General features: G+C 46.1%; 2 protein-coding genes and 1 long non-coding RNA gene across 3 annotated transcripts; 1 reads left to right on the top strand and 2 right to left on the bottom strand.

The window, feature by feature from the left end:
• Nucleotides 1-4,123: 4,123 nt before the first annotated feature.
• LOC133216272 (uncharacterized) lies at nt 4,124-6,734 on the top strand. The gene is made up of 3 exons (XR_009726599.1): nt 4,124-4,237; nt 5,564-5,807; nt 6,699-6,734. It is a non-coding gene; the product is annotated as an uncharacterized LOC133216272 (long non-coding RNA).
• A 6,808-nt stretch (nt 6,735-13,542) lies between these two features.
• MATN1 (matrilin 1) lies at nt 13,543-32,322 on the bottom strand. The gene is made up of 7 exons (XM_061360627.1): nt 31,807-32,322; nt 30,846-31,002; nt 26,279-26,625; nt 20,473-20,695; nt 17,249-17,374; nt 16,582-16,995; nt 13,543-14,727 (listed from the first exon to the last, which is right to left on the bottom strand). Exons 2-7 carry the CDS (start codon nt 30,889-30,891, stop codon nt 14,165-14,167), a joined length of 1,719 nt encoding a protein of 572 aa, XP_061216611.1. The 5' UTR covers nt 30,892-31,002; nt 31,807-32,322; the 3' UTR covers nt 13,543-14,164.
• Nucleotides 32,323-37,166: 4,844 nt separating this feature from the next.
• Nucleotides 37,167-57,912, bottom strand: LAPTM5 (lysosomal protein transmembrane 5). The gene is made up of 8 exons (XM_061360628.1): nt 57,728-57,912; nt 50,804-50,897; nt 43,384-43,460; nt 42,551-42,679; nt 41,913-42,038; nt 41,284-41,379; nt 38,469-38,561; nt 37,167-38,168 (listed from the first exon to the last, which is right to left on the bottom strand). Exons 1-8 carry the CDS (start codon nt 57,812-57,814, stop codon nt 38,094-38,096), a joined length of 777 nt encoding a protein of 258 aa, XP_061216612.1. The 5' UTR covers nt 57,815-57,912; the 3' UTR covers nt 37,167-38,093.
• Nucleotides 57,913-70,894: the final 12,982 nt, after the last annotated feature.

The raw sequence follows: 70,894 nt of genomic DNA, 5'->3' as shown, positions 1-70,894 counted from the left end.
TTGGAAAGTATCCTCTGCAGATGTGCTTCCTCTTCATCAGCACTTACTATTATCAATAAGATTCCTTCCCTTATGCCCCACGCTAAAAACTGATATTTTATCTTTTTTCTTTCTTTTTTTCCCTCTTTTCCCCACGGGATGAAACAAATGAATGAAAGAAAAGAAAGAAAAAGTATTCTGGGTGGGACTGACTCCCATGCAGTGAAGATGAATGCAGAGACTTCTGGGTCACCCTAGTTCCACTAAAGCCTACACCCTAGCTTTGCTAGGAGACATCTCTGTTTCTTCTTGCACTGATTGCAGCTGACTCCTCTCCTTTGCATTTTGTAGCTGCTCTTCTACCTCACCCCCTCTATTTCCAGAGGGATCACCCCAACCTCCTCAACATGGAGATGATGGAAGGAGGTGCTGGTGAGTGCCTGGGAACAGCCACTGCAGCTCCCCCCAGGCCCCAACATGAAGGACACCCATGGGAGAAGACACCAACGTGGTGCTGAGCTGGTGCAGAGGAGCAGAACAGCACCCAGCCGTCTGCTGCCACCCACTTGACATGCACCAGGCCAGGAGGATGCTGCAGCCACCCCAATAGACAGTAATGGTCCATCCCCACCAAAAAGCAGGCATAGGCAGAAAGAGACAGAGAGCAGAAATAGGTTATAGCTTAGCATAGGAGTTAGTAACTGTGTTGTTGTAGGTATTGAAATAGGTTATAGGTTAGTATAGGAGTAAGTAACTATTTTGTTCTAGGTGTTGGAATAGCTGAGGTCCTGCAGCACAAGGCCTTAATTCAGGAGCAATTCACAGTGCTAATCTTTGTAACCAGCTCTCCTTTAGTGTCTGTAGGAAACCTTTACCCTGGTAGAGTTGTGGGGAGGATGATGGGTGGAAGGTGAGAAAGACAGAGCTCTGCTGCCCACAGAGATGCTTGGGCCGTGATAGAGCTCCTCTGCAAACTACCACCTTACCCACAGAAAGTGAGGCAGGGAAACCTTTTGTTGGAGACATTTGAAGTGAGAGGGGTTATTTTGTTGGACTCCATTTCATTTGATGAAGTGGGAGGAACATGAAACTTTGGGGGGAAAAAAAAAGAAAAGCAAAACTAAAAGTGCAAATGGAAACATTTGGCTGTTTGACACATGGAAATGATGCTTTTTGTTTCTTTCACCCTTCTCTGAGATTCTTGAGATGTAATTTTAAAGCAAACCCCATTTTTCTGTGCTAATGTTTGTGCCTGGGGCCTTCCTCCCCACTGTCCTGCATTTACTGTTTTTTGTCTGCAGAAAACCCTGTTTTTCCTGTTCCATAATCCCAAACAAACCAGAATGTTACATTCATTTCAGCCCAGAATTGTTTTCTGATGGTCCTTTTTAGGAAGTCGGGGTTTTGTTTTGTAAAAGAGTTCAAATATTTTCAGGGAAAAACAATGGCAAATTTAATAGAGAGATCTTTTATATAAATACTTCATTGAAAAAACGTGTCTGGTGTGGTTTTATTTCACTGCATCTAATTTAACGGATTAAACCTTCTGAGCACTGTCTTTCATTTAAATGACCTTTTTTCTTTACTTGATTCAAGGAGGATTAGTGGAAAAAAACCTCCAGATTCTTTTTTTGAGGGAAAAACTGCAGGAAAAGGTTTCTTTCTTGAGCAGAAGGAGATTTTGAATGCTTTTCCCCACCCAGGGAGTTCTGGAAAAGCTTTAAAAAGAACCCCAAAACATAACAGGGAAAGAGCCAATCTCAGCCAGTTGTTTCTGTTTGAAATGGTTTGGTTTAGTTTGGTTTGGTTTGGTTTGGTTTGGTTTGGTTTGGTTTGGTTTGGTTTGGTTCTCCCCTGGAACAATAGCAAGCCTCTGGCTGCCCAGACTACCAGGGCAGTCCTCATGTTTACAACAAATCAGCACTGTCTCTGCCTTTTGGGAGCTCCAGGAACTTGAGAAGGCCATGAAGACATGAAGAGATCCTGGAGGGGAGTGAAGGGATACACTGGCTCCAGCTCTGAGAAGATGGAAACCCTAGGGGTGCTGCCCAATTTCATCCCCTTGGGTACCGCATCCCCTTGGGTACCGCATCCCCTTGGGTACCGCATCCCCTTGGGGACCGCATCCCCTTGGGTACCGCATCTCCTTGGGTACCACATCCCGTTGGGTGCTATGCTCCATGCTGGGGAGAGGTAGGGCTTTAAACAGGACCCCACAGCTCTGGGTCCACAGCCCCAGCCTTTCTCCAGGGTTCTTACCTCTGGTACATTCAGCTGAGAGCTGCTCTGCACTTGAGCTCTGGGCCATTACTTGTTTCACATGGGCCAACAGACACGAACCGTGTGCATGGGACCCTGCTTCAAGTCCCAAGACAGGAAAGCTGGATTTTCTTCTCCAGTCTTTGTCCTCCTCTAAACCTCTTCTCTCCTCATCCACCTCTGCTTAAGGCACTTACATAGGTATTTCTACCCAAGACCAAGCAGATGATCCCCAGCAAGCTGAGCTCCAGCCTCCCCACCATGTAATCCCTAGATGCGAGCCAGACACAGCCGGGTGACCTGGAGGTGAATGAGTTTGAATGCAGCCCATGGTGCCAAGGAGCTGTCTCCTGCTATCGATATTTTCCTACTTCTCATGCTGCTCGGGACAAAACAAACCAAACCAAAATGAGCCAAGCTGCTTGATTCTGCAATCTCCATAGATGTTGGAGGCAGAGACGGACGCAGAATAAAGATATCCTGTTCAGAGGAAATAAATAAGATGTTGATTGGCAAGCTAAATCCTCCACAGTGTCACTGCCTGTATGACTGGAATCCCAAATGAGCCAAACTGCAACATGCTCGATGCTGTTTCTGCACTCCAAATGCAGTTTTCAATCTATTTCCTTAAGCCGGCAGGACCACTGTCTCAAATCCCACGTCCCATTTCTCCACTTGGACAGCAACACTAAATACAAGCTCTCCTTAGCGACAGCACCTTTCATTTCATTTCTCAGCTTTCTAAGCACATCAGAAGGGTTAGCATGTGTTAACAGAACCATTGTCATGAGATAATGGCCTGCTATTAGAGCATCTTCTTTTTTTTTTCCCCCCTTTCTGATGGCTGTGGGCGATTTTCCTGTGATGTGAGAAATGATGTCTTGCAGTTCCTGGACATATTATGGGATGAGCCTTGTCACACAGCCCAGTCACTTCTGTGATCTCTCTTTTGAGAGCCAAAGAGGAAAAATGTCCCCCTGGGACACTGTGTGCTAGCATGACAAAACCAGGCCGCTGAAGAGGGAATAGCTGATCCCAGGCTAAATAAACCCTGAGCCTAAAGACCATCATCCCCAGGCAGAGCACTTGGTAAGAGAAGTGGGAGGTCTGCCATGGAGGCACCCTCTGCCTTTAAACAAGAGCCTGTGCCCAAGGGATATAAAGGTGCTTGCTCTCCTTTGCACAACCTGGAGAAACAGAGAGCATCAGCCTATACTGAGGTCAAAGTCAAAGGATGAGAACAGGGAAGGAGCTTGTCCCTGTGGAGAAGTCTGTCCAGCAAGAATCCAGGTCTCTTCCCTTGAGGGCTTTCTTGTGCACTGCAGTGAGGGTGCAGACAGGGAGATGAGGAGCGCTCCTGAAGTCTGGGAGGAGAGAATCTGGTTTGGGACACTAAAAGCCTGTTGGCCCTGCTTTAGGTCAGGATGCAGTGCCTGCAGGGGATGCTATAATGCCATTTGTCTTGTGAGGGCACTTTGCAGAGTGGTGGCCGCCACTGGGTAACATCAGGATCAGGCAGCAGTGTCCACGCTGCTGCTTCATAGGAACAGAGCCAGGAGGGGGGATGCAGGACACAGTGGTTTGGATGGGAGGGCACCTCTGGAGGTCTCTGGGTGTGCACTTTGCTCAGAGCAGGACAAGCATGGAATGGGTTCAGCTGAGCTCTGAAGTGTCCCTCCCCTGACTCCTGCTGCGGAGCCTCTGAGGCATCCATCCTTTACCCATGGCTGTTTGGTTTCAGTCCCTCCTTCCCTGGTACAGGCTACATCTCCCTCTGGCCATCCTTGTTTCCTATCTCCAAAACACCTGTGGGGAATTCACACCGCTTCTGCTCCTTCCTTTCCCTCACCTGGAGCTACAATAACCCTGATTAACCCCAGGGTTCATTAATGCCCCTGTAGCATAAAAGGTGAGATGGGAGCCACTGGTTTGGTGCTGTGCTTTTTCAGCAAAGAAACAGCATCTTTTCCTTCCTGTTCCCCTGGGGAAGACAGCAAAGGTAAGAGTCCCATTGGCCTGGTGATGCACAGAGGATGGGGGATAGAACAGGGTGCATCAAACCAAAGGAGTAAGCACAACCTCGGTGCAACCTTCCTGTATCCCCATGTTACCCAGAGCTGCTGTGGATTCCTCCTTGGGTGCTGCACACCCTGCAGAGGTGCTCGTTTATTTATTTAGCTGCTCTTTGACGCGAAGGTTAACCAAATCAAACAGCGCTGATGCGGTGCAAATGACAGAGGGATAAGTGGTGTCCTCTGTAATCACTGTCGGTGTCAAGGCGAGCACTCGGGTAGCGGGGGTGCAGGTCTGGTTCAGTGGGGAACCAGTGATTCCTATTCAGATGGGGCCATCTAGTGGCCGCAGGGGCATATTGCAGGGGTATGGAGCAACAGCATCAGCTTGAGCAGATAAATAAATGTTGAGGTCAAGGTCTAAGGATTTATCAGCTCCGGTTATGGTCTGCACTTGCCTCTCCTTAAGGAAATAAGGCAGCTTAAATGACCTGGAAATATTAAGTGGGAGAAAAGCAGCCAGGTAAAACAAGATAGAGGAGGTGGGAAGAGGCTCATGGACACTGAGCATCCCTGCACGGTGTGATGGCTCCCTGCAGACTGGGAAGAGATGGGCTTGGTCCTGGTTCAGACCAATTGCTACCAGCCCTTGCACCCCAGTGCATCACTTGGAGGACTCAGATGGTCCATTTTAAGCAGATGGAAGTTTGTTGGTTTAATGCCAGTCTCACCCTTTCTTCCCCTTAACTCTGATTTTGGGGATCCTGAGATGCAAACCCCCATCTTCCTGTCTGTACCTTCTCCCTGTGAGTTTTCTCACTTAGTTCAGTTATTGCTAGAAGGAAATGGTGTGTGGGTTTGGGAAGTTTTCATCACTCTCTTCCATGGTAAAATGATTGCACTTCAGTTCTGAATAGACTTCCACTTCTGCTATTGCATCTCGCTTCCCACCATCTACCTTAACTTTTCTTTCCCCTTACACCTGCTGCTATCAAGATCTCCTTCATATACATTTGAAATGAATCCTTTATTCCCCAAAGCAGGCCTTGCTGTCGGCTCTAGTGGCGGTACCAGTAATTGCTTCCTTCCTATTGCTATTAGTTGGTGAGACACCGTGGCTAATCTGTGGGTGCGCTGATATAAACCAGAAGTGTCAGGTGATTGCATTGAAGTCGATGCATGAAAGGTCAGGTGCTTTATTCATTTTATGCCTTTCTGATAGCGTAGCAAGAGTCCCTGAGGCTCCTGGATCCCTGACACATCACCCCAGTGCAGCTATTGCCATACCCAGTTGTGTTCCTTGCTGTCTGCAGGTATCCTGCATGTGTTAATTCACCAGGAGCTCTGGTGCAGGACATGCTCATGGTACCTGTTCACAACTGTGTAAGGTTGACCTGTGGTGCCAAAGACCCCGTTTCCAGCTGACTGATGGATGGATGTGGAGAAGTTGCCCCTAACTCCTATACCCACTATACCAGAGGCTTTGTCCCTTGCTGTGCCTGCTTGCGAGGCAGTGGAAAGGCCTTGGGCATCCCAAGGCAGGATGGAGAATCAAAGGTGTGTGAGCAGGAAGTAATGCACCTCCTTGCTCAGCTGTGAAATCACCCCTGTGCCTTGTCCTTCATGTGCCTCAGGTCAGCCCTGGTGAGCAAGAACTCTCCCTCCCCATCCCTGACCACCTTCTACCATGGCCCAAGCACTTCATGATGCTGCAGGCTCTACATCATGAACGTTCACTTTCTCCATCCAGATGAGAGGGGGAGCAATCTGATCCCCACCATGGAACACAGCACCACCTGAGGATGGATAAACTGATAACAGATAAACCGTTGAGCATTTATGGTTATCCCTAGTCTCATCTACACAGGATGTAACAGTAGGGATAGGTCACAGAGCAGTAAAACACCACAACTGTAAAACATGCAAACCACTTCCTGCTGTGATGGGTGATTAAAAGATAAGTAAATCCCAATGACTATCTGAAGTATAAACCCACTTACACTTCATTGCCAGAGCTCTGATGCTAAGCAAGCCCATCACTAAGGCGATCACAGGGGGTGGTGTGCTCTGCCTTGGTGAAGCCTCTTCCCAAACTGAACGTAAAATGACAAATAATAACATGCACACCATAAATTTACCAGCACCCTAAACCTGTCTGCTCATGGAATTACCCAAGAGCGAGGGAGCGTTTCACAAGGAACAGTACATTCATAAAGCCCAAGAGAGGTTTTGCTGCCTGATGTTGCTTGGAGAAAGATCATAATAATAACTGGTCTGCTACCTACCCATTCATTAGCAGCAATTACGCTGTATTAGTGGTACAATTTGCTATTGGAAGCTGTTACCAAGCTAGAAGCCCTCAGTTTAATTGAAAGCACTTTCTTATTTGATTACTAATGGCCCTGTGTTATAATATCAGTGACCTGCATGAGGAAATTGCCTCCCCAGAGGGATCTGCTGGGAGACGGAGCTTCCCTCCTGCCCTTAGGAGCAGTGGAGGTTTTGATCTTGTGGAAGCCTCTCGGCACCCAAGGGGAGGTGAGGAAAACGTGGTCCAGGGTTTTTTCCATTCCCAAAGGACATCGTTTTGCCAGAAGATCCAAAGGAACTGGGGAATCGGTGGCAAATGACAGAAGGGCTGGTGATGCGTAGGATGCTGCAGCAAAGAGAGGGTGAAGAAGCTCCATATCTATAGAAGGATCATTTTAAAGCCTCCAAGAAGGAGGCTTCCACTGTAAGCCCGTCACTCCATAACTGGGGATGTATGAGTGTTTGGGGGGGCTTCATTGTGTGCAGCAGCTCTTGTTCCCAAGATAAGGATGTAATTAGGTAAAAGGAAATGCAGAGAGAGGCTCATCACAGTGCTTCCATCTTGCTGCTGTTGGCGATCCATTAATGAACTCTAATTACAACGTCACAAGCCTGTGTTGTAGCCCAGTGACTAATTGGCTTTGGAGATGCAAATGCTCTGTTGTTGTTTAAAGCCAGGAGAAGGGAGGAAAATGAATTGGTAATTAGTTTAGTTCTGCTTTATCTGCAACACGAACCAAAATATTAGTTACAGCAGCAGTTCTCTGCCTGATGATGGAGCTTGGCCCTCCTCCTAGTGCAGAGCACTGGAAAAGCAGTCTTCCTGTTTATACCTGCAACAGTCCTGTGTTGTGTTCCTTGTGGAGGGTTCTACTGCGTGAAGTAGGCCTGGAGAAGGCAAATGGTTTGGTTGGATTGAGGTTTCAATGAGTAAAGACCATAGTGTAGAGAAATACAGATTGCTGCTTTACTGATTGGATGGATGGATGGATGGGCAGGAAAGATAGCTTGGGAAATGCAGATACAGTGCTATGATCTCCATACAAACTCAAAAGAAGAGCTGCTGTGTCTGCATGCAGGGGCATTTCTTTGCAGCATCCAGGAGTGTTGCTCTGAAACAAGTAACTTGGTGATTTAGACACCGTGTCTCCTAGGTCCTTCCTCAAAATGCCTTGCTGAGGTTTGAAGGGCTTGGTGCACCAGCCCTTCACATCCCAGTTGGAGTCACAAAGCCCCTAAGCATAGACCTACCTGGATAAGCCTCCCTAGAAAGGGCTGAGGATTGCTTTGCTCCTCAAAGAAATGAACAGCACTGGGTTTTATGGAAGCTATTGGGTTAAAGTGGCAATGGGCAAGCATAGGTTGAATGGATCCAGTTTCCCTGTGGAGGTGAAAATCCAGCCCTCACTTTAGATGAATCTATCCCATTACCAGAAAAAGCCAGGTAAACGGCTTAAACTGCATAATGACAATAGCAATCCCTTATCATGGAGACATTTCCATGGGTGCCATGACAGGAATTAAAATCCAATCCATCTCTTAGTTCATGAGACTATTAAATTTTACTTTCAAGGCATTTAAAGAATAAATAGGCATGGAAGAAAATGAGCTCCAGGAGCTCATTGCCATCATTGGCAAACTGATTGTAACTGGGGAAAAACACCCAGAAAAATAATGCTGTCATCATCGTATCAGATGGAAGTGAATTGCCTCTGATCAGCTGTTAAATTGAAGAGCCATAGGAAAAAATGGGAAATGAGGACACCAGAGTGAAGAATAAGCCCAGAAATATGTCAGGGAACCTGGATATTGTATTCCACGAGGACCAGATGAGTGCTAGGCTGATGGAACATGGCACAAACAGCAACTTTACTGGCCATAAAGTTCTGTTGTCACAAGAGAAGCATTTCAGCCTAGCTGAGAGTGATAAATGAGGCTCCCAGCTACCCCCATGGCTCCATCCCCACCTCAGTGTGGCGATGAGCAGCCATCAGTGAGCAGTGAGGTTTCCAGCCCCTCAGCTCTGTTTTCATGGATGCATTTCTCAAAGCCCAGTTGCTTCCTGGGTTTTCCTCTGGCCAGGAGTTTTTGTTATCCCTTTTCCTGGCTTTGCCATGGTAAAAACCCCTCTGCCTCTTCCCAGGGCACACGGTGCTGGAAGGGGTTTTGGGCCCAGAGGAACCATGGGGACAGTTGTGAAATATTTCCATCATATGTGATGTTTTCTGGGCTATGCTTGACGCTGGTTTCAAACAGAGAGAGACAACAGGATGGACAACAGGAAGGGACTGAAAGGAAAGGTTGTGCCAGAGAGGGGCTCTTAATCAGGGACTGTAGCGATGGGACAAGGGGTGATGGGTTCAAACTGAAACAGGGGAGACTGAGCTGAGCTCTTAGGCAGAAGCTCTTCCCTGTGAGGGTGCTGAGGCGCTGGCACAGGGTGCCCAGAGAAGCTGTGGCTGCCCCATCCCTGGCAGTGTTCAAGGCCAGGTTGGACACAGGGGCTTGGAGCAAGCTGCTCCAGTGGAAGGGGTCCCTGCCCGTGGCAGGGGTTTGGGCATGGATGCTCTTAAGGTTCTTTCCAACCCAAACCATTCTATGAAATGAGATGGAGGGTTTCCTACCCACTGTCCAGCCGAAGGAGAGGTGCTGTTGTGAGGCAGCTGCCTCAAAGCTTTCACACAGAAATAACTTAAATTCCCTTTTACAACTTTCAGCAAATGTTTAATGCTGCCCCGTGCTGTGGTGACAGCTCTGACCAGGCCAAGTCATCCTCAAAAGCTGTTCATGTGGCTCAAGTATAAATATTTTGATACAAAAAAATAAAGACAAACCCCTCCAAACCCAAGCCCTTGTGCTCGCGGTCGGTGATGCTCCACGGGGCCATGGATGAGCACGGCCTCTTCCCTCCACCCTTAGCCAGGCTACAGCTGTAGGAGACAGGCAGCGTTGGATGCCTCCAGTCCACTTTGCTCTCTTGTCTTGCCAGTGATGGGAATCCAGGAACAGAAGAGTCTGCAAGTTCTTGAGATGAAGTTACTGGCTTTGAAGGTGCTTAGAGGTGAGGGATGAGGAAGGAGCTAAGGAGCCTCAGGTTGACGCAGTGATGAAGGCACCACATCCACCGGCAGCTGTTCCCTGTGTTTTAGGTGCTCCTGATGCTCTTTAGCTCCAGTTGAGGATGTAGAGACCAGAGAATTGAAGAGCAGGGGCGCATCTCCTGGGGTTGGTGTTGACAGCACTGCCTTGTGCTACACAGAGCCGCGGCTGCTGGCTCATTGCACATCATCAGGACTTACCTAGAACAGGTCTAGCTCAGGTGCCAGTGAGATGTTGACCATTGGCAAGGGAAGCTGAGCTTTTCTTTTCTTACGTTGTACAGCAGCTATGGATAAGCCCACCTAGCAGCAGCACCCTACCCTATGTTGTCTGCAATGCACACTCGGAGCTCTTTACTATATTTCACCTACTGACAAATGCGTCATGCTTACAATAAGAAGCTGATCAGCGGCTCTGGCATTTTACACTCAGCATCTGAGTTGATTTTAAAGTCACTTTGACTTTTAAATTAAATTATCTCATGCATAGAAACAAAAGATGGAGAAGAACACGGCAAGGATTCACAGAACTCGTAATCAAGTACTTATTAACACACACATATATATATTAAGCTTTAAATCAAAACCAAATCTTTCCACTTTTTTTCATACATGAATTCTATATGATATAACACACATCAGCATGGTCTAGCTCTCAGTCACACACGGTGCTCTGCCTGTTATACAATGTCTGCTCTACTGTCCTACTTCTGCCCTTTTAAACAAATACAGGTAGACTAGACTCTTTAAAGGAATAGAAGCTGCCATAGCACTGTGGCTGAGCTGCTGCCCGTTATGACTTGAAGGAGTTCTAGTCTTCATCCGTTAGGAAGGAGGGAAATAGAGTGTTTTAGGATCTTAGATGATCTTGTTCTCCAGGGCTTCGATCCTCTTTGCCACAGCTTCCAGTGAGCAAGAGTTAAGGGATAAAAAGGACAGTGCACAGCAGTGATTCATTGCTCAATTCATCCCCTGGCTCGCAGAGCAGGTAAGCAATGGAGTCACCTTGCAGGGAGCAGGTAGCACAGGGATGCTGCCATCATCTGCTCTGGCATCTCCAGAGATGATGAGGCTGATGAACTTTTATTGAAGGTAGAAAACGTTCCTGTGTGCACAAACACTCACTTGCACCTCTACATTTACTATGAAAGGAGGAGTAAAAATGGTGAGCCTGATTGGAGTGTGTTTTGAGTGGTTGACAGAGAATTCCTGACCTTGAGCAGCATGGCTTGTGTGATGAGTGGAGCTTTTCTTAGAGCTCTATGGTGTGTCACAATTTTCTGCTCTTTTCCCTAATTGCTGTTCATGATGTGCCTGGGAGCAGCAACCCACTGGGTGAGAACTACTGATTTACTCTGACCTTTTGCATAACAGAAGTCGTGGATTTCACTCAATTTGAGTAAAGAGGAGAAAATACACAGAAATGTGTGAATACATTAAAACACTGCTTTTAAAATCATATTCTTCCTTTATTCTCAGTAATGGAAAATCTCCCCAGCCCTGTGTGAGCCTCCCTATGAGAACTTAGAATCTCATACTTGTTTAGTGGGAGGTGTCCCTGCCCATGGCAAGGGGGTTGGAACTACATGATTTTAAGGTCTTTTCCAACCCAAGCTATTCTATGATTCTATACACAAGTTTTCCTCTTTTCCTTGTTTCTCTTTCAACCTCTTATTCATGGTCTTTGTGCAATGTGACAGGACCCAGCATGCAGAATGCAGCCCCACCAGCTCAGGTCAGATGGGATCCAATTCACCTCACTGGACCTCTCCACCTGCATATATCCAGACCACCACCAGTCAGAGGTGGTTTGCTGTAGAAGACCCTCCTTCTCTCCAGTGGTGTGTAGGGATTTAGGTAGCCAGCTCAGATGTTTGCACTGTAGACAGTAACCATCATGAACAGAATCCCACCCATGGGGCTTTAATGACTGAGTCATCAGCTGCATGTGTGCATCAGTGGTTGGTCTGCTCACAGCCCTCACATTCCAGCCTTCTTCATGGGACCGCCAGCTTGCAGAGGGAGCAGCAGCATCCCATGCATGACTAGGCATCTGCCTAGAACCTGACCTAGATCTTGATGCCTACGGCTCATTGCTGCCTTCCAACGGTTTGCCATATTCTCCTTTGGGTCTATTTCTTTTTGGTCTACTTATTCTGTGTCAGACCATTCACTCTGGTGCAGGGACTCTCCTTGTAGGCATTCATAACCTAAGTGCCTTGTTTCCCAGCTTCCTGAGCACCTACCCAACCTCCTTCCTTCATGAGTAGGTTTCCCCCCACTGCTCCCTCCAAAAGGCACATCCCAACCTGCTGAAATCTGACCAAACACACCTTCCAAAGGATATATTTCCTCTGCAATGAATTTATGAGGTCTTCTACTTTTGTCTGGAACTTCACAATGGATTTACATTCACATGGATCTTCCTCTGTGGATCACAATATCAAGAGGATGAGTTAAGTGGCAGAGAAAAGGGCTTGGATCAAAATCACTGAGACATGTGAAATAAAGCAATTTGTATTTTCTTTATCAGAAGCAGGAAGGAAATCAAAAGGTTATTCCTGTTATTTGAGTGATCACTTCTGGCTTTAACCTCAGATGACTAGAAAGATCTCACATTTTCTTGTTATATAGGCCAGATGTATTGCTATTCTGTTATATAGTGCAGAAATCATCCCTCCTGGATTTCCATTTTCCCCAAATCCCACTGAGTTCTACCACTGATGCTTAACGTTTGCCCCCAGCATTTGAATCTGAGCAGATACAGTGCTCAAAGCAACCTCTGTCCTCTCAATAGCATCACCATGCTGGGCCATACCCTTACTCCTGTTTGCCATTTGACAGTTGAGACTTGTTTGAGCTTTGCTCTCAGTGCTCCATCTCTTTAGCAGGCAGAGCAATGTGCATACATCAGTTTGCTCATCTAGGTCAATAATTTACATATGATCTTCAAGGCAAATTAACTTAAACTGGAATAGAAGCAAAAGAGGGTACGGAGATGACTGGGAAAGGAAAGGAGATGTTTACAAGGCCACAGTGAGTCAGCTCAACTGCTTAGCAAATGGAAGGAGGAAATAGGAGAAGGACTTTTTGAGGGAAAGGACATGACTTACACAAAAGCACAACAGGATTAAGCCAGTTATGAGTAAACTAAAGCTGGATATTAAGAGGAGATTTCTAGCCATCTGTTGATAAATACAAGCTGGCACTGGAAATCAAACACATGCAAATATTTCCTTTCCTTCCTTTTTTTTAACTCAAATGTTAAGCTCTTCACCAAAACTGATCTTCTGGCAAACAAACACTTTCTCCAAACCTTATTTTAATTATTTATTCATTTATTTGTTTGGATGCTGAAGCCTTGAATGTATTTGCTTCCTTAAAAGACATTCAAATGCAATATGTTGGGGCTTTCATATAGCTCCCATCATCTTGTTCTTTACTCTTTAAAGTAGCCATGGCAAAGAGAGGTTTTATCTTGCAAGCCTGGCTTCCAGGCTCTGCAGACACAGCACCCTGGAGGGTGTTCTCCCTCAGCATTCCCCAGGAGGAAAGGGAGGTCCCATCTTTAGGGATCTGGAGAGCAGGGAATGTGTCTGGCATGACCCAGAACGTCTGTAAGGGTGTAAGGAGCAGAACCCGATTTTCCTGAGGCAAAGCCCTTAGCTTCCCAAGTGCTTTTTCTCTCTAATAGACACTCAAGGACAAACCCAGATGAGTCACGTACTGCTACCCACTAATATTTACATGGATATCTCTTGGGTTTGGCACAAATAACAGTGTTAGAAATAGCAAAACAAAGGGGAGTAACACTGGGCAACGTTTATAGCTGAATCTGGTCTCCATATCCCATGACAGCAGCTCATATGGGGCTATGGGGCACTCAAGCAGGTCTACACACTCATGGGAGCTAGAGCTGAGCTTGGCAGAGCCCTACTGGGAAACTGAATGAGCCCCATCAGGGCTGGGTGCAATAAATCCTGCTGGAAACTGGAAGGCAACATTTGCCTTATGGGATAAAGCACTCTGAGCACCTGGACTTGACAAATGAGTGCCAGCTTCCTGGTGGGCCTGGCAGTAGAGCTGTCAGAAGCGCTGCAAGGTATTCAGTGCCTGGCATGAAGCTGGGGTGTTTGGGATTGGCTATGATCTGCCTGATGGAGCAGATGCATTGCAAAGGGCCAATATTTCATAGGAGGCATCTGATTCCTTCAAACAGAAAGATAACTGGTAGTTCTTTTTAAAACCATTTTCAGACTCAAGTTATTTACAGGTCAACACTCCTTAAATGTTAGCTTATTCTTTACCTCCTCTTCTCATGCCTGGCTCCCTTAGCCTTTGTTTCACTAGGCTGTCCAAATGCGAGCAACGCAGCGTTCATGTTACCTGAGTTTATACACCTACAAGCCGTGTGGAAGACATTAGGTGCTTATTGCAAGTTGAAATGTGTCACCCCTGGGGTGCCTGTTTGACTGCAGAAGCAGCCGGTGGCTGGTGAGCTTCAGCTCAGATGTCCAATTTCGTGATGATCTTCAAATTAAGCCAGAATAAGTCAACCCCTAGGTTCTCTTTTAAGAGCATCTCTCTTTTCCTCATGTATTTTTGGCTGTTCTCAGGCCCTGGTACGTTCTGAATTCGTAATTTCTGAATAAGGCAGAGAGGGGAAGGAAAGTAGAGGAAAGGGAAGGAGAAAGCAGTTTGTGAGAGGAGGAGATGGCTGAGGTGCAGGGGTGGCTGTGGTTCAGGTATGCACCTGAACTGTTGATGTCTCATGGTTCCATGTACCCTGCCAACTGTACACTGAGAACAGAATGCTTTTTCCAACATCCATCTGAAGAGGCATTTTTGTTCTTCTGCTTCCAGCCTTTCCATGCTGGGACTAAACCCCCCCGTTCTCCCCAATCCCCCACTCTCACCAATGCAGATTTTCATTTGTAGCTTCTTCCCGATGTTGCTGATGGTTCTGAAGTCAGCTGTGTAGAAGTAGTGCTCAGCTACTGGTTCTGAAGCGATTTCCCTCAGCTCATCCTCGACAGCATTGCCAACTCCCACAGCAAACATCCTAAAGCCTGGGAGCAATGGGAGCCTGTCAGTTGGACACCTATGGAGCATCTTGCTGCTGTGGTACCCAGTCTGTATGTCCTTGCTCACCTTCTGGACCCCTGCTCTCCACACAGCTCTGCAAATGTTAACTGGGAATCACCCCCTTACCCTCTACTATCATAGACTGCTTTCACCCGGGGGTTCAAAGTAGTTTTGCAGGCAAAGTCCTACCAAAATTATCTGGACAATGACCACTATCAGCACAAGAGCAGTGCTTTGGAGCTACGAGGCAGGACAGATGATCATAACGCCCTGACAGGGCCATCCATCCAGCTCACATGGAAGCAATAACACAGCAAAAGTAAAGAGTGGATGTTTCCAAAGCAGCCTGCGGCCACCATTCATCAGCCCGTACAGCTCCATCCCCTGTGCCATGGGGACCTTTGGGTCAGCAGAACTGCAGCTGAATCTCCTTCTGAAATTGCAACTTATGGAGTATGTCAAGAGCGACCCAATACTGGGAGGTGAGAACATGCTTCACTGCCAACAAACTGATTGGTCCCCTCTGCCTTAAGCTTGTTTCTGTTGAGCTGAACTGCAGTTTTCCCATTGATTTGAATGGTGATACAGGTTAACCCCTGTTTTGAAATACTTTTTCCACTTGTCCCTGTCTAGACACGGGTAATGCTTTCCCCTCTTCCCTTTTTTTGCCTCGTTTTTCTACCTCTGGATATATACAACAGTTATTTTTTTTCCCTACTGTTACTTAATGAACATGTTTGGAGTCTTGTTATAAGCATCTTGTTATTTATCCCCTCAAAGAACTTCTGAACACATTGGAGAATTCTGTGTAGGAACAGGAGAGGGGGAATCAAAAAGGCATAAAGTTTTATCATCACAGAGGACTAAATTCTACAGATACAGCTGATAAGGACCTTTTGTTTTATAAGAGCTGAACACCCACAGAACACATCAGCTTGCTTTGTAAACAGCAGCTTTTCATGAGCTCTCACCTGAGCTTTATTATCACATGCTAGCCCTTAGTCCCATCTAGTGGTGGAGCCCAGAGTTAAAGGGAAAGAAAGGATTTAACAATTCATGAGCCTGTTCACATGGGCTGCATCCATTTACCCCAGAGATGGCAGAAGACTGGGAACTCGCTCAGCAGGTCAGCAAAGGGGCAGATCTCAAGCTATTTATACTTCACTCTGTTTAGACATATACATATGTCAATATGTGGCCACTGTGCTCTTTTAGTATTCCAGCAGAAGCTGGAGAAAGTTCCTTATTAGTGTGCCTGGGATTTGAGCAGGGAGTGCATGGATACCCTCATAATCCATGTTTCTGCTTTGTTTATCGTTTCATCTCTTCTTTTCCTTTTCCTTCAGGCTGATACAGCCGAGCCGCACTTGGCCCTATAGCTCCCATTGTACTCTAAGGGGTTCTCTGATGGTTGGCTTTGCCTCACCATGAGTGCCACTGCTGCTGACCTGACTTTCATTACCAACATCAGACAAACCCTCAGCTTCTCCCTGCGGTTTCCTTCACATCTGTGTGAGGCATGCTAGGCCAGCCTGCATCCCACACCAAATGTGTGAAACTCCATCCTGCCCAGCACAGAGACCTCCAGCAGGCTTGGACTGAAGACACAGAGGAGCTCTGGGAACAAAACCAGCTGCTGGCAAATCAAGATTAGTCTGAACTGCAGGCAGAGTTGCTCCAAGTTCTATATGAGCATGCAACACCAGTCAGGCAGCATCTCAACAAAGTCACTCTATAGTAACATGTTTCTACCCTAAGACATATCTCCAGAGAAAGATTCATACCTAGGATTATGCTAGGTGCAGTACTAGATCCAAGGGACAATTCAAGACACCTACCTAAGTCTTTGGCTTTCTTAGCAGCATCAGTGATGTAATCTTGTGACCGTCCATCAGTGAAGACTATGCCCACCTTGGGGACCCCAGGCCTGGCTCCATTGATGATGGAAAAGGAGCTGTCAATGAGATACTTCAGAGCCTGGCCCGTCATTGTTCCTTTCTCCATGTAGGCCATTTTCTTGACTGCTGCTTTGATGTCCTTCTTGTTCTTGAACTGCCCCAGTGGGAACTCCTGTCTGACAGAACTGGAGTACTGAACCAGGCCAACTTGAGCCTGTTTGTCCGACACCTCCAGCGAGTCCACTATTTGGTTGATGAATTTCTTCACCAGCTCAAAGTTCTCAGGCCGCACACTCTTGGAGCCATCGATGAGGAAAACGAGATCCAGAGCAGATCCTGACCCACTGCTGCAAGCTGGGAAGGGGGCAAAGGAAAACAGCAACCAAGACCCCAATTACTTATGCAGGAATATGTTACCTGAGTGTCGTTTTATTGCTAATGGAATAGGTTTAATGAACCGCAGTTCACACTCAGGGTTTCAAAATAACTCTTGGTTATAAGTGGTTTGCCTTTCTGAACAGAACACATCTACTGTGTCCCAGTCCTGTCCCCACCATTGCGTTGCAGATCACAGCTCGGCTCCGTGCGAATGGAAATGATTACATACCACTGCAGGTCTTCCCATCGCTGTTCAGTGTGAAACCTTCTTTACAGGCACAAGTGTATGCTCCTGGGCTGCTGATGCAGATCTGCTCACAGTCATGGTCTCCAGTGGCGCACAGGTCTGACACCACTGTAAGCAAAGGTGGAGATTAAAATCAGAGCCCATGCCAAGGCTTCTCAACCGAGCCCTGGCACAAAGCATGATATTTGTCCTGTACACTAAACACAACCCAGTCCATTCTGCAGCAAGGCAAAACAGCAGAGGGTAGTGACTGAGATACAAGGAGAAGTTTACAGAAGTCTCCTGACTCAAAGGCACAGCCAGGACTCCATTCTGAGGGCAAAACCCATCTGTCTGTTGAGTGTATCACAATATACTTCACTCTCCAGTGCTACTGGATGAGGTTTGCTACCATCTGGGCTGGCCAATACCAATATTTTCCAGCTATGTCATACAAATATGATTAGTGAGATCAGCCCCGTGTACAGTTGTCTTTCCTGGAAGGGATCCACATGCACGCACTTCAGAGCCCCCCTCACGTGCAGCTTTCAGATTCACTCTACACACACTTCTCCTGGTGATCTGAACCTGGATCTGACTCCTGAGATGCTGAGCAAACAGAAACTGGATCACAGCAGTTTGAGCCACCAGCATTCTGTGACTGACAACACTGTCACAGCTGCTGCAATGGTGATGGAAAACGGACTCAACAGTAAACAGGTCTGGTTGAAGCAAGTTCATTTACAAATACCAGGGAAATCTGTGCAGAAAACCAAGCATTGAGGCCTATGAAAAGTCAAGGGGCTTCTATTCGCTATCTCAAGTTGTCTGTGTTTTGTCCTGCATGTGTTTTGTACTTCTTCTGGCCTTCCCAATCCACATGTCTGCAGATTGTGCCAGGGCTGGTAGATCTTTCTTGCATATACAGAGCTCACATCATTGGGAATATCACTAACCATGCAGCTGGCTGTAAGGCTGGACTCTCAGGTTGAGTTCTCTGAAGCCTACAGAGATCTCATTAGTCAAACTAGTGGCCAGATTGCCAAGGCTGTCCCTTTTCCCATGTGCTTGTTGAGCACTATGGGAAACAGCTCGGACATCGCAGCACAGTCCTTCCTGCTGTCAGTACCCACAAACCGTGCTTCGCAATAGCAGGTGGTGTTTGGGTACATCTCCAAGGATGGTTTTGTGCAGCTGCTTGCATAGCACGATAACAGCCCACTTGGCAGCTAACGTGCTGCTCTTCTCTGTTAGCTGTAATAATCCTTAGTGCAGGCTTCCCTTGGATGCACCTCTGAGGGTTTTTACCCTGGGGAGCGCTTTGTCATCTGCACGTTAGGAATTGGAAGAGCAAGGCACAGAAAGGGCCTTTTTCCTCTTTATCTTTTGGAATGGCATCAGTGCCAGAGCTTCAAAACGCTTTGTCAGCCCTCTCTGTGTCAGGCTGACTCCAGGGCAGCTCCTGCAAATATTCACAGCCTGGATCCCACCTTCTGAAACTTCATCTCTATCCCTTCAGTATGAAGTATTTGCTCCCCTCTTTCATGAGCTTCTGATGCAGTGACACCAGATTACAACACACGACTCGCTTTATAAGCAGGATTTACCTCTTTCCTGCAGAGGAGGACATTTTCCTCCACAAGAAGCTGCTCCCCCCATCATTTCCAGCCTGAGTCATGAAATCTTACACCTCTGAAAGGAACTGGAGTTTCGCAGGTCCATCTGTGTGTATGTGTTTGCAATGCCTTGCCATAAGCACTGCGGTGTATCACACCTCTTAAAAGGTGTTGCCGCACGCGATGGGCGTGCGAACCCCCCCAAGCCTCTCTTGCTGACACAGTAAATGGATATTTATAGGCCACCTCCTACAGCCGTGTGGGTACATTTGAAAGTAATAAAGCTTTCTCACTCCATTCACTGGTTTATGGAGGAGTGAGTATGTGTTTGCAGGAGAGCCAGGCTCTTTATATGCCGTGCAGAAAGGCGTTAGATACTGCACCAGCCAGGAGAGTCTCCTGCCCCACAAGGCTTGCAAAGCCAATAGCGTAGTCAGCAAAGGCAGTTCAGCCTCTAGCAGGGTAATGAAACCATTCCTTGCTGAAGTGGGAATTCCGAAGACAATACTGGTGGGGGGAAATTACAAAGCCAGATTCTCAGAACTGCCCAGATAGGCTTAAACATAAGCCCCATTATTTTAGCTCTATAAAGAACGTGTTTTCCAGGTTCTTTTTCAAGGCCTCAAGGAGCATGTGGGTCAAGTTTACAAACTGGAGACTTCCTTAACTAAACCAAGCTATTCCCTAACCCAAACCTGAAATACTTCAAAGGCAACTTCAAAGGTCATCCATCTTTCATACTGCTTCATGCTCCTGCAGAACCAAGTCCTTGGAACAAGGAAGCGGATGGATAAAGAGTAGTCACACCTACAACTCCCATGTGTAAAGCTTGCAGCCCCTCGCAGCTCTTGGCTAGCAATCCCAGACACAGCTACAGAGAAGAGATTCAGAGCAGCCCTGTGGAGAAGGACTTGGGGGTGCTGGTCGATGAGAAAATGAACATGAGCCGGCTTCAGTGTGCGCTTGCAGCCCAGAAAGCAACCGTATCCTGGGCTGCATCAAAAGGAGCGTGACCAGCAGGTCGAAGGAGGTGATCCTGCCCCTTTATTCTGCTCTTGTGAGACCTCACTTGGAGTATTGTGTGCAGTTCTGGTGTCCTCAACATAAAAAGGACATGGAGCTGTTGGAACAAGTCCAGAGGAGGCCACGAGAATGATCAGGGGACTGGAGCACCTCCCATATGAAGATCGGCTGAGAAAGTTGGGGCTGTTCAGCCTGGAGAAGAGAAGCTGCGTGGAGACCTCATAGCAGCCTTCCAGTATCTGAAGGGGGCCTATAGGGATGCTGGGGAGGCACTCTTCATTAGGGACTGTCGTGATAGGACAAGGGGTAATGGGTTCAAACTGAAACAGGGGAAGTTTAGATTGGATGTAAGGAGGAAATTCTTTCCTGTTAGGGTGGTGAGGCACTGGAATGGGTTGCCCAGGGAGGTTGTGAATGCTCCATCCCTGTCAGTGTTCAAGGCCAGGTTGGACGAGGCCTTGGGTGATATGGTTTAGAGCGAGGTGTCCCTGCCCATGCCAGGGGGGTTGGAACCTGATGATCTTAAGGTCCTTTCCAACCCTAACTATTCTATGATTCTAACCCAAGGGTTGTGTGGCGAGGACTTACCACAGAAGGCTTCTTGAAACTTGTGGGTCAGCTTCTCTATGACGCTGTAGCTCTCCACATAGTCCACGTGGTCATCCTGGGGCTGGCTGGCTATTTGCCGCAGCGTGTGCATGTCCACCCGGCCAACCCCGATGGCAAAGATCTCGATGCCGGCTGCTCTGGCCCTCGCTGCCACATCCCGCACTCCGTCCTGGGGACGCCCGTCGGTCACAACGATTGCCACCTATGCAGATGGAGATGGCAAGGTGGGTGCTCGAACCCAGCAGGCATTGATGGCACTGTTGCTTGTGGAGCAGGCAGGGTTAGGGAAGAAGGTTTCTGTTTCTAAAATTAAGGAGGAAGGAAATGCCACCCTCTCCTCCTCCTCTTCCCGTTCTTCCCAAGATCACACAAGTCATTCTTTTATGTGGGATTTGTTTCTTTTTGAGCTGGAAAGGTTCAGCTGCCAGGGACCCGGCTGATTTAGTTAAGGGATAACTGGTGCATCTCGCCCCTAAGGAAACTAAAGTAAAGGTTACGTTCTTCAATGGCAAACTAACACTCAAGCCAAACTCTATGTTCATGAACTCCCTGCTGACCTAAGGACAACTTTAACTCGGTGTGGGACTTTAAAGAATCTCAGGAAATCTCATGGAAGCATCATGAGATGAGGGCTTTCCCCCATTTTATACATGGAGAAGCTGAAGCAGATGAAGGGGAAGAGATCTGCCGAAGGTCCTGCTGTGTGTCAGTGCCCAGTTACCTTGTTCTGCAATAAACAGCAGAGATGGAATCCTACCTCTACTAACATCAGCATTAAAATGACAGCTGGTTTAAGTGGAAACTGGTTTTCATCTTGGATTAGATGGAGCCCTGAACCATTGAAAACCTCCAAGAGTCCTGCTCCTGTTGCTTGTTTGTTCATTTTCCTCTTTCTTTTTCTTCTGATACGTGACATTGTCACAAAACCTTAATTTTTGTTCTTTGCCAATTCATCTGCTCCTGCCCCTTTTCCTTACAACTCTTTTATTGTGACACCGCTGCCAACTCCAAAGGCAGTGATTGGGTTGTAATGCAGTTTGGAGAAATACAACCAGCAGGAGCAGGTGAGCTGCTAAGCAGAAAAAAGCTCCACATTCCAGGCAAATGCCCTCAGAAATACAGAAAGTAAAGAAAGATGAAATGAAAAATCCAGCTGGCAGCAATGGTGAGTTCAAATGAGCCATCATCTGGTCATTAAGGCAGTATTTGCTGTTATCCTCTATATAAATCAGACCCACCAGGTGCTCAGTGTGATGGCTATTATACACCCTCAGATGGATGGTCAGGAGTGGGGTTCCGTGCCCTACTCATCCAAGGGGTGCTGACCATGCACATGAAGTGGCCTCTTTCCCTCTCTGCCTACCCTTCTGCTGAGGGAGGGATGGATGGATGTATGGATGGATGGATGGATGGGTAGATTGATGGGTGGATGGATGGATGGATGGATGGATGGATGGATGGATGGATGGATGGATGGATGCTGCAATCATCTGTCCCAAAGTACCGCTGCAATACTAATCTGGTGCCCTGTTCAGAGCTTTCCTTCTATGCAAAACTTGTGTGAAACAGGAATAATGTAGGGCTTTTCATTCTGGAGCAGGAGTGTACGTTCAGGTGTGTATCTGTGCTTCCTAAGGGCTACAAAATCAAAAATTCCTAGTAGCATCACAATTCTGTAACTGGCTGATTCCAAGGGAATCAAGAAACAAATTCAAGTATTTCCCTTCTGCTTGTGGCCAAAATAAGGAGAAGGGTCACCTGTGCCAGATGTGAGTGTGTGATGTAAAGGTGGAATGAACATGAGAATCAGAGACCGAAAGAAGCCCTGGGGTTAATTCTGGACCACCAGCCAAGCCAAGGAGCAGAGCCAGCCGTGCAAATCATGCTTTCTGCCAGGAGAGGGAACCCTCGACTCAGCAGCTCTGCTTCCTGCATGCACCCAGCAGCTCCGAGATAGGGGCTGCCAATTAGAGCTTATCAAAAGCCAACCTGTCAGGACACAAGATGTATTATCAAGCAGCTTCTGCGAGCAACACCACCCTGTGAACAGGTTTCTGTCAGGAGCTGCGTATCTCCCTTTTGGTGTTTGTCACTGGATGAGGTGTTGCGCATCCTTCTGGCGTTTCTCTGTCTAAACAAAGTGATTCCCCAGGTTTAACCAGTTCCTTTCATTCTTCCCATCATGGTGGCATCTTCGCATAGGCATGAGCCTCAGGTATGACCCAGGTGTCTGCCAGCAGCATCCACATGTGGATTGGATGGAAAAGATCTTCATAATTCATCTGTGTGAAAATCTGCTATAGAACACTTGGAATTCATGTTGCTGTTGGGGAAAGCAAAACTTCTGGGTACAGAGTCTGGACCAGGCATCAGGAATTCATCAGTGAGCCCATGGCTATAATGAATGGAATAGTGATGCAGAGCAAGCACCAACCAGCCAGGGAGCCTGTCTGTGACCAGGCAGGGGTACTTACAGAGTAAGAAATGGAACAAGGACAACATGATCTTGCTGTAGTAATCTTGATAACCAGGAAATCCTGATTTTTCCCTAGCATTCCCCCTCTGTGCCAGCCTGAGGCAGGGAGTTCTAGTGTGGAAAACCCCAGCATCCTGGGGGTTTTTAACCTACCTCCCCATCATTTGCAGCCACAGGGTTTGTGCAGTTCTCTCTGTTGTGACCTTGTCTCATTTAAAAAGCTGAGAGTCCTGGAATGTGCCTTGCTTGGGAAAGAGAAAAGGAGCAACTGCTGCAGCCTGGAGAGGCTGATGCTGCTCTGCAGCAGAGGGCTTGTGCTGGCCTCAGCAGCAAGCCATGGGAGAAGAATCAGGAAAGGGTGAACACGTTTGCTCCCTCAAAGGGCTGAACAGGATCTTCAGTTTTTCCCTAAGGAAACTCACAGCATTTTGCTTTTCAAGGTCAAAACTTTTGCTCATGTTAACCACCACCTTTCCGCTTCCCGTCAATCCCTATCTGGATCCTTCCTGTGTTACTTCTGGCATAGAGAAATCCCCCATGGTCTCATGACACAATTTATTCTTGGTTAGCTAAAACACCAGAGTATTCCCAGGCATCCCTAGGTATTCATATTTCAGGGTTGGCAACCCAGCAGCTAATGAGCTAGCTGTGTCTCATTATGCAGTGAGTAATGTGAATGGTGCAGCAGCACTGAAAGGAGAATTGGGCAGAAAGTTGAACAAGGCCTTGATTTTCTCAGCAATTTGACAACCTATTTGCTGCTCTTTCTAAAGAAAGACAAAAGTATTTGGGCACCCCTGTAGTTCTTGATGAGAGTGTAAACAGGCTCTGCTCTGAGCTCCTACAGAGAGAAATGGTGCTTTTCCTTGTCCTGGGGTGACATTCACCACACAGAACACAGCAAGATCAGATGAGGATCTTGTGATGTTTTGACCGGTGTCCCACATGGTTGCAAATATAGCACAGATTTTCACAAGGTCTTGCTGCATTTCTGCTGTGTGAAGGAGTAAGAACCATGTCCAATGCTTCTGGAAGCTTCATCTCCCTCAATTACTGCATGACCCTAGACAGGCGACTGAGTCACCTTGGGCAGCATGAGGATGACAGAAGGGAGAAGTTTGCTGGACTTCAAGACATCATGGAAAAAGGCAAAAAATAACCAGGGAACCAAGGAATGCAAGTGGTTGTGGAGGCTTCCACCTTGGAGATACTCAAAAGCCATCTCAACATGATCCTGGGCAACCAGCTCCAGGTGGCCCTGCTTGAGCATGGTCACTAGGACTCCAGAGGTCCCTTTCCGTGATTCTGCCTCTTGGATCAGCTCCAAAGTGGAAGGGAAGAGGGAGAAGCAGATGGTGATTTTATTTGCTTCTTTTTTAATGCCTGAGATAAATCAAACCCTCACTATTCTGCTTTTTTGGATGTCCAGGAAGTAAGGTTTTAGGGAGACAAAGCAACTTCAGAGGTCTTTGTACCATCGTCCACACAAGCATTGATGCTTTAGCCATCCACAGAACAAATGAGATTTGCTTTTTAAGAGTTCAAATACTTAAGCTAAAGGCTTGTTTGATATATTAGTAGGACATAGCAGCTCTTATGTGCATTGAGACGACAGGAAACAGCAAGGATTGCAGGAACATGTTGGATGAGCTGTCTGGCAGCCCAGCTGCAGAGTAGACAAGAGCAGGAAGACAGTACATGAGGAAATGGTTACTTAAATGGTGTGGAAGAGATGAGTTAGACAAAGATCCAAGCATTGCATAGACAGCTCAGTGAAAATGTCTCTTCAATCTACAGTAATGGTCAGCGCTGCATGGAAGAGGTCAGACTGTATTAAGAAAAGAAGTATTAAAAGAGTATTGTATAAACCAGGGCTGTGCCCGGTCCTGACCTAAACATGATCTCCTGGTCTTAAAATGGACACTGGGGAATTAGGTGAAGACAGGAGAGGATAAAGAAATATGGTGAGAGGGGCATGAATGGATTGCATAGTGGTCCTAAAAGAAACTGGACCAAAAAGATGCCATTTGAAAGATAAACAGTAAGAAAACCAGTGAAGTCAATGGGAGCAACAGGACTGGAAGTCAGACCCCTCCTTTATGATACTTCATTCATGACCCAGGTACCACCCTAGGTGAAATGACCGGCCACAGGTTTTCCTCTGTGCACTAACTGGCACCCTTCAAGCACCTTTATCCACCAATTTCTTTCAGTGAACCTCAAAGAATTTGACCAAACAACTCAATGTTGCTCCTTTTGAATAAAACCCATGGCAATTAGGTCTGAGTTCCCCTGCAAGAGCTGAGCTGGTGGATTCTGCACCAGGTGACTCCTAAGCTAATGATGTGATCATGATGGCTCATCAGAAGAGCTTATCTTTCTGGACCTGATTGTCAATGAGACAGTAGAAGTTTCTTGGAGTGTGTTTTTCTTCTATTATTACTCTTGGTTTTCTTCCTATTGCATCAAACCAGATTCAGGCTAAAATTCAGAGAATTTCCCCCACTGTGAGCTCTGCAATAAGAGACCATATGAGGATGGAATCATCCGTATTTGCAAGTTGCTGGTAGTTCAACACAGTGAGGGGGCACACAAGACTTAGTCTAGTGTGAGGTGTCCCTGCCTGTGCCAGGGAGGTTGGAACTGGATGTTCTTAAGGTCCTTTCCAACCTTAACCATTCTATGATTCTAAGATGTAGGGTGAGAAAGTTGGGGCTGTTCAGCCTGGAGAAGAGAAGGCTGCGTGGAGACCTCAGAGCAGCCTTCCAGTATCTGAAGGGGACCTATGGGGATGCTGGGGAGGGACTCTTCATTAGGGACTGTAGTGATAGGACAAGGGGTAATAGGTTCAAACTTAAACAGGGGAAGTTTAGATTGGATATAAGGAGGAAATTCTTTCCTGTTAGGGTTGTGAGGCACTGGAATGGGTTGCCCAGGGAGGTTGTGAATGCTCCATCCCTGGCAGTGTTCAAGGCCTTGGGTGAGATGTTTCAGTGCGAGGTGTCCCTGCCCATGGCAGAGGGGTTGGAACTTGATGATCTTAAGGTCCTTTCCAACCCAAACCATTCTATGATTCTAAGATGTGCATTGATAACCCTGCATGTTCATGCTTAGCTTCTCCCCCAGAGAACGTTGAGCTTGGTTTTCAGGAAGAGTTGGGAGGTTTCCACCCTCCAAAGGTTTGTCACCTTTGTCAGTTACCCCCCTCTTGTCCCCACACAACCAAAGCACAGAGAAAACCTTTCCCCAGCTGCTCCACGATGAGGCACAATCAGAAAGGAGCTTCCAAGAAACAGATCATTTTCTCACCTTATTAAAATTGGGAGACCTCACCCTGGCCCCTTCAGAGTCACTAAAAGCCCGGCTGATGGCAAACTGGATAGCCAGGCCAGTCATAGTCCCGGTGGAGAGCGGCTCTATCCTTCGGACCGCCTGCAGGAGCGCGGCTTTGGTTTGGTACGTCTTGAGGGAGAACTCGTTCTTGACAGCACTGGCGTAGTTGATGACACCCACCCGAGTGGAGTTGGGGCCCACGTCCAGCCCCTCAATCACTCGGGACATGAAGACTTTGACCTTCTCAAACTCGTGCGGGCGCACGCTGCGGGAGCTGTCGATGATGAACACCAGGTCGGTGGGTTTGGTTCTGCACAGGGTGCCTGGAAAGCATAAGGAGGGAGGAGAAAAATGAAAGAAGAAGAGGAAAGGATCCTAAGGGGAAAAGAATGGTCTCGTTAGAGGACCTGAGAGCTTCAATCCCTTCTCTACCTGTCTCACTTTAACCTAATAATCCTAACTGTTCTTTTTCCTGTCATAGAAAAGCATCTGTAAGAAAAGCACGGTTACTGGTTGACAACGTGTGCTTCTGAGGGAGCGAGGTGATGAGACACTGGCACTGCACTTGCAGGAGCAGGTTACCCACTTGTCACCCCAGGCTATTGCTAATGTCTACGTGAAACTTAATTCACTTACTGCAGCACGGAGGGAGGAATAAAGCTGTGGGCTGAAGCCTGTGTGTGCACTTTGGCATCAAACAGCGTCTAAAAAGGAGTGATCACATTTCAGACATGGATAAGCAATCCCCATGGATATTAATTAATGAGATTATATCTTCATCATGCATGACCAGAAGCAGGCATGGAGCCCAGCAGTTCCAGATTCAGCTGTGGATTGAGGTACCCAGATTAACTAACCACCATCCCATCATGTTGTTCAGCTGTGGACTAGTAAATACTGTAACACAGCAAAGACCAGCACTGTTTTGTTTCTGTGAGCTGGTGAGGGACAATACAACAGAGAGACGTAGAACCATGTAATTGATAGTTAATGTCTGCAACCCCATAATAAGACATGAATATCCACTGTAAAAAGTAAACGGCACAAACAGGAAGCATTAACATTGCAAAAAGCTGAGCGATTTTATTTTGGTTTTAATTTCTCATTTTCATGCTGTTTCCATCTTAATTTTCAACTGTGGCAAAACATAAAAAGGACTGGTGTTTTTTATGATTTTCTAAATGAATTGCCCCATTTCTCCCCCCAGATCTATAGCATTCTGTTCTTTTCATTTCTTTCTGTCATTTAGCTTGTCCCTGTAGGGGCATCAAGGGTTCTGTTACTATTTGATTTCTGCAGAGAGGGACGATATAGGTTAGATCATAAAGGAGATTTCTGTGGACAGATTTTTAAATGTGAGCTTTTGGGCCAACAAATCTGTTCCAAATGATGACATAAATATTACAGCTGGTCCTCGGTGTGAGATGTAACGGGGCTTTCAGTCTTTCAGACAGATAAAAATAAATACCCTGTGATAGATCCATAAAGGATATAATCAGGTTAGTTTCCTGAGAGACACTAACACTGAATGTGCTTCTGGCTCCCAGAAAGGTCTCTCTCAAAGATGCTGTGTTGGGAAGGGATGCAGGCAGTGCTTACTTTGTCAGATGCTCTAGTTTCCCCTAAAATGCAATATAACCTTTTCCCATGTGGGTGACTTCCACTTTGCCACCATAATTCGTTGCAAAGGAAGGAAAAACTCAGTTGGCAATCTATCTGCAGCATTGCAAATCCCTTTACCAGGGGTTGCTTATGCCTATTTTACAGGTGAGAAATGAAGGTACAGAGAAAGGCTCAAAGTCTTGCAATCGGTTCTGTCAGAAATAAAGGGCAGATTCCCCTTTGCCACTGTAACTAATGAATCTCCTCTGGTTTTAGTGAGAAACCAAATAAGAAAAGTTGGTGTTTTTTCCCTAGAAGCATTTGGATCCAATAGAAGTTTTCAAGATTTATTATTTTTCTTTACGGAAGCTCAGTGATTTTGGCCTAAATAACTTTTTTAACCTCTTTTTATGCGAGTGAAGTATATCTCAGGGCAATGAAGAGAAGAGATTATCAGATGGGAGCTTTGGGATTTTAGCCTGTCTGGTCAGAGCCCCGGTGCACATATCTGGCCTGCAGGCCAGGCCTTGGTTATCTCCAGGATGTGACCGTCAGGCACTCTTGCTCTGATTGACATCTTGACTCAGCAGAGTTGATCTTAAAGTTGAATTAAACCAGAAAGAAAATGCTCTATTTTTAACAACGTCCGCACTTGGAGTAATTCAGGAGTAACTGAATTTCATGCACTGATTTAGCAGAAAATCTCTCCTAGGGCATCTTTGCCGTATTCATTAAAAGAACAGGAAACCAGCCTGGTAAGTCAGAAAGTGTTTATTCTACAAGCAGTGATTGCTCATGGTAGGGCTGACTTGAATGACCAGCCTGTTCAGTTTCCTGCCTTCAGTAGTGCTTAATGGCTCTGCAGCAAAGATAACTCTCCCTTTCCAAATTAGTGAGGAGAAACTGCTCAGTATGTCAGAAAACTCTCCTTTGTGAGCACCAGCTAATGCCGCAGTCCCTGTCATGCCTGTTTTACAGTTGTCAAGCTGCCCAGGTATATGCATTATGCATCATCATAAGATCATTCAAACAGTTTTAGAACCCAGCAGTAACTTTTGTCTTGGCCTCCTCTCCTGCAGTGAGTTCCCCAGGCTGGCTGGAGCGCCAGCAGCATCCTGCTCCTGGCAGAAGGGAGATGCTTCCTCACCACCAGACCCTCCCTTTGTGTTTGGTACTTGCTGACACCAATTGCAGACTAGGAGCCAGAGACCATGCAAACTACAGACCAGGCAGCTCCTTTCCCATCTGGCTGCTCCACACCCCGCTTGGAAAGACGAACAGAGCAGGGTTTTGCTCAAGAACGGATGAGGGGAAAGCCTCGGAAAGGCTCATCCTCAGCAGCCTGACCCAGACCTTCCTGCTCAGCGAGGTTAACCAGAGCCTGCGATGTCCAACCAACTCCTCCCCAAGCTCCAGGCACAACCAGCCCTCTGCAGAGCTGTGTGGAGGAGAAACAGTTTTGGAAGGCAGAGGAGAGCCCTTCTTCTGTCTAAGCCTCCTACAGCTCAGAGTGCTGCTATGCTGGGGGCTAAGGCTGACCTGCTGCCACCTTTGCTGTACCTCTGCATAGATCTCTCATTATATCCCTAAAGCAGTGTAAGGGGAAGAATCAAACCCATCTCCAGCCTTTGCTGCCTTGGGAAACTCTTGAGAAAGCTCCTTTGCTTCCTTGACTGATGTTGGGTGTTTCTTCTTCCTTCACCTCCTTCCCGGTCCCAAAGCAGGCAAGGAGGTAGAGGACTGACATCGTGCATCCCGCTGCTGAGCTCCCCACTTACCTCTCTGCTGTGGAGGTGTCCCACAAACTCCATAGCTCTGGAGGAGAAGCAGCAAAGAGAGCAGCAAGGCAGAGAAAATCCTGTCCATGGCTGCAGAGGAGCCAGTGCCTGGATGCAGAGTAGCAAGCACGAGCCTTGGCCCAGAGGTATTAACCTGCCCTTCCTCGGGGAGGCATGGGGCCAGCCCCTGACACGTGTGAAGGGCTGGGGGGGCACCGAGGGGAGAGGGACAAGCAAGGAGGACTAGGAAATATTGCATGAAGATGGGGAAAGGGGGGGGATGTCCAGCTCTGCCGGCCCCCATCCCCTCCACAATGGCTTCATTGCTGGTGAAGGGGATGGGAAGCTGTAAAGAGACCCGCAACAGCATGGTATGTGGGGAATCTGGGACCGTAACAGTGGGAGCAGTGAAACCAGCCCTGGGGAGCTGGGGTTAACCTGTCAATCACTAGCTCCCGCCTGCAAACCCTGGGCTTTGCCACTGTAAGCAAACTGGAGCGTGTCAGGCTCGTGTCCGTCCTCCGGCAAAGCCCAGGGAGGGGGTGATGGTGGGAAGGGGGAGCACGGGAATAGCATCACACAAATCATCCCTTTGCCAAGCACAGGGCTGGAACCCAGCCTGAGGGACCGGGGGACTTCGCTGCCTTGGCATAGTTTGCAGGCAAATCGTTGTAGGAGGAGGGGAGAGGAAGAGGAGAGCAAGGCTTGGGGAGGAGGAAGGAGCGACGGATGCAGAGCAAATTCCTTCCTGCGGGAAACAGTCGCTTCTCTATGAGGCTGGGCCCCTGTGCAGCAGAGGAGGGAGGGAAAGGAAGAACTCCATAGCCTAAACTAGATAAATAGACAAGACACTCAGCATAGACAAACAGATTAGAAGTTTGATTTATTTCTTACAGCGTAGCTTTTGGGTCTCTGCACATGAGGGAGATACAGCCACAGACAGCCAATAATCTAAACCAACAAATAAGACTGATGATGCTGCAAGTGAGCAGAAATCCAATGTTTTCCTTATGGCAGAGCAGCAGGGAGATTTGGTACCAAAGGAAGGGGAATTTAATGATGGGTTCATCACAAAGCTGTGCATCTGTTTTTTTCCTAAGTACCATATTACAGTATTGTCAGTTGATTGAAGCCCTTCCAAAGATGGATTAGTCTTTGCTCACCTTTCCAGTCACACACCCTTGGAGCACTCATCCATTTAATCTGCATTGTGCTAGTGCAGTGCTGTGGCAAACTACCTTTAATTCAAAGCCCAGTTTCTCTTTCCTTATCCAGATTCCCTCTTTACTCCCAAAGTGCTTCAACAGAGACTGAGAGCTCCTGTGGAGAAAAGCGCTTTGATTAGGAAAAAAAGGGACCTGTCCTTAGTGAAGCTGCCAGGTATTCTTAACTCTTTTAACATTAAAAGTGTTAATGAATATATAAAATATAGCTATGGTCTCATGCAAAATCAGCACAGATTTGCCCCACTGCTGTCTTCCCAGGTACCCACCATCAATCACAGGCCTGCATCCATCTCTGGAGTTAGCTGGACATTTTTAGCCAGAAGGAGAAAATGGTCCAGATGAGAGGGGTTTTTTGCTCCCATTTCACCTCTTTCTGTCTTTGAGCCCCTTTTCCCAAGCTTTGTGACATCTTATTTATTTGCTTATTATTTCAGAGCCCCTGGGATTAAAAAGGCTGCCATGAATGATGTGAAAATTGCAGCTGTGGTCGTGGAGTAGTACAGAACACACACACTTCACGTATACCTGTGCATGCACAAAGAGCTCAGTGTAAAAACTTCATCTATGCTTGTGAATGGATGCATAGCTATATACACATGTGACCATACATGTGTATGTATTTACATATAAACATGATTGCATATGTGTTTCTGTATATAAATATGTATGTGTGCACATACATGCAGACATATAACTCTCCTCTATGCATGCTTTTCATGGATGTGTTTCTATATGCATGGATGCAGATGGGTGCTAAGATGTATAAATACTATTCACTGATACCTTTGTGTGAACATAGATGCATTTGCTCTCCCAATACCCAGAACAGCCACACTGGTACATTTACAACTATTAGGGAACAACATGAACTAAAAACATAAAATCAGGGAGATTTTACCTCCAGCCCTGTCTGCGATGGGGTTTCTCCTGTTGCTCTGCCATGCATACAAGGATCTATTGGTGCAGACAGTACTCGCTTGCCATGAATAGGGATCATTCAGAGCTCTCCATAAATGAAGTCTCTATGGCTGTTCTCGCAGAGGAAAATATAAAGTTTCTCTGTGTCATTTTGCTGTTAATTAGCAAAGGAAGATAAATACATTTCAGGTGAATATTTTCACTAGCAGAGCTTGTGGCACACAAGCAACATTAAAGCTTTGAGAAGGCGGCGAGAGGCGAAGGTGTGCTGGATCCCAGGGCTCTGCGTTTACGCCTCTGTAAAAGCCCTGTTTGGTTTGAAAATATGAAACATAATTTTTCCCCAGGCCTCCGAAAATGAAAACACCAAATTCAATATTTCGAGAGGAAAATATGCATTTAAAGCTCTTCCCGAGCCTGCTTGCGCCGTAAACAGACAAACCATTAACGGCTGATGCTGGCCCCTGAGCAGCCCTGTCATTCTGCAGAGCCACTGTTGCTGGCTTCACGTGTCCTGCACAAGGAGGGTCTGCCTTTCTCTCCAACCCAGTCACATCCATGCCTCCTTACTAAAAAGGCTTGTTGTAAATACCAGATCCCCTCTTTCCTTCCACAGCAGGATGGTCAGCAGAAGCAAGGAAGGACAGGCCAAGGGGAATGGCTTGAACCTGCCCGAGGGGAGACTGATCTGAGCTCTTAGGCAGAAGCTCTTCCCTGTGAGGGTGCTGAGGCGCTGGCACAGGGTGCCCAGAGAAGCTGTGGCTGCCCCATCCCTGGCAGTGCTCAAGGCCAGGTTGGACACAGGGGCTTGGAGCAAGCTGCTCCAGTGGAAGGTGTCCCTGCCCATGGCAGGGGTTGGAGCTGGAGGAGCTTTAGGGTTTCTTCCAACCCATATGGCTATTTCTGACCTGGGTTTGCACCCACAAATTTTGACCGTTGGGACTATTATCAGGATGGAGCTGACAAACACCATTTTTTGGAGACATCTTCTGCACACGCTGTGATGATCTGCTCTGTTCCACCAGCACTGTGGGTAAAAGCCCTTTGCTGATGGCTGCAGCCTCTCTGCTCCCACCAGCAGGAGCTGCTGGGGCCATCTTCTTGTTGCTGTTGTGAGACCATGGTGTTGATGCCTTTGTTGGCCAGTTCGGATGAATGAGCTTGGCTGCATGGTCTGGATGTCACAGCACGGATGAGACACGTTTGAAAACATGGCAGCATGAAACTCACTGTCGAGTGCTTAAGCTGCTGGGAGACTTCAGCTGGAATGTAATACCGTAAGTGCTTAGCAGGGCTGGAGAGCCTTTGCACTGCCCTAACCACCAACACACCCAATGACAGCCAAAGCTTCTGCCTGTGGGTAAGGGACTGTATTAAAACAAACAGCTTTCCACATGCAGACAAGTCCAGCAGAAGACTCCACTGTGAAGCCAGTAGATGCAGTTTATCCTCCCCAGCATGACCAGCTGGGGAAGCATCATCCACTGCCACCCAGGCAAGAGGTTTTCCTTGCTTACTGTGCTGCATCCTCCTTTGGATCCTTCCTTGTCTTTCTAAAACCTTTTCCTGGTTTGTAATATCCCAATGTTAAAATGCCACTCTGCTGGATGCCTTCATTTCATGGGTAGTTGAATCTGCCAGCCGTGGGATAGGCCAGGAAAGAGCAAAGCCCAGTTTAAGTGCTAAAAGTACTAAAAAACAAGCACATCTATAATACGCATTACAACTGGGAGAGGTGGCAACTTCTCATTTGTCATAAACCAAGCAAGTCTGATAGCATAAACTGTACAAATAGAGATTATTTCTCTATCATTATGTGCATAACATTTCACAGGAATCAGATGGGAAGAGCCAAGAAAAATGACATTTTAATTTCAACAGCGCAGACATGCTTTGTTTTGATTTGGCATTTTCCTTTTCCAATTTGCTTTGCTTGAGTTCTATTTTAAACCAGTATATTTGGTTTATATTTACGTGTTTCCAATAAACATATAATTATTCTGTTTAATAGCTTAGGCTACATTTCACACTGCAACCAACTCAAATGATAACATCAAAATGAATCAGTCCCTCCGGCACATCCATGTGAATGATCCAGAAGAATGTGATGGTTTTCTGGGGAAAAAAGGGAAATCAGAGTTCAGACGTCTCAAGACTTTTACAGACATCCAATAGAGTTCAAAATGAAGCACAGTGCTTGTAGCCCTGGACCATTCTTAGAAGCGATGGGGAAATGCTGGCCAAGTCACACCGGTTGAAGCAGCAGAGGAAGAAGAGGTTTGGGATGGGACAAGCAGCCAAACACTGGGTAGTTTGCTACTGTGTAAGATGTGTATTTCATTCTAAACACACCTGGTTCAGCTCTAACAGCTTTCTCACCCTCCAGCCACCAGCAAACTCCAGGGTTTAGCAAAATGCTCAGTAACTTCCTTGCCTTTCTCTTTGATGTTCCCAGGTGAGTGCTTCGGAGCTGGATTCGCAGCCTCCATTCGTCAAATGCTCAGAGAAATGGTGACAAAAGCTGCCATTTAGTCAAAGCTCCAATTCTCATATTTTATCCCCACGGTGTTTCTATTTCAGGTTGTTACAGGGAGTGCAGGAGTCCCTCCCCGCCTGCTTCATTACCAGAAATGATATTTACTGCACCACCACCATATAGCAAAAGTGGTATTTACAGCAGTGGGATCAGTGCAAAGCATAAAAGAAATGATGTAAAGGGAGAAAGACTGGGGAGGAATGAATGGCTTTAAATATAACCTTTTTGACAACTCAGGATCAAAAGACCTGCTGTTTATCCTTTGAGCTGCAAATGGCTGGCAAATATCCTTGCGCTTTGATGCTGTAAATAGTGCATGCTGTTTATGGGTAGTCAATGTTTATGCATTTTATGGGTCACATTTATTTCAGAGGGATTATTTTTATTTGCTGTGTTAACCTTGCCCACATCTTTCCCTTGGGACTGAGTTGCCTCGTGGACACTATTCCTGGCTCTACTGCTGACCACCTGCAAAAGCTTGGTCAGCTCATGTCCTCTCTCTGTGTCTTGATTTCTCCACCAACAATGCTGGCCTGGACCAGAAGTCCCTGAGGTTACATCTAACTTGCTAAACTGCTTGAATGAAACAGCAATCTAAGGCTTACCACTTGTAAAGATCATGGGATCACTGTGTCATAGAATGGTTGTGTTTGGAAGGAACCTTAAAGATGATTCCATCAAGAGATGAAGGTCACTATGCAGGCAGCTCTTTTCTGTAAGGTGGATGAGCCAACATAGTGGCTAGATGTAGGCAACCATATGAAAGGGGACCAAGGTAGGAAGATGCAGCAATAAAGACTCTGGAATCATCCAAGAAGAGGAACTTCTTTGTAAAATCACTTCCATGAGCAGAAATGTTACAGAAATCCTGTGGGCAGACACAGGGATGAGAGATCCACAGCTGGAGTCCATCTGGCCTGATGGATGGGTGTGCAGATGGAAAGCAAACAGGAACAAAAGGGTTTGGGCTGATGTATGACCACCCTGCCAGTTTCTGTCATTCTGGGCCCACCACTGGGAACAGCGGTTGCAGTGACTTCATTTGAGTGGTACAAGTGAATAATCATCTTAATGAAGCGCCTGCAGGATAGCTGAAATAAAACATGTCTTTTTTAATGATGTTTGATTTGTGCATTTATCATGGTGCCTGCCCCAGGCTCCAGGCACACAGTCCTGGAAGGTTTATAGGCATCATTCAAACCAGCAGGAACCAAGGCAGCAAGAAAACCAAGAAAGGCATCCCAGTCCCTGTGGTGCAGGACAGCCTGCAGTGACAGGCTCCTGGAGAAACGCCACACATCCATCACCCGGGATTCCCTCTGCCGCTCCAGGGCCAGTCGGGATGTTGGCTTACGTCAACTCAAGAAGATGCCAGGGAATGCTGCCAAGTTGCTGTCTTTGCCCTCTTCAAAGTCTATTTATACCCGGTCATGGACATCAGAATACCCTAGGGGTAGGAGAGACCTTTCCATCGTAGTGGATGCTATGACTTGATCTGCCTGGTTTTGAGCACTGTTGCATTATGCATTCTTTTTGCCAAGTTGCTAGCAGCTCCATCATGTTTCTGGATGCCATTTCAAAGTCTGATGGAAGCCGGCACCAGAAAAATGCTTCCCATCCTCTCCGGGCTTTACTGACACTGTTCTCTGCCAGCTTCAGGGCTGTTTAATATCCAGGAGGATTTGTAGAATAAGGAATTTTGCAGAGTTTCCATGTCGAAAAGCGTCCTACAGAAAGGTGTGGCCTGGGTTGCTGGAGCAATCCATGCTGGTTACTTCCACCAGGAAACATTGCCCATCAGTGGACAGGTTTATCTAACAGTTGACTAAAAGGCTGTGAATGGTGCACGGGAGCACTTCCAGCATGTAACTGGGGTTTGTAGCATTGCCCAAGGCTGAGGGAAGGAGCCTCAAGGAGGCTCTCCTGTGTCATTAAAATGGAACACTTCTGCAATGGCACAGAGCAAAACTCCATCTCATCCAGGTATGAGGAATACCTGCCAGTCCCTAGGGGTTTACTTAGACCTTTAGAGGTTTTTCTTGCCTGGTTTTGAGACAAGACCAGGATCATTCTCACCATTTCTGCAATTTCCTTCCCTTCTTTGACCGGTTTCATGATATTCCATGAGTTGTTTCCTTTTTCTTCATACCTTAGTTTCCCTTCCTCAAAGAATAGCTGCTCATTTCTCATCTGCATTGAAAAAGTAAAAGCAATGTGTGGACCAGCATTAAGCATATTTGTGTGAATTGGTTCTCAGCCTGTATTGGAGAAACTCACATCAGTAAATCAGTTTAGATAAGAGAAAACAGTATAACAGTAGCATATTAAAAGAGTCTTTTATCAGTCTCAAAACCAGCATTGATAGCACCATCGTCTGACTTATTAACAGGCTTGGAACAGCTTGTGCTCAGTTTGTGTTGGCCGAATCATCTAACAGTGCAGAAAACCAAAACCACTTCCCGTCTAGAACTCGGCCCCTGACCTGGCTGGAAACTCACAATAAATCTATACATTTTATCAGATTTCAAGGGCTTTTGAGCCAAACTTCCACAGCAAACTGTTCTGAGTCCTGGAGATAAAACATGCACGAAGCAGAAGGATCGTCTGGCTTAAGAAACACGAAACATCAGGTTCATTTAGAAGATCAGGTGTGTACCCGAAGGCTTGACTCCTCATACACATTGAAACAAACCCCATCACTGCAAGCTATGTGGTCAAAGTACTTTAGCTGTATTATCACAGTCAATTAAAACAAGAGGCTTAATGAATGTTTAACCCTGCTGCAGTAACTAAATAGCCAAGAGCATTATTAATGGGAATTTAATAGGAGGTAGAATTTGAACCATTTGAAAGAAAGGGAAATTGATTTTAAACACAATTCAGTTGGCTTACACTGAGTAACACTCTTCTGGTTAGAAGTGAGCTAGATGCACTTTAAAGTCCCTTCAAACCCAAACCTACCTATGATTCTAGGGCAGCAAGGGCAGCATCATTCAGAAATCACACAGCAAAGCATTGAAGCCATTAATTTCTTTTTAATTAAAACTCATCTTTCAAGTCACACTAGAAGCAAAAAAAAAAAAGGCAAACACTCAGGTATAAAATGGCAGAGCAATACTGTGACAATGCCAGCTTGTTGTTGCGTACTCTGGAGTACACACTATTCATCATCATCATAAGTAGACAGGATGAGAGCTGCATCGTCATTCATTCTAAATCTTAATTCTTTTGCTGATCCATTTCCCATAGGGTCCTCGTTAAGGGATGCTGGTTAGCGTAGCTTCAGGGTAGGACTATCTCAGTGAAAAGCTTCTTGCTTGTTTTCCCCCCATTACACATCTTAAATGTCTCAGCTGCTGATTTAGATGTGAGACAGATGAGAAACAGCATCTTGCTGGCATAAAGTAAGCCCGACAAGGGATTCAGGCCAGTGCCTACACTTCACATTAGCCAGATGTCAGAGGCCAGTGATGGGAACCCCTGTGCTGCCTGGTGCCAAGTTAGTTCAAATTAACACTGCAACTTGATAGTACCAAGTCAAAACTGCCTGTGTAGAACAAGTCACTAACTCCAGTGGGTCACCACCACTCTCTATAGGCTCATAAGGAGAGCTGGACTGTAATAAGCATGATAGTGCTATAAAGTGAGGACTTTTCAATGAGACTATTTGACAAAAGGGGTAAGAGCCACCAATAGCAATGCAGATGTCATCTTCTCTTCATCAGTGAAGCTTAGATTGCTACGTAGGGTGGTGGGGATTCCTTGGGAGGCAGCTCTAAGACTTCCTCGTATGATGGCAGCACAGCCTGAAAGAGAAGACAGTTAGTTATGGGGATCACATGAAGGGATTCAACAAGTGATATATTCCCATTTATCTGCTTTGCTTGAAGCCTGAGTTTCAGGTTCCTTGCAGATACCATTGGCATTGAAAGATTTTATACTAAAGTTAAAGGAATATAATACAATTGGAAAAGTAAACCTATTAATGCACATTTGAAGGGCTGAACAATCTCTCAGACAGCTAAAGAAGCAAAAGTAAGGACCATCATGTATTTCATCAGTCTAAACCATGACCTTTCATGATGTAGATCTGAAGCAGTCCTTACCTTTTCAATTGCTTGTGGGTCAACTTTTACCTCCTCTCTCTTGCTGGCTTTAATATACTTAAAGCAGCTCAGGACACATTTGAACATAAAGGCCTGGAAAGGAAAGGGAAGTCTGCCATCACATTGCACACCAACAAGAGCATTTCTGCTTTTGCCATCAGCCTGCTATTGTCCTGCTCTCTTCTCTGGAGGTAGAAGCATGGGACCATGTGTCTCAGGATCTTAAGAGAGTTTCTCTTGATCCTTCACTAGGAGGGTGACAACTCCATCTACTCAGAACAATACACTGGTGTGGGAAGTCGAGAGGACTGGTAATACCATTAAGTATAAAGCACATGCTTAAGACCTCAAGGAGTGCAATGTCATCACGTAGGAAAGGAAAGCATGTCTTTCATGTTATTTGGACGTCTCAGAAAAGCACCTTGGGCACAACATCCACTTCCCAGAGATCCAGGGCTCCCTGGTGAAATAAGACTGACGTGAAAGGTCAGCTCATTCAACAAAACCCTCTATATATATCCTACCTTATACTTGCAATAGTTACACTTTCCTGACAAGGCTGCCTTGCACCTCCCCGATGCAATAAATAGAGCTTTTCTGAGAGAAATGAATCGATTGACAGGTTGTGGTAGAAGAAAATAAGCAAGGCCTGTGAAACACACCATATTAAATAAATATTTTCCCTACTCTGTGCAGCGAGGCAGAGTCGTGTGCCTCTTGTTTTCATTGGCCTAAGAGCCTGCTTTCAAAACAGTTGGCATTTTCAAAGGAACATAGGGAGTTATATGCCCCGAGAGCAAGCCGTAAAGCTTAGGACTTCTTAGAACAATGAGGACTGTTTGTCTTGACACAAAGCCAAGGTAAAGAATGAGAACAAGGAATGAAGTATCTGAGTTGAAGGAATCCGTCTCTCAAACAAACTTCCAGAGATGAGGAGGTAAATCCAAGCTTTGACCACCATTAGGGAATACTGCAGAATCCTTCCCTGTTCCAAAAGCCTCTCTATATGGAGAGCGAGCTATTTCAGAAGTAGTTGTGCTAAATCCTTACTTTCATTTCTCATCAGAAAATGTTTTATTCCCCTTGTTTTCTGCATTCTTACCACCATGGAGGGGGGTGAGTCTATGATACTCAAATGAGATGAATATAATTTGTGGATACACAGATCAGAAAGGGAAACTGCCCAGAAGGTGCTTTGTAAGCATCAGTCCATCACTTTCTCTGCCCTTTCAATACTCTGCATCTCCAAGGAACTTAGACTTGAACAACTGATTGTATCACCATTGGGGGCCTACACGTAAATATAGACCCAGCAACCACACTGGTAAGGAGCTGTGAAGTTGCATGGAGAGACTTCCACATTGCAAAAAGGGTGGTGTTACATGAAAGAAAGAGGAGCATTACCACCCCTCTAACATCATCAGAGAATCTTCTTCTAAAAGGAACAGCCAAGCCTTGCAGGTCTCATACAGGGTCACTGGCAGGGGCTCTCAGTGAGGCAGGTGCCCCATCACTTCTCCATCTGACAGACCACCTTCTAGCTGAACTATGCTATGGTATTGGATGCAGAGAACTATTTGGGGACAGTAATTGCTAGTTGGCAGGCAAACAGCACCAGATACACAGAAACAGCAATTCAGTGTTAGAGCTATAAATGCTTGTGATAGGTCATTAAGCAAGTCAATTTATGCAAAGAGATCCTGGGCTAGTCCAACATATTTACATACCACCTTGGTGTGGGCATTGAATTGAAACCAATGTGCCCTAAATTGGCCAAATGGCCTTTTTAGGTCTCAAAATCTTTATGACTTGGAAGGAACTCTCCAATGAAAATGGTTTTGCTACACATGGAAGAGGGGAGGAATTGTCACTGAATTTAAGGGATGGGGTTCCTAATGACTTGTTTGAAGGAGAATTTATGTTTGTCCATTGTTTCTTTTATTATCCTCCCCTCATCCCTTCTCCTGCAAACTCCAGCACAAGAAGCCGTTGCAAGTTAAGCAGTCTTGTAGCTAATGCTGTGGAAAATTCTAATCAACCAATTTGCCAGGTCAGAGAGATTTGTGCTGAAGACCCATGGTGCCAGCTGGGTTTCAGGGTTATCTCCGCTCCTATTGCACAGTTTATGCAAATATTAAAAGATGCTAAAGTAATGTCTGCAGTGCAATCATGCAAGATGTTCCACTCCACCCTGCCTTGTCCGACCACCTGGGAAGAGTCTGAATAAAACTGCTTTGCGACTAACAGGTAGCATTTTTCACTGTGACAGAATCTGCTCAAGTACCTGGAAAGATCTGGTTTTCTTACCTGCTCTGAAACCCCTCAGTGAAAACCCTGTTCTCTGATCCATTGAAGCAAGAAGAATAGAAACCATTTCACCAGTGGAGTTTTCAGAGATGTAAGCACAAGTCAGCAGCTCGTGGGTTTTAATTAAATTTCAGGGTATCAGTGTGCATAACTCTGCTTACATCAGTGAGGAAACAGCGACTTATCCAAGTGGAAGATCTAACCTGCTGCTTAATGATCTAACTTATTTTGGCACATGATAGCAGAAGAGTTTCTTATATCTGTTTTCAAACACCCTGTCAGAGATGAATGGATGGGAACTTGCATCTGCAGAAGCATAAAACCAGTGATTTGAATATTAGACCTGCCTCACATAATATGCTGAGGCATAGCTCCTATTATACCCAGGGAGAGACCAACAAAGCTTTCCAATGCTCTGTCAGATTTAAGAGAGAAGGAAGACCAGTTCTTCCTATCCCCCAGGCAAAAGAGCTTCATTTCAGCCTCACCAGACCCTGCATCCATTTACCTTGAGGAAGAGGACAGCAATGAATGCAATGGTGAAGGTGACCATCACTTTGGCATATTCCTCTGTTGGTAACTTCTCCACAGCTGGCAATAAGCTCTGTGAAAAGAAGGAGAGGGACTCAGTAACAAATGCTTACTCCCTCTAGCAGGGTTACACAACGTGGTGAAGGTCTCAGCAGGTTTCTCAGCCTGCCTCTCAGAAAGGTGGGACAGGCCACCTTCTTTTCCTCATTGGAAAAAACAGGGATGTTTTTTTATCTGCTGCTGTTCACACTCCTTTGGCAAAGGTTTTCAGGAGACTATTTAAATGAGAACTCAAAGTATGACTGTTTAATAAAGATGAAAAGTTTATGCATTTTCAATGCGTGCTTGCGGGCTCCATCTAAATCATTTTGCTCTGCAATTTGCATCCATAAGATTCTTAAGAGAAAAACAAGGTGTACTTTTAAGAAACACTGGCATAAGCAAGCTGTCAGTCAAGAACACGGTGTTGGTGTTTTGTCATCAAATAGAGCAGTTCTGGGTATACCGTATAGATCAGAGAAAGTTTACTCTGTCTTCACAACCACTGAAAGGAGCTTCATAGGAGCTCTCAGCATGAAAACCCAGCTGAGCTTGCTCCTAACCTACCCCATTGTCTGAAGACTTGAGGCTGAGATAGGTGGGGACCTCCATGTAGGAGCTGCAGAGAGTGAGAATACTCAGGCAGAAGTCCAGCAGCTGCAGAGCCAGGAAAGGGATCTTAGAGTGTCCTTGCTGCAAGAAGGGAACAGGAATTCGGTTATCACTACGAGATTGTGACACTTCTATAAATCCTCCACATTTTACACAGGGCCTGTGCTTTGTTCACATTGAACCTAAGCTATTTAGTTTACCCAAAATGATGAGCAAACCATCTTGGTGGACTGATTGATGCAAGCTCCACAGAAGAGGCCTCTAGCTGGGTGGTGATAATCCCTGCTTATCTTCAGAAATCCCTTCTTAGCATGGGCACATCCAGAATGACCTTCCCAAAGCCATGAGATAGACAATAAAATCATCAGGAAGTTCCCCAGACATGGGAAGCTGAACAATGTCCCAGCTGTCACTAGCTCTTCTTATGCACCCTGGAGCCCCCAGGGACTGAATCCTGCCTCCAGCCAGTATAGAAACTACCTTGCCATGAAGAACCATGACCCAAGACAATGATCCTTCATTCCTACGTTATGCATTAGCTTCCATCTAATGGAGGACAGAGGAAACAACCCCAGAAGTGAGCTGTTACCTACCATGTGGCTAAGGGATGACACAGAAATGATCGCAGGGACTTGTATGTAGGAACTGAACATTGTTAGGAGGCTGAGGAGAAAGTCCATGACTTGTAGAGCAAGGAATGGGATCAGGAGACGTTCCCTCTTCTGAAACAGAAAAGCAATGCCAGTTATTTCTATTCTGAATGGGAGAATGCGACCAGCTATCAATAAGGGAAAGGACACATATATTAAGGTACTCCAAAAATAAAGTTTCCTGGAATTCTTCACCAAATGCCACATACTGCAGTGGCAACAGATTAGGAAAAAATGAAGGCCACCAACACTGAATTTTTTAATCCCCTTGGAGGGTTTATGTGAATTTTCACTATATGATGTTAGCAGTTGATCCCATCAGCTGTCATTCGGCTGTCCTCAAAGTTTACTATGACAGAGATGGCTGGGTTCCTACACCAGTGCAGGGTTGTTTCTTCTCCTGACATGGGGAATGAATCCCCAGTACAACAGGGGAGTTAGAGTGCTCCTGAAGGATCCAACTTGGATCTTGACAGCAAGGAAATAAGGCAAGAAAACGTCACTTTGAAATCATAACATTTCCATTCTTTAATGTGAAAAATAGTCTTGACGGAAGCATCACTGAGATTTGGTCAATCGGGCAGTTAAGCAGCCTTGTAGAGGAGCTTGAGACTGCAAACCAGCCACCTTCCCCCTCTATTAGACAGCAGATATATTACCTGCTTTTCTGATCATTCTTCAGCATTTCCAGTGAGCATCCTCTAGTCCCCTCCTCTAACACCTCCTCACTCAAAGAGGCCCCAGCCAGCAGCTAAATGCTATTGTGGAGAACATACCTTCACCACACCGAGCAGGAGGTTGAAGCTGATGATAAACAGCATGATGATCAACAGGAAACTGGTGACAACATCAGCTAAAAGTAATAAAAGTAATTAGCACATTACTAAAAGCTTGTTATGACAATTTTACCACTAAGGAAGAGCTAAAGCAGGATTGCATATAGAACCATAGAATGGTTTGGGTTGGAAGGGACCTTAAAGCTCATCCAGTTCCAATCCCTCTGCCATGGGCAGGGAAACCTTTCACTAGAGCAGCTTGCCCAATCTTCCTCCTGAGGAGTTCCTAGGAAGCAGTTTTCCCTCTTAGTACTGCAGACTGCCCTGATGATGACTACCAAAGCCTCATGTGCACTGTGCAGTATGCATACTCATTTGGTCTTTGTAAGGGCCTAGACAGTGTGAGGAGTTCTGTAAAGCTGGTTTGCTGCTTAAGAAAAGGGGGCAGCTCACACCAAAGGCAAAACACTGCTATTTTCTTTATCAGCCTCTGCAGAACATAGAGTCTGTCACAGTGCCTCCTCCAGCTCGCTCTCCAATTTATTTCTTATTGCTTTACCTGAGCTTAAAATGGCAACTTGGGGGTCTCCAGCTCCCAAGTGCTTGAATAAAGAGTATAATTTTATTAGAAAAAGGGCCAAGTTTTTAGCTTTTCTGATATTTTTTAAGGCAACCGATGCCTTCCATAGGTACATTTCTCAAACATGAGAGGTATTTGATTACTGGCTTGCTCTCCCTCCCTGCTAGTTTATCCCACAGCTATAAAACAGATCTAGTGCCTATTTTGTCAATAACCCCCTTCGCTTGCTTTCATAAACAAATTGTGCTGTAGCCTGTTGGGTCCCTGACATACTCCAGCTGCTCTGGTATCCTTCACTGCTCCACATTGCCCATTTTTTCCCCATGAAAATGCCCCTCCATTTCCCCAGCTTTGAGTGAGCACAAGGAGCCTCTTCCTTTCCAGGGCTCAAGGGAAAACCCCTTTGAAGGGGCTGCATCCTTCAAAGAGGATAGAGAGCAGCTTATCTCAAGAGAGGGAGCAGCACTGCATGAGTTGCTGCACATGGAGGTGTCAGACATTTAAGACTTAAGGGAGTGACCAAAGGTACCCAACACTTGACCTACATCAGGAAAGAAAGAGACTTAAAAATAGCTTGTACTTATAACCCCTACAAATACAGGATCCATTTAGCACAAAAGAATGAGAATTTAAATGCAGGAGTGGAAGAACTTTTGGGCCACAGCAAAGAAAGAAAACCCAAATCCAGCAACCCCTGAATGAGAACAGAGAGGGCAACAGAGGTAGGGCTTTATGGCAGAAGAGGCTGCTCATAGTTTTGCAGTTCATGAGGGTCATGGGAAAAGCCTGGCTCAAGGCAGACAAACCAAACCCACCTTTCAGAAGCAGGAGGGTAGAGGCAAGGCTGAGATCTGGCTCACAAAACCCCAAAGCTTAATAACTCAAACCAAAAACAGAGCTTAACAAAGACAAACTCAACCTTTGCAGGAACCACTATAAAGGGAAACACTCCCATTAAAGCCCAAACTGCCCAAAGCCATTTTCCCTGCTTTTCCTCCCAGAACCAACCCACAGAAGCTTGCCCATGAGAGGATTTATCTCTTTAGCACAGTGTTTCCTGCAATTCAAGGCAGCTGTGTTTCTCTGCCTTTTCCTACATGCTCTCCTGCTCCAGCTCTCTAAGCAGGCTTGCTAATGAATAGGGCAACAGGCCATTGCTTCTGCAGGCTAATTGCAGCAGAACCCAGATGAACTGTCCAAGCAGAACCTACATTAACCCCCTCAACCAAACTAACAAAGAAGCAAAAGCCCACAACCCTCCAGACACAAAGGGATGGGGAGAAGAGGAAAACCAAGAGCAAACAACTTTCCATGCTCTCTCTGCCTCCTATCTGTTCACAGCAGTCACAGTCAGCCTTTCTGCTGGCTGCAGATCTCACCGTTCCAGGGATGTTTTAGTACCAATGGGTTTGATCTCAATAATCAAAGGTTTCATTGAAACATAATGACTTCTTCCTTCATGGGAGCACAGTCAGCAGATGGGCTAGAAGGGGTGACCCCTTTCCATAGTGGGACCTTCTGGCTGTTTGTGCAAGCCTCCATGAGATGGGAATACAATACAGAGAGGCCAAATGCATACAATTCAAGGGCTGGCAAAGTGGCAAGAAAGCTTAAAGAACCAGCAGTGTTTCCTAAAGTGGGAGGCCACAGCAGACCCTAGAGACTGTATTACTGTGATTAGCAGGCCCAGCATCCGCTGTCCAAATATATAAGAGCTTAACTTTTAAGTCTCTTCAGTATTTCCCTTCATGCTTAGTTGGCCTTTGTGGGATTAATGTTTCTCTCTTTTGGACTTAAAATCCTCCAGATAAGAGCAAAATTCAGGAATATGGAACCAAGCTTGAGCACCTCTATGATCTCAAACACAGGGGCATCATTCCACCGTTTCCCCCTATGTTCTTCCTGCACATCCATCTCGGTTCCTGTCTCAGGATTTTTTCTTCTAGAGCACCTTAAAAAGCACCAGAGTATTCAGGGTTTGTCTTCGTATAAGGTGTGTAGGCTCCTTAAGGGCTGTTATTTCAAGACGAGGCAATTGTTAGAATAAAAGGAACCTGACATAGAAGGAAGGAAAAAACAAGTGATGTGGTCTTGAGCAGGGATGCAGAAAGGTTGTGGAGTTCCAATTTGGAGTCATCTGCAAACCTCAACTGGAAAAAGCCCTGAGCAAACTGCCCCAGCTTTGGAGTCAGCCCTGTTTCAAGCAGGAGGTTGGACTGGAGATCCCCAGGGATCCACCTTACCTTTGCTTGGTGATTACAGAACCAGGCAGGGAGGAAACATTGCTCCTCACAAGGCCTGTTTCACTCCCATAGCCCTGGAATGTCCTACCTACGAGAACAGCTCTGTTCCACAGCCCCCTCCATGCTGGCAGTGGTACTTTACTGCTGGCAGCGTGTGGTGAGATGTAGCCCCCTTTGAGGTGCACCTTTTCCCTAAAGCTTATAGGAACAAACAGGAGCAACAAATAAAGAAAGATGCTGGTTCTTAGGCTTTTTCTTATCCAGTTCCTCTGAGACTACCTGAGTCTCCCAGAGACCCCAGGGAATTTAATGAGCAGGAACATAGATGTGCTGTGAAGTAAATGCCATTTTCCTTGGGGAGGTGGTGTAACCAGAATAGGGGCATATGACAGAGGCTCTGCAGAGCTGCACTAGATACTTGCAATGCTAGCAAGTAGTCCCCGAAAAACCCACCCATCCAACAGGAAAAGAGAGCATTTATTTGCCAAATGTCTATTTTTTATTAACTTCACACCAGGGTTTTTGCCCTGAATGTAGCCAGGAGGGACATTGAATGAGTCCTAATATTTCTCATGAATGCAAAGAAACCCTTTCTGTTTTATAGCCCCATAAACTGGCATGGGAAATACAAACAGGGCTCATAAAGCTGCGGTATAACAGTTGCATTCACAGATTGTCAAGCATAGCAGTGTCTGATTCAGTGCTGCTGATAAGCTGCAGGGAGTTATTTCTGGACAGCCACATTCAAAGGATGGGCAGGACCAGCAAAGGAATGAAGCATCCCAGTCCCTTCAACCAGATTTGGTTTTCAGCAAAGAAGGAGGCAATATCTTTTGCATAGGCAATGGTATGCATAGGATATGGTATATGCTGTGCACACAGGTCTTCAGGCATAACTGAGGTGTTGTTCTTGGCTGGCTGGGCAGAAATTGGAACAACTTTTCCAGTTGTACTTTGTCCACAGCCTCCATTTTTATAGTCATTAATGAAAAATAAAAGTGATTAACATTGTGCATGGGCATGAATTGAAGACATCCTAAAGATCTGACCTACAGAAAGCAGTGGGGTGTAATGTTTTCAAGGCAGAAACCCATTTACGTTAGCAGCTTAGAACTGGTAAGGAGGTGTTACTTGAAGTGTTTTTGAGGGGATTGCTTTTGGGGTTTTTCAGCAGGAAAAACTAGTCTGTCAAAGCTCTTGGGCTTCAGGAATGAAGCACTGCCAGGAAGGCTTTTGCTACGAAGACTTCTCACCTTCTCAGGATGGGATTTCTAATAGGCTGGAAATGGGGGAGGCTGCATGGCAAATGCTCATCCAAATTCCTGCTGTGCATGAGATACAGCGTAGAGATGTGAACTGAATGCTTTCAAATTGCAACAGAATGCCCCCAGTTACCATGCAGCAGAGTCTGCCTCCTGCTCTCTCTGCCTGGCCAAACTAATCTTGTGTTATTTCTTAAATAGCAGTTAGGTAGTAAATTTAGATGGACTTTAGATCAGCCAGCACCTTGGCATTGACCCCATGAGGGGTGGGTAAATCACCTTCAAGGCTCCCAGAGAGAAAGAAGAACATGGGTCATATTCCCAATTTAATCCAGCTTTTTCAGCAGGCCTTATGTTAATTTCTTGGTCAACTTCCATTGAGAAGCAGATTTCAGAGGAGCACGCTCAGTCCTGTGCTGCCTACAGCATCTTGTAGCCTAGATGCGAGGATTAGCATGCTGCAAGGGACAGAGCATCCCTCTTCTGCTCTTCCAGTTACCCTTCCCATTACCCCAGCAATCACAAAAACCTACTAGTCCTTCCCATCCCTGACCATACCTGTGGAAGTCAAGGTGCATCCCATACCCTGTTTTTAAGGCAGCAAAACTTTCTGCTGAGAAATCTTGAAGGAGCTCTGATTCCTTATAAAGAACTCCTACATGTATTTTTTCCCTACTGTATCACGTGCAAAGCATTTTCCCATAAACCTTGTCTTGTTTATGCTCTTGGGCCATGATTACAGTGTTAGCATTCTATATTCTGAGAGGTGCTTTAATCTGGCAGGAGCTACAAGTAGAGCAGCAGATGCTGAGGGCATTGACAGAACCTCTCCCCGAATTGTTCTCCAACTCATCCATCTGGGTTTTGAAGTCAAATTGAACTTTTTCTACTGATTTGCTGTATTGCTTCCCTGCTAGTTGCTGGAAATAGAAGGGTTGCACTGTGCTTATTCCAACTATAATCAGAAAATACAATCTCCCGAGCAGAGCCTTTTGAAATGCTTGGGAAGAGAAGCCAAGTGGAAGTGCTGGGGATTTCATTAGAAAATGTTCCTTGTTGTGTAGGAGGCAATGGAAGGGGGGGGGGGGGGGGAAGACCTGTCATTTTGATTGTGTGGGAAGGGGGGGGGGGTAAAAATGAGGCCAATTTCATTCTCAACAGTTTTAGTCTTAAAGAAAACCTTCCAGATTCACACGTCTTCCTTAGGAAGCGTATAATGGCTTTGTATGGAAATGATCTGAAAAATCTGCCTCAACAATTGGGTTTCTTTTTAGTTTAAAGAAGATTTTACTCAGATACCTACAGAAAAGTGAAAATTATTGCCCTTGGATGATCTTTCTGCAGAAAAATAATGAAAAACAATTGTCATTTTTACATAACTGCTTCTGTAGGCAAGTAGACTGATTTGCAAATGTAATGGTTGGTTTTCAGCAGTTCAGATCGGTGCATTAGTCAGAATGCATGCTGCAGACTCCACCATCAGGAAAAACTATTTCCAGCTATGCCCATGGCCCAGCCAGGTACCAACAAAAAGCCAACCCCAAAAGAAGGGAGGAAGACCTGAAGGTCACATTTGAATCATGTTCTTTGGTTTTCATCTGTAAAATTCAAACTAGAAATGTATTTTGCAGGAATGGAAAAGTGGATTCTTCTATGCTGTGATGATTCCAGACACCTGGAAAACAGACGGGCTCTAGAGCCTGTTGGTGTATTGCATGTTGCCCTAACGGGAATGCTCCATAGAAAGCATTTTCCAAAGCAGTCATCATGGGGGCTGAGTTGAGCCACAGCTGCAGAAGGACCTCTGTGGATCACACCTAAGCAAAGTAGCCTCCAACCCACCCAGACTGGAATACTTTGGAAGTAATGCCCCATTGACGACAGATCCTTGCTTGGTGTCCTACTGGGAGGACTCACCCAGATTTCCATTTTCTGCTCACTGTTGATGCCTTTTGAAACACCCTTGGTGGATCATAGTGGTGCCTCCTAAAACCCAGCTGGGCTCCTTTGAAGACTGTGAACCCATCTGTTAGCAATAACATCACCCAGACAATGCCTGATTCGATTCTTTCTACTATGTCTAACTCCTACCCTGTGGACAAGTGAGATCTGCTGTTCTTGGTTTCCTTTTCCTCATTTACAGGTCTCTTTGTGCATCCTAAAAACCTGGGGAAGAACACACTGAGAAAGCAGGGAACAGGCAAGTATTTAGTGCAGTGAGTTTCATCTTTCTCTATGAGCCTTCTCTGCAGGGAAGAGACAATGCAGGGGGTGGGAGCCTGGTTTCCCCCTTTCTGCACGCAGCAGAGAAGGGTTGTCTCAACTTGTGGTTTTATATCGAAAAGTGACTCAGAAAACGGAAAAGTACCCTGTGTTGGCTGCTTCCAAACAGCTTCACGCAGAATTAGCCTGCTTAAGTAATATTTGAGGTCTGGGGAGTTATGTTATTTTAAATGGCACCCCATGTGAGATATCTGCCAGGTCTATGAAAGCTAAGCTAGATCCTTCCAAGCTCAAGCCATAGGAATTCAATCAACTGTGAAGAATGTGATGCCTGTGACTGTTTATGGGCTATGAAACAGCCTGGCTGCTTCATTCAGACAAGCAACGCTCTGCAAAAACACCAGGGGTTGGGAAAATCTGGGATGGGAGCCGAAGGGACAAGCGGGAAAAGGAGGTGGGTTGGTGGGGACTCTCTCTGAAGTGCCTTCATCTATGAGGTAGGAGACCCTTGCATGGCACGATGGATGAGAGGATGGCTCTATGGCATACAGTGGCAATGTCAGGTAGCCCATTCACCTATGGGATGTAGCATGGGGCTGTGATTTCTCCTCACTCCAGGACTCTTGGGTCACCGGTCAGACTCAGTCCATTGAGGAGCTGGTCAGAAACTTCAGTGTTTTGCTGGAAAACACCCAATATGTGAAGGAAGCCATCAGTGTGTGCAAGGCTTAAATGGTCTACAGTTGGTGAAAAGAAAGAGAAGGGAAAATAAAGATTGTCAGGTTAATGCCAAGTGCGTTGCAGAGAGAGAGTGGGAAACTGAAGGAGATGAGGATACTGGAGAGTTTGGCGTCAGGACCTGATCCAATGAATAAAAGACACCATCTCTGGGCTCCACACTGGTCTCCAAATGGCCAACAAAGCCAAAGCCTAAAACAAAATCCAGATCCTTAGAGCCTAAAAGTTGTCTCTGAGTCTGAGCTTTTGCCCATCTGCTCTGAATAGCAGTTTCCAATTTTCTTGGATGAAAAAGAAAGAGGGACCAATGCAGGACCTTGGGCTGCCTCTCAACCCCACAGACTCTTGCTGCTTTCCAGCATCCAGGGACCTACCAATTCTGTAGTAATCCTTGTCCAGGTCTTTGCAAAAGCCATTTCCACTCGCCACCTCCAGGGAGTACTCAATCAGCAGCAAAACACTCATAACCTAGGAGGACAAAAGCAAAAGACACAATTCAGTGGGCCTTGGGCCAACTTCCTATCATCAGGTTTGTTTCCAGGGAGCACGCGGTGGCCACAGTCCTAAATGCAGGATGGGTTTCCAAGTGAGGCAGACACAAAGGGTTTCAAATCCTGTACAAGAAAATATTGAGGCAAAAGTTATCAGGTTATGAATGGTTTGGTTTCACTTTTTCTGCCAGCTTTTGAATGAGAAAATACAGAGTTAATGAGTTTTGCTTCAACATTTCATACCCAGAAAGTTCTGGGTTTACATTTTGAACATGCATTTTGCTTCAGAATTGAACTAAATGTAACATTAGTATTTTAAAGTGTAAAAAGAAACAAAAAGAATGAAGATCTCTCTAAGGCCTCCTTCTTTTCTTTATTTGAGAAAAATCTCCAAATGTGCTTCTTTTTTTTTTTTTTTCCCCCCCATTGAGCCATAATGATTTCCTCCAAGTTTCTGATTTGGACAATCAAACCTCAGACCCAGTTCATTCCATGCTGAGTTTTTAGCAAGCTGTGAGATGGAGTGAGATAGAGCTGTGGTCTCAGTCCTAGCACTGGAGCTGCTCTAAGGTCTCCCCTTCAGGAGCCTTCTCTTCTCCAGGCTGCCCCAGCCCAGCTCTCTCAGCCTGGCTCCAGAGCAGAGCTGCTCCAGCCCTCACAGCATCTCCATGACCTCCTATGGACTCACTCCAACAGGTCCATGTCTTCACCAACACCAGGTCCAGCACTGGGAGAACCCTTTCTGCAGATTACCAGGGACAGGAGCCATCAACAGAAGGACCATCAACAAACAAGAGGTTGTTGTGAAGAGACGGATGAGAGAAGCCATTTTATCTGGACTGCACAACCTCTGTTTGTGAGTCATCTGAACCCCACACTGATGCAGGAAGCAAGTTTGTGTCTGCTACTAAGATCAACACAAGTGCAGGTACCATAGAGCTGAAGCAACTTTCCCACAATAGCTACATCAGCTTTTCATTTCACCAACTGCTTAAAGAAGTGATACAGGCAAGCAGGAACTGGAACTGTTGTGGTCTGTGCTTGTGTTTGCACTCTTTCTGTATGGGAAACAGCACAAAACCAGCATCTGCAGGGAGATGAGGCAAACCTGAGCAGAAGAGAGAATGGCTCTCGTCTCTGGATGGAGATGCCATACGAGATCCAGACAGAGCTCAGGAAGGAGTAATGTATAGTCAGATGTGCTAAGGCTGACATTGCATGCAAACAAAAAACAGAGGCATGGAAAGGAAGGCTTTGCATCGCCCCAGAAATGGGGAAGCATGGCTGGGACTGCAGCAAAGACAGGAACTGAATGCAGACTCTCCCACTGTCTCTGTGTTAGCTGCAGAAGACCTAGAAACTGGTTTTGACACCAAACTGATGGACTTTCTGTGCCATGAGCTGCAAGTACAGCTTCCAAAAGGGCTGTAGCACATCCCTCAGAGCCCTTTGCTTCTAGAGTGATCATCCACCAAACCACACTCTTGCTGCAATGGTGACTGGGACCCTGTGTCCCACCATGAGCCTTCCTTTTGAGCTTTAAGTCATGGTTTCTCCTGGCCTGTTTGGTACCAGGTTGTTCAACAGCTACATGGCACACGCAGCTTTTGGTTTTCATTTACTTGCCATGCAGTAAATGAACTTGGCAATCTCTGGATCTCATTACATAGGGACACAAGAAACTTAAAGGGGATTCAGTTTAATGTAACAGCATTTAAAGTCCCATGGAAACACTGAAACTTGTCAAGGATGAAATTGTGTTGATGTGAAGTTTCCTTACACCTGATGGACCCCCCTGGGATGTGAAGGATCCCTTAACTAACTACACATGGAGACCACATGCTGACTTCAAGTGCCCTAACTCATCTGAGAGATTTCATGTGCAGGCTCCCAAAGAGATTTCACTTCCCTTGTGGCTGTTGTTGGTCAGATCCCTCTATTTGCAACATGGGGAAATACAGGAAGAAATTGCTTTTTCAGGTTTCTATTAAATGGAGGCCTGAGCCAAATGGATGATATGAGCACTAAATACCAGCTTAGTTCCTAAAAGACAAGTGAGTTAAAGCAGGGTATCAGATCCCAAATACTCCCAGATTTACACCCAGAGGCTAACCTTCAGTATTGAGAACCACCTCTAATATCTTATCAAAGAGGGGAACAGCAGAGTAAAAGAGGCTGTGGTTTCCTTGGAGGTGCTAAAATGAGCCACACAACCAGACCCTCTGCAGTCACATAGAATAAGTACACATCAGATAGAAAACCCAAGCCCAAACTGAAATTTAAGGAGAAGGCTTTTAAAGTGATAGCTGGGGTTTAAACTTTCTGTTTAAAAGAGTTTTTGCATGGAAAGAACAAGTCACTGAACTGCAACAAGATAAAACAGGCAATGATCTCTGGGCCTTTCCCTTGGCTCTCCATCACAAGCGCCACGTGAGGACATCTCCATCACCTGCCTTTGCCTTTGACATGCTGCTGCCTGGCATGTGACAATCTCATTTATTCCTGCAGAGAACAGACATGCAAGGTGGTGAAACCTCTGCGGTGGGCTGCTCACCTCAATTTGAGAAGAAGGTAGAGGAAGATTGATGTGCTGTCTGCTCAGCACTCCTTGCTCTGCAGGGCTGTGTGAATTCTCACTCAAGATTCACCCTTCAGCTCTGGAAGAGGCAGGACTGCTCAGACAAGCATCCAGTTCCCTTTCTTACTGCTATGTCACGACAGGAGAGAGGCAGGCTTAGAATAGGCAATTCTACCTCCCAGCACTCAATGTGCCCCTTCACCAGCCAGCCCTTATTTTATCCCCTACAGCCACCACTTTTGAAGGACACCTCTCTTCTTGTTGCTGCCTCTATTTAAAATGAGTGCTTCACATTTATTGGTAGAAGATCTGTAACACCAGAAAATAGTGTAGGACTGAGGTAGTTATTAAATCAAGGCTGCTACATTGGAGGTGTCTTGCTAAGCAGAATCTTACCATCATGATGCTTGCAGCCCCTGTTCCCTAGTGAATAACTGCTGCAGCTGCAGTAGGGTTAAACTGCTCTTAGTGATCCTCCTGTGCTTTTTGCTCTCTGAAACATGTGCAGCTTGACTACTCCAAATAATTTCTCTTTATGCACATGGCCTTGGTTCTTCTTTCTTTTTCCTCTGCAAGAAGAGCTCGGAACCACAAGGAGCAGGGGTCATCTGGGACAGTGACACGCTGCTCTGGCAGTGCACTGCGGTGCTGTGAAGGCTTCTGACAACGGTCCATGCTGACAAGTAACATCCAGCACTCTGAGGGCAAATAGCACTACGGATAAATGCTGGTACTTTGAGAGCTTAGTTTAATTTACAAGCGGTTGTGGCAGGGTAGGATGGAGTGAGGAGTGCTTTTAGCTCCCAGTTGGTTTCCTTTCAAAACATTTTATCTTTTCCTGCCCGCTGCCTCTTTCTCCCTGCCTTGTTTATGCCCCAGAGATGCTCCAGGAGGATGAGGGAGCAGCACAAGGTCTTCTGGACATCTTGGGCCAGTCACAGCCTGGTGAAATAGCAATGTATTGCAGCTCTGTAACAACACGAGTCACGTCCACAGGTGAGGACTGGACCTGAGGAACGTCCCAGAGATGAGACTGCTTTCTCAGACCTCCTCTGGCTCTAATCAAGGACTGGTAGCAAGTGAATTGCAGGTTTTCCACCCATTCTGTATGCACAGAAGCAACTTTCCAGCCTGTTTCTTGAAGTTAATGTCACATAACTTGAGGTCTGTCCGTGCCTGGGAGGAGCTGATAAGCAGAAAGACAAGTTCCTCTATGCTTTCTCTGAAGTCACCTCACAACGCCCAGTGAAGCCTTGCTGAGCACACAACTGTCTCCTGCTCATTCACCTCCTTCGCCTCCCTGTTTGAGAATGCCCAAGATTTACTTCAACTGTCTATGGAGAGATCAGCAGTGAGACAAATCTAATTTATAGGAGGACAAGACATCGCCACAAAGCCCGAGAGCTTCTGTTTGATGGTATTACTATCACCAAGCATCGCTCTGATTCATCCCTAGGACCCACAGCAATAACTTATACTGATACAAACCAGCACTATTGATATAACAAATCACCCAAGTCACTGCCAAGTTATAAATCCCCTTTTCTTTTCCCTCCCCCTGCCCAGCTACATGATCAAAAAGGTGGAGAAGAGGTAGGGAAAAAAGTGGTTGCTATTCTGTGTCATCTCTTAAAGAAAAGACAATCTTCTCCAAAAATTAATGTGTTTTCCAAGGGGTTCAGTGTGAAAGAAGCCCACAGAGATGTTAAACGAGAATTTAAACATGGAAAGAAATGTTTAAGAAGGATGTGTGAGCAGAGGAGAGCTGGAGGTTATTAAACACAACGAACATGAGAGTTTTCATGTAACCTCAAGCTCAAGAAGTTCTGACTGCAGAGGATGCACAGAGCAGGGATCATTTGGTACCTATCCTACTTCCAATGTCTTCTTCTCTGAGCAGCTACTGCTGGCTGCTGTTGGAGACAGGCTGGGAGGCTGCTGGACGTTGGGGCTGACTCAGGACATCCATCCTATGACTTCTGCCTTCCCCATTTTGCAGAGACAAACAGCTTCTCTTGCCCACCCTCAGTGGATCTTTAAACCTCCTCTGCAGACTCTTTCCCATGAGCACTGTAAAGGTTCACCCCAAGGCTCTCTGCCTTTTGGTGTTCAACACTCACCTGGTGCCTTCCACAGACCCACAAACCCTTGGATAACACATCCTTCATGCGATGTCACTGGTAATGAGGCATTCCCTGCTGGCCACCAGCACTGAATGGAGGTATCTCACCCTCCTCCATCACACCCTAGTGCAAGGAATCTCCACCGTTAGTGGCATCACAGTGGGAGAAAAACGTGCCTCAGTTCAAAGCATTTACTGACTTCTGATGAAGACAAAAGAGGCTGTTTTATGATCCACCCTCCCAGCTAGGAAAAGCCATATTCATTTTCTGTCCTGTTTCGCTCACACCCCATGGCACGCTCACAGCTCCCTGGAGACAACGCATTGTAGTTCCCTGTCTTGTGTTTCCCACCTTTGCACAGCCCTTTAATTTTGCCAGTGCCTCTTCAGATCTTGGCAATAATTCCTCCCAGGGTTCCATTTCTAAGCAGCTCACGAGGATCCCTCTGTGATAGCTGTATGTTTAATTGGCTGTCAGGAATTGCTTGTGCTTGTGCAGAAATCAGCTTTGATCTGATTGATTTTTTTGTGTCTTGGGGTCATAAGAATGAACAAGAAATGCAGCAATTTCTTTAAAGCAGTGAGATGGTAAGATTTGAGCTCGTGGCAAAAGAGGTCTAGCCTGCCTAGGGTGTAATCTAGATGCTCAAAAAGCAGAAGGCAAAAAAGGCTGTAAGATTGCATGATTCTTTTAACCAACCTTATAATATTTTTGAGGTCCCCAAATGATTGAAATATGGCATGGAAATGCTACTGCAGGGCCTGGCTTTCAGGTAATGCCAGGGCAAAGATGGTGGTGGTTACATTGCATGAAGATGCAGTGCAGACCCATTTTCTCTGTTCTGCTCTGGGCTGGCACAGGACCATTTCCTATGGTGGTGCAGAGAGGCTGCATTGCACTCAAGCACAGCCACCTGCCTGGGTCACTGCCTCCAGCATCTCACAGTGCTGCTGGTTCCTGGTGTGTTCATGAAATCCTGTCATTCATGGAATGCTTTCCCTTTATCTAACTACCCCCCAGAAAGCAACCAGCTGATCTTCAGATTTCTTTGCCTTTCATTTCATGAGCTGAATCCTCCGCCAACATATGCAGGCCATGGCATCACGGAATCCAAACCCATGAACCCAGGGGGTCATGTTGCTGCCTTGGCTTTGTGTGGGTGAGATGGGGGCTATGGTGCAACAAGGAACAGGAAGCAGACTGGTGCTGCAGAGAGACCATGGGATGTCCTTCCCATGCATGGCATGGCTGTTACAGCTGCCACGTTCAGCATGTATTTGCAGGCTATGGCTCCACTTCTCCCATACAAGGAGTGGATTGGGAGCCCCTCTTAACGTTATCACCCTGCAGCCTCCCAACCCGTGACTCTGCACACTGAGTGCAACACATGGGGTTATTTTAAGTGCCTCTGCTGTGCGAGAAACCACATCCTCAGCATGACTTAAAGCCACCTGAAAGCAACCAGGCGGTGTGGAAAAAACGTCCCCCATGCTCCTCTGCCTCTGCTTGATGCCATCTGTGCCCACCCCAGAGCGGTTACACCAGCTGCCTGGCTGCTGAACACAACCACGGGCTCCAAACGGAAACCGAAATGGTGCATAGTGTCCAATGGGATATAGAGAGGGAAATGAGGCAGCTTCGTTGACCCACCCTTTGCTTGCCTGGAGCCCAAATCCCTCCTCCCTGCAGTGATTCCTAATTGCATTTCTCCCATTGCCAATGTGCTGCCCAGTTTTGGAACAACAGGTCCAGGGAGCTACGCTGAGCCCTGGCCAAGCTGCACACCCCTGCATGGGTAAGAGCTCTTGCATTTAGCTGTGAGGGTAAAACAGGAAGCAGAGTGAATTTCCATGAGCTCCAGTTGGTAGAGCCAGGGAAAAAGCAGTTGAAAAGCCCTCCCAGTGCAGTAAGTTTCTTCCTGCTCCCCCTTTCCTGCGCCTCTTTTGCCCATCCCTTTGCAATCGTTGTGTTTTCTCTTTGGGGAACACAGAAAAGCCAACAGCCAGGAAACCTTGTGCTCTGCAAGGATGACACCTTCTGCAAAGCTCACACCTCTCTTTCCCTGTCTCCCTCTTCCTATGCCCCCCTCTCAGTCCTATGACTTACCATGTGGAAGATCCCTAGAGCCACTGTTGCTGTCTTGATGTTGAAGAAGCAACATCTGGGGGGCTCGGTGGTCCTTTGGGCACTCATTTTCTGCTCCCTTTGCACAGCTGTGAGTTCAGGAGGTCGAACTCGCAGCAGCCGCCCCACAGAAAAGCAAAGCGAGTAGTTGAGCTCCACTTCCTTCCTGGTCTATAAATGTGTTAAGTCATCTACAAAGTCACATGAGGGCTTTGATTTCTCAATAATAAAGCAAGCAAAATCGTGTTGCTTTTCTAACAGACCTTTAACTGCTTGCATAGTCCAGATGGCAAATACAAGCACAAATGCTGCTTTGGGCAGGTGGTGTCCAGCAAGTGAGGTATAGGGGGAGAGGAGGGATCTGAAGCAGGACACAGCTTTGTCCTACAAAAATCATCAGAAACAAAAGCAGGGGGGCAAGAATTTCACCTTAAACTTGACCCGCTGTGTTTGCAGAGCAGCATCCAAGTGCCTCAGCATGAAGCGGCTTGTTTCCTGCCAGCAAAGTCACCATTCCTTGGAATTGCTCCTGGGAGCTGCGGCTTGAGCAGCTCTGGACTCTGGGGCTGGAAGAATGGTGAAGGGCTGTTGGCTGAGACATGCACAGGTTTGCCCCTGGTTCAAGAGACAGCTGATGTGATTTATGTCTGTCAGCACCAGAGAGATCTGAGCCTGGTGACTTGGCCACTGTGTGAGGTGTCAGACCTTCTGCCCCTGCTTGAACTCCCCCAAATCTGCTCCTTGCCACATATTTATGGCCATTCTCATAAACCCCATGCTTCCTGGGGAAGGTCTGGAATGCCACAGCAGGATGAAGGCTCTCCAGCAGCCAGGTAAATGTGATGAGAGAGGTGGGCACACTCAAGCTCTCAGGGGACTTGTGTGCTCAGCCTCCCAAATGTACTCACTGAGAGTTGTTTCATGCTTCCAGGATTGTTCCCAGCCAACACGAGATCCCTGCAGTGTTTAGGCAGAGTTTTCTTGGTTGTCCTCACCAAACTGAACGCACGAGTTCTACCTCAATGCCAGGAACTGGCTGTTCTGTAGCCTTCCAAATCTGCACCGAGCACTCCACGTCCAGCTATGTTATGGGAGTGTGCTGGAAAGCTTCAGTCTGGGTGAGTGAATGTTCCCAAATGCCACAGAACTTCCACAGGGACGTGTTTTTAGAGAAAGTCGGGAGTTCTGAGCAGTGATGGTAGGAAACAGAAATAGCTGAATGCCCCTGGAGACACTGCAGCCAAGACGGGGTCAACTGGTGACTTAAATCAGATGATCCACAAGAGATTGGCCGTGCCTTTATGTCCAGGATGCCCTTCCAGAGCCAGGGATCTCTGCAGCACAGCTGTTTCACAGCAGGGCAGGGTCAATGCAGTTGGGTCCTATTCCATATTCCCATGGTTTTCTTTGGAATCTCACCAAATCTGACAGTTTATTACTGAAGTCCCAAGTTTTGGACTCATATGGTTCTCTCTCCTTATTTTTTCTCCCTTTAAGGATGGCTTTGTGTTTTTCAGTCTTGGATTTGTGGGAAACTGCAAATAAGAGCAAAGTGTAGCTGAACAGAAGAAGATAAGGGATTCTCTCCCTTTTTATTGCACTGTTTGGTGATTTCACTTCATTTTAGACAATCTCATAGCAAACTAGGGAAGAAGATGGACTCAAATGCTTCAAAACCCTGAAGACAGTGGTACAACTCCTGCCCTTTGGTGGGCAGGAGGCTGAAAGCAGCTTGAGGAAGGAATGGAAGATAAATGATGAACAGTTGTGGTTTTAGTGGACTTCAAACTAAATTTAGACTAAATCCTGCCACTTTGGGGTCACTTGTGCACCAAATCAGGTCACTTTTGAACCAAATCACTCGTGGCTTATGACTGGTAAAATTCTGACATCACTGTTGGTTGCCACCTTTATGACATGTGCTTTTCAGGCAGAAAATGAGGTGGGCTCAGCACATTATTCAACATAGCCTCTAACTACTATTAAAAACCATAAACCAGCTGCAAAAATTCACTGGTGGATCCATAGTAAAATGTGGAATTGAAATCTCTTCTCAAGCAGGGAAAGCACAAAGCCATAGACGAGCACTAAAGGCAGCACAAGTGATAAGCCCTGCATCTATCAGGACCCCTGGAGCAGCTAGAGCTACATCACGCCACAATAACCATAGACTCCCAGACTGATTTGGGTTGGAAAAGACATTAAGCTCATCCAGTTCCAACCCCCTGTTATGGGCAGGGACACCTCCCACTAGATCAGGTTGCTCAAGGCCCTGTTCAACCTGGTCTTGAGCACTGCAAGTCTGGAGCATCTTTTTGAAACAGGGTTAAAAATAATATATGGTTTTAGAAACTGATCAGTTTAAGCATCTTTCATTTACAAATCTGTTGCAAATGCAGGTTTTGCTTTACCTTCTCCACATGAAACGTGCTTTCTTTGGGGTTTGTTTCCCCTCAAAGCCATGTTGTGGACCCAGCCCAATGAAGGTGCAAGGGGGATCAAGTATTTCCTGCTAATATGAAAAGCTGGTTTATAATTTGAACCTGATTTGCTTGGAAAGTGTACTTTCCCTTTGCAATCCCCCCCGTCCTTTTAGAGGCAGACAGAAACTTGCTTGTGCGAGCATACCATACCCAAACTTAGCTCACAACATGTAAAAACAAATAGAAAGTGTGGCCCAGGCTGGGCTGTTGGCTTCAAATAGACCTGTGCTGCCTGAATGCCACTGCGTATTTGGCTGACAGCATTATCCTGAGTGGCCCCTTTCAGTGGTCTGAATACCAGCCTCTTCAGACACCCAGACTGTTGCTGAAAGATCAGCGTTGTAGGAAGTTGGTCTGCTCTAAAGAACACAGCCTGGGCTTTTTCATGGAGCTATGGGCATGTATTTTATATGCAGAGCCTTGGCCTGATTCCTTCCTGGAAGCAATCCCATGTGGGACCCATGGTGTTTGAGGGGTGTTGGTCCTTCAGCTTGATTCACAGCGTGCTGCCATTGGAAAGCATCTCCCATCAAGACATCTCCTTCAGAGAAAGCACAAGGAGAGGATGGAATGAGCCATGTGCTGCTCTCCTTTGCATCCGCAGCAGCAAAATGTTTCCTGGGTTTGGGTGTGCTGCTCCTTGATGAAAGCAGAGTTGAACGGGAGCGTAGGACAGCCACTGTGAATAAATCAGAGCTGCCAAATTGTCTGCGTTGCTCAGAAAGGTATTAACACAGCCGTATGCTCCCTGTCTGTATCTTTATGCCTAATTCCAACATCGTTTCAGGCATGCGCTCTTCTACAGAAGGACAATTATGGAAGAGGTTGGGTTAGGAAGACAAAGCTTTTAGTCCGAAAAGCCTGTGCTGACTTCACAGATGAAGAAACAAAGTACAAGGAAATTAAGGAGCTTTCCCCAGAGAAACAACCAGCCTACAAGAGAGCTGACTTGTGCTTAAGCTTCCTGCACACAAACTTCTAACACCCTCCTTGTAACAGGCTCCCAGTTTCCATGCAGCCCTGATCCTGCTTAGCCCTAGGTCTGGCCCCTGCCAATGGGAAATGTTGCTTCTGTCCTTCCTAATTGGCTTCCTCCAAAGCATTGCTTCATGTATTTGCACTTCAGAAGAAGCCAAACAATGTGAGAGCCTTAATGAGAGAAGAACTGCATGCCAGCAGAGCAATAAATCTCTGGCAGAGGCTGGCATTGGGTCTGCTACCGCAGATTCCTATTGCAAACCAGTTGGGCTCAGGCATCGGCTGCTGCCAAGAAAAAGGGAGAGTTTGGTTAAGTGGCTGACAAATGGCTTCTGCTTCTGGAGTCTCCTAATTAAACTGAATGCACTGCCTGTCAAATGCATTTAACAAAGGGAGGTTTGTAAAGATGCGGCTACCAAAGGATGCAACAAAAGCAAGAACACGTGCGCTCATTGAATCCTCACTGCCTCGTGCCAGATCACAGATGAAAGCCCTCATAGGAGCACATAGGGCTTTCTCCAGAAGTCAGTGGGTCATGGACGTTTACACTTGCTTGTAAGCTGTGATGAGAGCTCTGCGTCATGGGGTTGAGGTGAAGAGTCCTTGTAAGTCAAAGTACTCCTCAATCAGTGTGTTTTACAGGCCAGTGCTTTGTTATCATCTCTGCCCCAGTCCATTCATCTTGACCCCACTGCAGCCCCACTGAGCTCTCTGTGGCAGGGGGTCGGAACTGGATGAGCTTTAAGGTCCTTTCCAAAGCAAGCCATTCTATGAGTCTCAGAGGGGGGCTGTTTTGTGCTTTCCAGAGGCAATCACTTGGGTTCCTCTGTTCCCCCTGTAAAGCCTGCTGTCTCCAAACAGCAGTGAAAAGGTGAAACCTTGAATTCAGAAGCAGTCATGACACAGCATGGCAATTACATCACCATGAGTCAAAAAAATACTTTCAAATAGGGTTTCAAACAAAGGTAAAAACCAATATTCCAGAGAAAGTTAGCCCATGATGCTCTACCTATACCTTCTTGAGCTGACTGCTTTATCAGGGATAGTTTGGGGAACAAATGCAAGCGAGAACCAAGGAGATGTGGCTGTAGATGGGGTTATTGCAATAGCAGCACAGCTGGGCTTTGTGATACTCCCAAGCCTCACTCCCCCACTATCTAAGGGTCATGCTGACTGGTCTTTCTCGTGCGTCTCCAGCCTATGCCTGCTTCATGCAAACCCTCACTAAGCCCAACAATGAAAGTTTTCAACCTGACAGCATTTTAGACTTGATGATAATAGTAAAAAGTGTGAGAAATGATTATTTTCTGAGTAAGAAAACTAAAAATCCCCTCCCCATAGCCCTGTGCATCAGAAGCTCTCTAAGGGCTCAGAAGAGAAAATGATCATTTTGCTTATTCTCGGTGACAAGAGCAATCTATTCATTAACGTGAGTTTTGACCATCAGTTCATTATGCTTTATGTCTATGCTGATGTGTGTTTTGCCACTTGCCACTTCTTTTATTGCCATTATGTGACGTGCTTTATTCATTGCACTGGGATTTATATCTGCCCTGTTACCTGCTTCATTCCTTCATTATATTTTATATCAGGTTTGCTATGCTTGATGTCCATACAGCCTCACTCTAGATACACTTTACTGTATTTTATACATTACTTTACATGCCTGCTGCTTTACTCAGACATAAAAAATAATAATCTGGAGTATATTTAAGTGCTCACAAAGGTAAAAGACTCTTGTTTTCATTCAGATGGGTAGAGGAAGCTGCTGTGTTAGCTTTTACTCACAAAGCTAAGCAAGAACAAGGCTTTGGTGTAAAATAAGGCAGCATTTTCATCTAAATAGTTATCCGACAAGGATAAATTCATAAACCACTACTTCTGTTTAATCGTATGCATATGAATGGTTAATGGATAAAATGGTTGATGGTCCCACTTTGACCTAGCCTTGGAAAATTAAATATGGGATTAAACTTCCCATTAAGACACTTAAAATTAGATGTCTACTTGTGTGCCCAGTATAACTTGCCAATACATTTCCTGCAGATCTGGCCCCCCAGTGGAATCTGGAAGCTGTTTAGGTCACCTTAGAGCAGACACTCATAAAGGACCAGCTCCATCCCCCTCTTGGCTCTGAAGGCCACAGCTCCATTGCTTCTCCTAACAACTTCCTCCATCAGCGCCCAGAGATATCCCCATCTGACACCAAAATGCTGCTGTCTAACCTGGAGCTAGATCCCATCCTGGGTATCCAGTCTGAGATACGTGAGATGATTCCCTCTCCTGAATGGAGGGGCCTGGATAAGCAGCTTGGACTAGGTACTTTGCTCATAAATAGCTTGTTACCAGAGAGGAATCCTTTTAGCAAGGCAGTTGGAGCTGCCTCCACATCACTGAGGAAACCATGACCCATATGGACTCCAAATTGGGGTACACAAGAACTTTGAGGTGTCCTACAAAGCCTCTTGCCTTAGAGCTCCTGCAGCTTTGGGAGGTTATGCTTGAGAGGTGGCTGAGACATGGGGGATCCACCTTATGTACAGGTACAAGTAGCAGGTACAATGTGCTACTGGAACAACACGTCTCCAGATTCCTGCATCATCATCAGCACACGTACTTGTGAATGTCCATTGAACTCCAAAGGACTGAAGGTGATGGGAAGCGCTGGTCCTCTTCCAACACAGAGGCCAACCCAGGACCAGGTCAGGCCAGGAGAAAGAGGCACACTCCACAAGAGCAGTTCACATCCAGAGCCAAATTCACCTTATTTGAGGGCAGTTCAGACCTGGACCCTGCCCATTGCAAACCATGGGAGATTTGCCCTGTTAGTGGGTAGCTGCTTGGCACAACAGGAAAACAGCATATTTCTACCATATCTTACCCCTTTCACATGTTCCATCCCCAGGTTTGTTCAGAACCTGCTCACTGTGAGCATCTGCAATTGCATTTTTCATCCCTAGGCCTGATTTACTCAGGAAACAACAAAGCCCCCAATCAAACAATAGATTATTTTGCTGCAAAAGGACTGCCTGCTGCCACATGTGCAAACCCAACAGATTTATTCGGAGACACCCAAAAAAGGTGTTTTCTGCACAAAGCTTGGCAGAACATGCTGTATGAGTAACTGAATGACCTTTCAAATATTTACATGTACACAGGAGCCTGCTTCTGCTCCTTCACCCACTCTCAAGCTTTCCACCCAAACTGACTTGCAGCAGATAGAGAAATGCTGAATATGGGGTGTTTTTTTAACAAACCAGCCATGGCCAACACCAATAGTCAAGAAATGTAGGAAAACATGGACAATTTGCACAGCAGAGGGGAGCCTCCTTCAGCACCATGAAAGTCAACTGAAGGCTAAATGGAGCTTAGGAAAGCTAAGGAGCCAGTCGCGCTGATGAAGGATTGTTCATCACTCCTGATGAAGGAGTGATGATGTTCATCACTCCTGAAGGGGCAAATTTGAACCATAAGGATCCCATTGTCTTGATTGGAAAGGAACATTTGCGTGTTAAACACAAGCTTCGTAGTAAAACTTCACTGCTCAGACTCCCAGTTTCAGGGACTGTTGCTCTATAGCAGAATTTGCACCTCCTAAAGTCAACAGAAGGGATGTCCAGGGAAAACTCTTGAGAGAGCATGCCAGAAGGGATGAGCCTCCGTCAGGAGCAGTGCGTTACTGTACTTAGTTCTGTCCCCAAGATACATGGCCTGTACCCAAAACTACCTTGCAAAAAGCAGGATAGGGAGGAAGCGCACGTAGCCTTTGCTGATGAACTGCAAATCCTAGCTCTGGAAATGTCACTGCTTCAAGGGATTTCCCAATTTTGACTCCTTGATTCATTTTCATGGATACAAATATGACTAAAATTAAATTACCTCTCAAATGAGCAACCTCACAGGAATTTATTGTGGCATTCCTGGCTTCTGGTATCCTTTCTATTCTTTAGCCATAAGATGAAGCCTTTGCCTGGCAAGGAAAGATGTGCAAAGCTTTTCCTTCCCTTTAAGCATACATGGACATGAGAGGCACCAGACTATGTCTCAAACCTAGATATTGAGCATTCAAACCAAGCTGTTCCTCCCTGGAGCACGTGGAGGGTGGGAGAAAGCTGTCCTGTCAAAATGATCAGATAAAATAGAATCATATCATAGAATCACAGGTTGGTTTGGATGGAAGCTTAAAGGTCCTCCAGCCTCAATCCCTGACATGGGCAGGGACCCCTTCCACTGGAGCAGCTTGCTCCAAGCCCCTGTGTCCAACCTGGCCTTGAGCACTGCCAGGGATGGGGCAGCCACAGCTTCTCTGGGCACCCTGTGCCAGTGCCTCAGCACCCTCACAGGGAAGAGCTTCTGCCTAAGAGCTCAGCTCAATCTCCCCTTGGGCAGGTTCAAGCCATTGCCAAAGCAGAGAAGGATTTTAGCTGGTGCCAGGTAGGGATCATCAGGACTGAGGGCCAGACCCCCTGCTGCATCTCAGGACACACAGGAGGGCAGAGGCCACCGTGCTTTGGCATGAGAAGTTTATCAATACTACAACTAAAGAGTATATTTTCATGCTGTGCAAAAAGCTTTGGGAGTTGAAGAGATGGCAGAGAGGGATGGTGGGGCTGAGGAGGAGGAGACCTTGCCAATCAGTCGTTGCACTATCACTGCTCTCATCTCCCAGGAAACAGAAAGAAGAACAATCTGGTGCTATTGTGCAGTCTGCAGCAGCAACACCTGCCTGTTTGAATCTGAAAGCCCCCTGTGAAGGCATTTCTCCAAGGTTGTGAGACCCCTGCTCTGCTCACTTGGTCCAGGCACGCCTGACTCCAGATCCCACTGATTCCAGCCTCGCAGGCTGCTCTCAGGTTCCCCTCAGCAGGTCATGACCCATCCTCTGCAGGACCCAGGAAATACCAGCTTCTGGGTGAGTTTTCCCAGCAAAATCCCTCTGCAGCTTGTTCCTTAAGCCTCCCAAATCTGCCTCTGATGCAGACAAAGCAGCAAGCACTGGGTAGTTCAGGGTTGGGATTGGGCATGTCTGGGTCATGTCTCAGCTGTGCTCTCACAACTGATACATCCTTGGGCAAATCACTGCTCAATCTCCTGCCTCCTCCTGAGAGATGAGCTCTGCAGAGCAGTTGTGTCTCCAGCACAGCAGTGGCCTCTTGATGTCACCATAATACAAGTGATCAGTTTGCTGCCTCAGATGGCTTTGGATCAGGCTGGGAGCTTTTTTAAGGCAGTGGAGAGAAATCTTTCCAGTGTCTTTCCCCCATTCCTGAGAGGAAGCATCCATCTTACAGCATTGCAAATGTGACTGTGCTTAGTATCATTGATCTTAAGATATCACTGCAGTTTGGGTGCATAAATCACACAAACATTCGGCCAAAATGAGAACAATCCATTTTCTCCATACATGTCCACTATAACTATCTGTAGAGACTGAACTATCTATAGAGACAGAACTACCTACAGAGACAGACCCTCTTGTGCAGATGCTTCATCTGCAGCTCTAACACAGGAAAAGGATTCTTTGTCAATGGGGACAGAAAGGTGAAGTCCGAGATGCTTTTGAACCCCACAACACATCTGGGAATCAGCTGGAACCTTACACAAAAGTATTAAAACTTAGCAGAGTTTTAAACAATACCCTCCACCCACAAACTGCAGTCTAAAACCAGGAACGTTTTCCCATTTTCAAAAGGAAACATTTCACCTTCTCAGGTTGAGAAGACATTCAGCCTCAAAATATGTTTCAGTGTTATGGGTGGTAAAAAAGAACCTGTAGCAATCAAATCGTTTCACTTGACTGGATTTGGAGAGTCTGATCATTCAAGACACCACGTTTTTGAATACTTCTCTTTCAGATTGTGTTTTTTTCCTTCCAACTTTTCCAACTGCCTAAGGACCAAACCCACAGTTGTTCACAGATGTACTGTAATTAGCCAGAGCTTCTCTGTATCTCTTAAGAATCCAATCAATGATTACTCAAGTGAACTACAGAGGCCTTGCAGGAATTTAAGTAGGGTAGAGTCCTTAAGCTGATTTTCTGCATGGAGATTAATTTCATCTCGGTTAGAAAAAAAATGGAATACATCCTGCTGTCTCTGTCCCCTTGTGACTGTCCTTATTAAGGGTCTAAGCTTGAAATTCTTGGTCAGACCAGGCTCCCACTGAGTTAATGAGGTCTTTGAATGGGATTTTGAGTTCCTTATGAATACAGTGTTTGGAGTTCTGTGGTTTGCACAAAGAACCCTTCTTTGTCCTCCTTGCAGAAGACCCTCACATTGAATTGCACCCATCTGCCACCCTGTAACTCTGACATTAATGTCCCACTGCAAAACCCTGCACGGAAACTCAGATTTAGCCAACTGGCTGAAAGTGTCACCCCTCCTTGGGCTGGAGGGCACAGACTCTACTGACTCATCCCACATCAATTAGAAAGATAAAGGCCATTGTGGCACTCATTTTGAGAGGCTTTGCTGACTCTTGGGTGAAATTATCTGACCCAGCAGCTGAGCAATTTGACTCCAATAATAGGAAGTTTTTCAGCAGAGTCAATAACTGTATGGGGCTGCTCTTAAGCATTCAATCATCACACTGGCATCTTTATCAATGGTGTTTTAGTTCATTCACCTAGGACAGCAAGGTGAGTATGAGGAAAATATGATGTGGTGGTGAATCTTGGGACAAGTCCTGTTCAGACAAACTCCAGCTGGAGCCAGGCAAAGTGAGCATATCAGCTTAGATACAGAGCTCAGCTAGACAAGGGATGCTGTTGGAGCAATTCCAGAGGAAGCCACAGGGATGCTCAGAGGCTGGAGCACCTCCTGTATGAAGACAGGCTGAGAAAGTTGGGGATGTTCAGCCTGGAGAAGCTGTGTGGAGAGCTCAGAGCAGCTTCCAGTGTCTGAAGGGGGTTACAAGGATGCTGGAGAGGGGCTCTTCATCAGGGACTGTAGGGGTAGGACAAGGGGTGATGCGTTCAAACCGAAACAGGGGAAGTTCAGGTGAGATGTAAGGCAGAAGCTCTTCCCTGGGAAGGTTCTGAGGAGGTGGCCTCAGATTGCCCAGAGAAGCTGTGGCTGCCCCATCCCTGGCAGTGTTCAAGGCCAGGTTGGACACACAACCTGCTCTAGTGGAAGGTGTCCCTACCCATGGCAGGGGTTTGGAACTGCATGCTCCTAAGGTCCTTAAACATTTGATCCAAAGTTCTTTAAAATGTACAATTTTCTGCAATGGTTTCCCGATGGAGCTGTTGAACTATTCCGTTGATTGGATATTTTTTAAGATTTCAGAGGAGGAAAAGGAGAAAAATGGCTGAAAATGTTTAGCAATTACTGAACCATTCTTCTCAAGCCTTAGAACAGTACAAAATACAAAGCAACCACTTCCTCTCCTTTCTGCACTCCAAGAAAAACGATCTAAGCAGAGTTTTATATAACTCAGTCAAAGAAAAGAGCAGAGTTTCCATTAAATTCACTGATGACTTCGTCTATTTTATACAGATACAGTTTGGATGGCCTTGTGATAGGTCTCAATGGGGAAATTTCTCTGACAAATAAAAAGATACATTCTTTACATATTCATTTGCTGTTCCCACAGATTTTAAAAGCACTCTGTGGGTAGCAGCCACGTATGTTTGATGGTAACTATAGAGGAACCCTATCAGCTGGGAGTTTCTTTTGATCCTGGTAGCTGTCCAACACATTACATTTATTTCCAAGTTTTCTTTTATGTATTTGAAAGTCAGCCCAGAAGCCTCAGAAGAATCCCATTCTGGCCATACATGCTCTTTCAGGTCCCCTTTGGATCTGAAGAGGGGTCTGGATTTAACCAACACTTGGCATCGCAGCCCAGCCTCTACGTCTGTTCCCTTCCCTGTTGGATACACGGAATGATGGGAAAGGAAAAGTTTGGCAAACTTCTCCTTAAACTTTGGATAAAAATTGTTGTAGGGAAAAAGATTTTTCCCTCTCAACCAGCTGTGTCATGTAAAAATGGGATTTTTATTATTTCCTGGTTTGGACTATTGGACTTCAGATCAGAGAAAACTCCCTAAAATGATTCTTCTGCCACCATTTATGCATCTGACTGCCTCTGTTTGGGATAGTGCCTCAGGATCCCAAAGGAAAGGGTTTTTCTTGCCTGCATGCATCAACCCTTGGAGATCTGATCCCACCAGACCCTTGCTCTGCTGGCACTGGTTATGTAGTGCAATACCCGGGATGCATATTCATCATACCAGCTTGGAGAACATCTGCTGAAGGCATATATCATCCTTACAAGTGTGTTACTGTCTATGAATTATGGAGTGAACTGTGTGGTCCAGTGGTCGAGATCATCAAGCCAGCTTTTCCCATCATGAATCAGCAGCAGCTCCACCAGCTCCAGCAAGGGGGTAGGTGTAACTTGCAGCATTCCTTGGAGGAAATCCTTGTTTACACCTGTATGAGTCAGAGGAGCATCTGCTCTGTGAGCTCCACCTCTGCCAAGTCAAAGAGTCGGTGTGTGAGCACAGGGAATCCTTGACCTCTTCCTGCTCAAGGGGCCACCCATCTAGAAGCTGCTCTCCAAAACCCAACAAGAGGACACTCCTGAAAAGTCCCACTGACACCTCAGAGAGAGGATTAGAAAACCACATTATATGTACTCAGGGAGAAGCCTTGGCCTCACCCAGAGCAGTGGTTTCCCATGAAACACGAGCAATAGCTCCTAGCAAGGAAGACACTACCACTTTTGCTGTCCTTGCTGGCCTCAGCTTTACCTTGCTTGCTGCACACAGCCATGATTTATACCTCAGACTTGCCTAAGAGGTGCTTTTGAAGGGCCAGATTCTGCTTACTTCTTATTGATGTGCTTATGGTGCTTTTATTGGTGTTATTCTACCTCCATTGAATCCGGGATTGCAAACACAAAGCAACCTCATTAAGTCAATGGTGTAAATCCTCCACCAAGAGTTGGTTTACTCCTGTTTTACGCCAGAGTAACTGCAAACTCAATATGAATGCAAGAAAAAGTCATTTGTATTCCTGGCCAGCTTGACTTTCCCAGCTCTTGCCCAGAACAATTTCATATCTATAATGTTCTTCTGCAGCTATGGGGAATAACAGAAAAACCTACTTCAAGGTATCAATGATATTGGCTGCACAGTGTTAGATTTTAAAGTGAAGAAATTAAAGACTGGCACTTTTTATGCTAACACAGAGAAGCAACCTGAACTTTCTCCAAATCTAAATGAGCCTGGTAGAAAGTTGGGAAATTAATAGAGCTTATTTGCCTATACTAATAAAAAGACACAGGATTTGTTTCCAATCAGCCTTCCTAATTACAGGTAGGAGTCTACAAAGGAAATTTCCAAATAAAGCAGTAAAGAATAATCTTACCATACTGAATCCTTGATGTTTTGCAGAATTGCTGTTATTCCCCCTTACTTCACTTAGCAGATGTGTTGGGGTGGGGGGGAAAGAGAGTTAAAGCATGTAACCTGTAGAGAAGCTTTGATGTTCTGGATGATTAGAAACAGCTTCATTAGGTGAAATTAATTATACCTGCAGAGAATGGGATTCACCTGTCCTAGCTCTTAAAAGACAATCATGCAGTTCATCCTAGCAGTCACCTAAGTGCTGGTGAAAAGCATGGAGATGTTTTATCAGGATGTGATGTGTCCTAGCAATACAGAGCTCAATTTTGACCAACG

Source organism: Neopsephotus bourkii, unplaced genomic scaffold, assembly GCF_033783945.1.
Source record: "Neopsephotus bourkii isolate Nb327-2 ecotype Australia unplaced genomic scaffold, CSIRO-AGI_Nbou_v1 NB_1036, whole genome shotgun sequence".
Lineage (NCBI taxonomy): Eukaryota > Metazoa > Chordata > Aves > Psittaciformes > Psittacidae > Neopsephotus > Neopsephotus bourkii.
Note: the sequence above shows the minus strand (reverse complement) of the source record. Positions and strands in the feature narration are given on the sequence as shown.

Bases quoted from the DNA above. Each gene is read 5' to 3' on its own strand.
- LAPTM5 (XM_061360628.1), bottom strand. From the start codon at position 57,814: ATGAGTGCCCAAAGGACCACCGAGCCCCCCAGATGTTGCTTCTTCAAC. The intron at 41,380-41,912 runs GTAGGTTAGGAG...TTCTTTTCACAG, and splicing joins TCAAGTCTTCAGACAATGGG to AGCTTATTGCCAGCTGTGGA. The intron at 38,169-38,468 runs GTAAGGACTGCT...CTTCTCTTTCAG, and splicing joins ACCCACAAGCAATTGAAAAG to GCTGTGCTGCCATCATACGA.
- MATN1 (XM_061360627.1), bottom strand. From the start codon at position 30,891: ATGCAGATTAAATGGATGAGTGCTCCAAGGGTGTGTGACTGGAAAG. The intron at 20,696-26,278 runs GTGAGAAAATGA...CCATCTGCATAG, and splicing joins GGTCTCCCAATTTTAATAAG to GTGGCAATCGTTGTGACCGA. The intron at 14,728-16,581 runs GTAGGTGTCTTG...CATTGCTCCCAG, and splicing joins TAAGAAAGCCAAAGACTTAG to GCTTTAGGATGTTTGCTGTG.